At 41.2% G+C, this 71,661-nt stretch overlaps 4 protein-coding genes across 4 annotated transcripts; 3 read left to right on the top strand and 1 right to left on the bottom strand.

The window, feature by feature from the left end:
• Positions 1-1,114: 1,114 nt before the first annotated feature.
• LOC146550938 (uncharacterized) lies at positions 1,115-2,214 on the bottom strand. Its single transcript, XM_085260806.1, has 3 exons — positions 1,880-2,214; positions 1,695-1,812; positions 1,115-1,563 (listed from the first exon to the last, which is right to left on the bottom strand). Exons 1-3 carry the CDS (start codon positions 1,985-1,987, stop codon positions 1,403-1,405), a joined length of 387 nt encoding a protein of 128 aa, XP_085116932.1. The 5' UTR covers positions 1,988-2,214; the 3' UTR covers positions 1,115-1,402.
• Positions 2,215-10,550: 8,336 nt separating this feature from the next.
• prpf6 (PRP6 pre-mRNA processing factor 6 homolog (S. cerevisiae)) lies at positions 10,551-27,436 on the top strand. The gene is made up of 21 exons (XM_085259485.1): positions 10,551-10,786; positions 11,292-11,454; positions 11,591-11,709; positions 11,829-11,907; positions 12,779-12,955; positions 13,492-13,620; positions 13,749-13,843; positions 13,943-14,099; positions 14,355-14,517; positions 15,224-15,342; positions 15,451-15,669; positions 22,521-22,643; positions 22,747-22,868; positions 23,036-23,174; positions 23,309-23,428; positions 24,258-24,434; positions 24,593-24,726; positions 25,022-25,113; positions 25,720-25,834; positions 25,986-26,112; positions 26,585-27,436. Exons 1-21 carry the CDS (start codon positions 10,599-10,601, stop codon positions 26,735-26,737), a joined length of 2,910 nt encoding a protein of 969 aa, XP_085115611.1. The 5' UTR covers positions 10,551-10,598; the 3' UTR covers positions 26,738-27,436.
• Positions 27,437-31,075: 3,639 nt separating this feature from the next.
• LOC146550940 (uncharacterized) lies at positions 31,076-33,940 on the top strand. Its single transcript, XM_085259486.1, has 5 exons — positions 31,076-31,640; positions 31,892-32,026; positions 32,321-32,377; positions 32,566-32,706; positions 32,810-33,940. The coding sequence occupies exons 1-5, from the start codon at positions 31,638-31,640 to the stop codon at positions 32,936-32,938; spliced, it is 465 nt and encodes a 154-aa protein (XP_085115612.1). The 5' UTR covers positions 31,076-31,637; the 3' UTR covers positions 32,939-33,940.
• A 760-nt stretch (positions 33,941-34,700) lies between these two features.
• aar2 (AAR2 splicing factor) lies at positions 34,701-38,335 on the top strand. Its single transcript, XM_085260668.1, has 3 exons — positions 34,701-35,747; positions 35,829-36,058; positions 37,272-38,335. Exons 1-3 carry the CDS (start codon positions 34,985-34,987, stop codon positions 37,437-37,439), a joined length of 1,161 nt encoding a protein of 386 aa, XP_085116794.1. The 5' UTR covers positions 34,701-34,984; the 3' UTR covers positions 37,440-38,335.
• The last annotated feature ends 33,326 nt before the right edge of the window (positions 38,336-71,661 follow it).

Consider the following 71,661-nt stretch of genomic DNA (forward strand, 5'->3'; position numbering starts at 1 on the left):
AAGAATCTCTTCAAAAAAGCTAGCGATCCATACAAGGCATTGCTGGCATACAGAACAACAGCACTGGCGAATGGCTACAGCCCGGCTCAACTTCTCATGGGGCGCAGGCTTCGTACTACCTTGCCAATGCTTCCTGAAACCTTACAGCCCCGTCTGCCTGATTTTCAGCAGGTTTGTTGTTCAGAGAGAGAGAAATGGCTGAGACAAACCGAATGTTTTAACAAAAGACATAGAACAAGAGAACTGGATAAATTGTTGCCAGGGCAACCAGTCTGGATCACGGATGCAAAAGCACAGGGCACAGTGACATCAGTCCACCCAACTCCACGATCGTACATCATCAGTGGACCCCAAGGGACAATCAGAAGGAACCACAGTCATCTTGTGCCGATCCCGCAAACAGAGACTCAAACCGAAGCAAAACAGATCCAGTCCACTCCTACAGAGACTGTTTCTGAGCCAAGCGCACCCCATACACCAGGTGTGGTTAGAACCCGGTCTGGTAGGGAAGTGATTAAACCGAAAAGACTTGATCTGTGAAGCTAATTGTTTGAAAAGGGAAAAGTTGTATTTCAAATGCTAAGTTGTGGTTTTGAGAGTAGCATGTTTAAAAGGGAAAATGGTTGGACATCTGTTACAAGAGAAAAGAAAGTGTTTATGAAAATACCGAGTTTATGTTTCCTGAAATGTTGGGGTATGTCTGTATTGAAAAAAAAATTATGCAGTTATGTTTTGTTTGAAGAGCAAAAGAATGTACCAGCCTAACTTTAGTAAGGGGGATGTGGTGTAATCTATATTGATGTACATCATGCGCCACTAGGCGGCAGTACTTACCCTTTAGTCAGGAAATGATGGCATGTAATCAGACGAGAGTAAGCTAAAATAAAAGATGGTTGTTGCTCCACGTTATCGCTTGAGCGGGGAGTTTTATTCAAGAGCCCAACACAACACACGCGGATATGTGAAGAATGAAGGGACCCTGCTAGTGATGGACAGATGAAGCCCCATGAAGCACTGAAGCTTTTCATCCAATTGGTTCACCCCAACGCGAAGCTTCATGAAGCTTCATTTGCTCTAGCAGGACACCTACTGGACGTAAAAATAATAGCTGGCATGAATTTGAAGAGTGTGGCATTTTGCACACAGCCTGTAAATGTCAACAACAAAAGGAGTGTGTAAAACATGTATATTGTAGTGATGGCAGTATACTGTGTATATTTATAGTGGCAGTATGGGAAATGATTATTTGGAAATGCTTGAAATGGAAATGATCATTTACTGTGAGGTGAGGTGTGGTTGGGGTGTGGACAGTGGTTGTGCTTTTGTAACGTTGAGGTATGGACAGCTACACACTGAGGCTTTGAGCCTCAGTCCTGCCTGTTCACATTTTATTCTGTAAAAACTAAATTTTCACTGCTTTTATGACCTTTTTAGTGGGGAGAACATAGCTAGGATTTAATGATTTAACAAATCTTTTGAATCCTTTGTCCTCCACAATGCTAAATGGCTGGGAGTCCTCAATCACCATGCTGACCAGGTCTTCATCTATTTGAGATTGTTCTCCTGAGGAAAGACAATAAAGATAAAGCACAAATATAAATATCACACACGTAACTTATAACAGTTGTATAATATTGTTATATCATTTAGTAACATTACTGCATCCTATATTATCACTGCATTTGATGGCTCACCTGGTCTTGCTCCACGATCGGTGTCCCCCTTATTCTCATGCAAAGCTCTGTAGTGCCTAAGCATGGATGAGGTGTTGCTGTTATATCCCAGCTCCCTGGCACATAGCAAACACTTCACCTTGTACAAAAGTCAAGACAGCTCAACATAAATTGTATTGCACCATCAGTATCATGAAAATACATACCTTGTTGGGAGGAATAAGATCAAAATGTTCCCACACAGGGGAGGACATCCTCCTCTTCTTAGCTGGCTCCATTCTCTCCTGACTTTCCTCACTCTCATAAACCTCCATACGGTCTCCAAACTCTCACTAACCGCAACTCTCCATCAAACACCCACATTTTTGAATGAAGTCTGAGGGGTTTATATCGCTGTCATATCTCGCGGCAAAGTTCGAACCACTTCATGAACCAGTCACGTGGTACAGCCGGGCAGCGAGGCTTCGGACGTCATCATTTTCAGCTCCTCCCATAAATGAAGCAAGCCTCGATACGCGCTTCGCGGAAACGCCCCCTCCATTACTCGACACACGCTCCGAAGCCTCGATACAGAACGTCCCATCACTAGACCCTAGTGATGGGATTTCCGGCTCTTTTTAGAGACCCGGCTCTTTTTAGAGACCCGGCTCTTTCGGTTCGGCTCACTAAAAAGAGCCGGCTCTTTCGGCTCCGAACCGGCTCTTCAGGTTGTTTTGTTGCTTTAATTAATTTATTATTAACAATAATATAAAATTATGCACAAAAGGAATTACTAACGTAAAAACAAGTGGTTTTATTTATATATGTTTATATATAAATATATGCGGTGGCCCCTAGAGACAAAACACGTACAAACTCCAAAACACATTTCTAGCATGAACTGAACTTCCAAAGCAGAGCTACTAGATCACTTCACTTCAAGTTCATTTACCTGTTACTACCACACACCAAATCCGGTCGTTGGTACTTGCTGGCTTGTGTAGCCACAAGATAACAAAGGCTCAACACTGCGCCCAGCATCCTGGAGCACTTCTGTTGTCTTTTGTACGTGTTTTGAGTTTTTATGTGCTTCTGAGTTTTTACGTGCTTCGGAGTTTGTACGTGTTTTTACGTGTTTTGGAGTTTTTACGTGTTTTGGAGTTTGTACGTGTTTTTACGTGTTTTGGAGTTTGTACATGCTTCAGAGTTCGTACGTGATTTGAAGTTTGTATGTGCTTTGTCTCTAGGGGCCACCGTAAATATACTTTTATTTATTCACTTCACATAAAATGTAATAAATAAATCATATAATACAAAAATCAACTATTCACATTTCAAGTTTTAACTATTTAAATTTTCAGCTTTTTCCTTTCACAAATTTAAAGTGAAAAGAACACAAAACACTGCAAACCACAACACAATTAAATATAAATTATAATATGAAAACAAAAAGAACATGCATATTCTCTGTCATATGGACCTGCATGAATAAACTTTCTCAATCCTTTATCATCTGCAACCGAAAATAGTTGTGGATGATTACTATACCTTTCTAATGTTGTTGTCCCTGCCTCTCTTTCTCTCTCTCTGGCTCTGTTCCTGTGCTACTGAGTGTAACTACCGCCCCTCCCCCCTCTGCCCAGCGTAAAGCACAAGGCTCGCGTGCAGAGTGAAGCGGAAAAAAAGTGCGAGAGAGAGGCTGAGAGAAAGAAAGAAAAAAAAAAACCCACGTGACGGCTCGCGATAAGGAGCCGGCTCGCGTCGTTCACGTCAAAGAGTCGGCTCTAAGAGCCATTTCGTTCGCGAACGACCCATCACTACTAGACCCTGCAGCGAAACGGAGAGCGCAACCTCTGACTGAGTGCCTGTTTTCACAGTCTGACCACCTGTTGAAGGTAACGTGCTAACATGGCTAACGCTAGCATCACCGCACGTAGCCCCGTTATTTTAAGGTGATCTTAGTTTATGAAAATTTTATGTCGCAGCTGTATGAGCTAGCTACGTGTTTTGTAAGCTGCTGTGCTCTTCACACATAAAGCTGGAAGCAGCTCAGACTATTAGAACCAGCACTGAGGCCATACAGTGTTAGAGCAATGGCTGCAACCTATAGCCTTTAAACTAGCGATTAAAATGCTGACAGTAAACTCGTCAGTCCAGATGTTACCACATTACTCTGTGGTACTTGGAGTTAAAACAACTGAGGCAGGCTCATTAAAATAACAGCTATCAGTTCTCTCATTCCTTATATCAAGACTGGAGATCACACTACTGGTTTCAGTTCATTTAATATGTGAGTGCACAGATTCATTCTCAACTGGACATAAACGATGATCAAAGGTTGTATATGTGATGAAGTCAAATCCCAGCCTCTAACACAGTGCGCTGAATCTTAGCTTTGAATGTCCAGTATATTCTAATCAGTGCAATTTAAGCATTCACTGAACCTACAGTATCTACACCTGTGTGGTAAAGACACAGATAATGAAATTTAATTATTAATACAATATACATCACAAGAAACAAAAGCTGAAATTGATTCAGTTTAGTACTTTTCTCTGTATGCTCTGTGATTATAAAGGCCTTAAATTCTGTGATATATATATATATATATATATGTATGTATATATATATATATATATATATATATATATACAGTGGGGCAAAAAAGTATTTAGTCAGCCACCGATTGTGCAAGTTCCCCCACTTAAAATGATGACAGAGGTCAGTAATTTGCACCAGAGGTACACTTCAACTGTGAGAGACAGAATGTGAAAAAAAAATCCATGAATTCACATGGTAGGATTTGTAAAGAATTTATCCGTAAATTAGGGTGGAAAATAAGTATTTGGTCACCTCAAACAAGGAAAATCTCTGGCTCTCACAGACCTGTAACGTCTTCTGTAAGAAGCTTTTCTGTCCCCCACTCGTTACCTGTATGAATGGCACCTGTTTGAACTCATCATCTGTATAAAAGACACCTGTCCACAGCCTCAAACAGTCAGACTCCAAACTCTGCCATGGCCAAGACCAAAGAGCTTTCGAAGGACACCAGGAAAAGTATTGTAGACCTGCACCAGACTGGGAAGAGTGAATCTACAATAGGCAAGCAGCTTGGTGTGAAAAAAATCAACTGTGGGAGCAATCATCAGAAAATGGAAGACATACAAGACCACTGATAATCTCCCTCGATCTGGGGCTCCACGCAAGATCTCATCCCGTGGGGTCAAAACGATCATGAGAACGGTGAGCAAAGATCCCAGAACCACACAGGGGGACCTGGTGAATGACCTGCAGAGAGCTGGGACCAAAGTAACAAAGGTCACCATCAGTAACACACTACAACGGCAGGGAATCAAATCCCGCAGTGCCAGACGTGTTCCGCTGCTGAAGCCAGTGCATGTCCAGGCCCGTCTGAAGTTTGCCAGAGAGCACATGGATGATACAGCAGAGGATTGGGAGAATGTCATGTGGTCAGATGAAACCAAAGTAGAACTTTTTGGTATAAACTCAACTCGTCGTGTTTGGAGGAAGAAGAATACTGAGTTGCATCCCAAGAACACCATACCTACTGTGAAGCATGGGGGTGGAAACATCATGCTATGGGGCTGTTTTTCTGCCAAGGGGACAGGACGACTGATCCGTGTAAACCTCTTCCAGTGCATTACTGTGTTTCCTCATGCAAGGGTTTTTATTTGTTGATCACCAAGTTGAACTCAGTGACTGACTTTCCATGTTTTTACATATGTGCGAAAAGGTTTTTATTGTTTTAGTGTCTTTTGCACAAGTGAATCTGTGTTGGAAAAAATGCTTGTCTTGAGCAGTGCCTTAAGAGTGGTGAGAATGATGTTTGTGATATAAGAATTACACCAAATTTATCAAGAAAAACTGTAATACTTAAACACCAAATGGTTTTATAATTTTATCAAAATCTTACTGCTTTTGGTAAGAGTACTGCAATATGTCATATATTGACAGTGGCTCATCGATGCCAATGACATAATTAGCCAGCTACATTTCCGAAAGAATGCAAAAGCATTGACATATATTTTACTTCCTACAATAGCCCGACGGGCAGGGCAGAGATAGATTTTGGTAGCCCGACTGGAAAAATCGCTAGCCCAGGGACGTTGGGCTAGCGATTTTGCGAGCCCTGTATCTGATTGAGGAATCACTCATCTTTGGAAAAGAGAGTTTATTACAGAGAAATGGCTCTTTCCCAAATAAAAGCTATACTATACGCTTCTTCTGGGCTGGGCCTGTGTGTTGCTGTTGTTGTTGCTGTGCGGTTGCCGCGCTGAGCAGTTAGCTAGCGGCAGTGTTCTTCTGTAGATGTCAATAAACGGCTGTGCTCCCTGGCTAGCTCACGGGAACCAAACAACACCTCCGTCTCCACCTTGTCTGAGCTCGCCACAATATTAAACATATCAGGTGCCCATAAGGAGAATCATGTGCTAACGACTGTCTAAATGACTCGGGTAAAGTTTGTAGCATACATGCTTGTTGTTTTTGTCTGCTTCCACTTGTCTTTGCACTAGGATAATGTCGGCGTAAACGTGCAGTCATATTCGTTGTGTTCCCACTAGTGCTGTCAGCGTTAATCTCGTTGAAATGACGTTAACGCCACAACACTGCAAATCTCCGTTAACGAGCTACCCCTGGTCCCCCTGTGTGTGGGGCTAGATATGAAAACCAAAATAATTCCAAACGCCAGATCTGAATGAGGGTGGGGGAGGTTCAATTTGCCATGTTGCAAGGAGAGCTTAACTTCTGTCTCGCTAGCTTGCCCTGTGCTCTTCCTTCTGACGATGCTGTCTGTGTTGAGCTCTCAGTGGATCTGCGCTTGACAGTGCAGCCTAGGCGGAGTAGTCGAATGCAGATTCACTGAGCGTTCAATACAGACAGCATCGTCAGAAGGAAAGTTGATAAAATAAATTACAAATTCTGTATTGGTCGATACATATGCGTACGGAACCGAAAGCACTGTATCGAACGGTTCAATATCGATGCGAGTATCGTTGCTCCCCTAATATATATATATATATATATATATATATATATATATATATATATAGATATAGATATATATATATAGATATATATAAATGAAGACCCTTTTGTGTTTCGTCCCCTGAGACCTCCATGATCAGAGAGAATCTATATTTCTTCTCCTCTCAAGAAATTCAGCAGCAGAGAAAACACAAGGCATCATGAACCGATTCACCGTGTCTAAATAACCCCGCCGTCTTGAGCAGACAACAGGCAACGTGGCAGGAGAACAGCTTCACTCAATAATCTCGTTTATCTATTCACCCATCAGGGAAACAAATCAGTTGTACTTTGGATTGTCTTAGCTGTCAAATGTAATGCAAAAAATATGAGAAACCTCTTATCAAACCACAGTGAGGGTAATTCACATGCTTCCATTCTTCTCCCACACTGAGCAAAAACTAAATGCCTACAAGGAGACATGTAACATGGCATGTGTGCATGGGCCAAACAAGCCTCCTCCCACAGACTCGTGGTGATCCTATTACTGCTTAAAGAGAGGAGTGGAGGGGTCTTTTTCTTTACACAGCAATTAGCCTAATGCAGCATTAACTTTGACCTGCAATGTGCATTTGCCACGACTGCCTGAACTGTCAATGCATTAGTATTCACATCACAAAAACCACCACCATTTTTCCCTCCTTTTTACAGTGTCGCAGATCCTGCCTTAGACTCATTATTGGACTATCCTCATCCAAAGCCTTGTTTTACTCAGTGGATCAATGAAATTCTATTTGAACATCTGTTGGCCAAAACAGCTGTAGATAGCCACTCCAAAAGGAAAGCCCTAATAGGAATTTACTGTTGTCCTTCCACAAGGACACTTCTCTTTGTTTCAAAATAATAAACAGCCACTAATCAGCTCTAAATAAATCATTTATCCTCCCAGGACTTTCTTCTACGTATGAAATGAGGCATTGTTAAGGTAGACTGCTTTCAGCTAAGACACAGTCATTCAGTTTAGTATGTCTGCACACTGAAAAATGGTTTTGTCTGTGTCCTATTTTTTCCCTTTGTCCACAATGTATTGTAAAATATAATGAGCTAATATTAACTCACAATGAATCCCAGCAAAATGAATGATGTGTGTCTTTGTGAGTGTAGGTGTGTGCTTGTAGGTGATGCATTAAGCATATCAATAAACCTGTCATCTTGACATATGCCCTCCTGTGCTTTCTTCCTCCAAACAGCAGCCTTCGTTCAATTAGTGGACCGTAAACATGCTGCTTTTGGCTGAGATGCTGCATCTTTTTAATTCTCGGTATCTTCCTATTAACCGCTGTGGACCCATTCTTTTGCATTCACATGACACTGTAGACATCTGGTGTAGTACAGGTTGAGGCAGAAAGTCCACTGTTTTCTCCATCCTGAGTTCTGTGCACTGAAAAAATAGATTAAACTCAGTTATGCATCCATGCAAACTGGCCCACACGTAAATGAATAAGCATGCAAGAATGCACACATTACTGTATGCTTGCACCCATTAAAATATTCACAATTACTCTCTTTGTAATTTCACTTGTTTAGAGCACATTTTATTCTTCCAATTACACTTTTGTTTGTCAAGCATCAGTGTATCACCAGATCACAAATTAAAGTATTTATTATGAAATTAGAGATATTATTTTGTGAATCTCTATAACACAAAATGCATTTTCTTGCTAATTGAAGTGATTAGTCTTTGTTAAAACAACAAAAAAAAAAGCCATTAAATTATTGTCCTTCAGCACTGCTTGGTTCTAAAAAAAAAAAAGGGTTTCTATAACAATGACTAGGCAAAAAAAAAAGGCTTGTCAGTCAAAATCTTGGTCTCCATTATGATCTGTTTGCTTACAAACATATATAGGAAGTTGTCTTTTTCATGCAGATGAGTTGTAGAAGTCAAATGAGTCCCTTTTAGACTTCTGTGTCATGATGCCAAGTTGTCTATGATGCAGGTAAAGTAGGAAAAAAATTGTTTTTTTGTCATTTTTTTAAACTTTATTAATGCGAGACACAGCTTCCAACTCACAGTTGCATTTACAGGAAGCATTGCCAAATGTTTTATGGCTGCACATCAAAGGAAATGATGATAGCATGATCTCTGGCGAGACCGCCGTTACTCAGTCAGTCTTCCCAGCCCCGGAGCAGATATCCGCTATCTTCTGCTTCCACTGCCATCACAACTGCAGATTTGAATGTGTTCGTTTCTGCATGTGAGGTGGTTTGTGGATTCCTGCTAGGTGCTTTATGCTTATGGAAACACACTTTTGTTACCAATATGTAAATCAGATTATTGGAGACACCTTTTCTATTCATTTAGGTATAGTAACCATTACTCATGTAGCAGAGAATAATGAATCAATTATTGTGCAAATTAATCTTGGTACTACACGTGTGCTTGGATCAGGCTCTGAGAAATTCTCACTCTTAATATAGGCCAATACTTTAAAGACAATTTATCATTAATGAGACTGAAGTGGATTATGGCTCAGGACTATGAGAGACTGTAGATATATGATGTGGGGTTTTCTCTACCACCTTTCCCTGTCAATTCAGGCTTGACATAATTCTGATTTCTATGTGTGACTATAAAAATCCTCCGGTTGAAATCAAACAATCATTGAAATAATCAGGGAAAAATAAAATAGGCCATACAATAGCTGGATGAAATAAAGGCTTGAGTTACGCTCCGTGTTTAAATTAGTCCTGCGTGAGCTATATATCGGCTAATGTGCCTGACAGTCCATTTTCATCATAGCATCTTCTCCCGGGAGTAATATAATGTCTGCCCTTCAGGCGATGTAAATGAAGAAAAATGTAAAAGCCTGAGCCGAGGCTCAGACTGTACATCAGTGAAGTTAAATGTGATTGAAGCGCAGTGTTGTAGCCTATAGACTAATTTCATCTTATGGGAGGAAACCCAGAAATGCCATATTAATATGTAATTACCACTATTACAGTTTCCTGTCTCAAGTTTGAATATCCACATTATATAGAGGATAATGGATATTTTTCCCTCATAATGTTAAATAGGTTGGGACTTTAATATGCTAACACATGTCTAAGTTAGTGTATGCATGTAAGTATTCCATTTTGAAAATGCCATTACTGCTATTTTACCACTGTGTGTTTCAGTTAGGGTGTTTCTGTGCCATGTGTCCCATCAAGTGGTCAGGTTCAGGTGGTCCATTTATGACATATTGTTATGGGAAAACAAAACCATAAAATAAATGAATGAAATAATGTGAGAAGTTTATTTCGGTATTTGATTATCAGGGAACTGCCAGGATGTTTGTACCATTGGGGTTAAGTAGAATGAAGTACAAATATCTCAGAATAAAACAATATGTAGCTTTTTGGTGTTTTCACACAAAAGTCAGATGATAGTTTATGCAACACCATCCATCCATCCACTTATTCTAACAGGCTTGTCTTTGCACTGTTGGAGGAAGGCATGGAGGCACAGGGAGAGCATGCAAACTCCTCAGAGAAAAGCTCCAGAATGAATTTGAACCCACGACCTTCTTGCTGTGAAGCAACAGTCGGGCCCTTGAGTTCAATGAGTTTCCATAGCGGCATTATTTTTCAGGATGTGGTGCCCTCTTGTGACTTTTGTGCAAATTTCAATCTGCTGAAAACATAAGTAAAGAAATAAATTAATCCACATAGTCTCACAGCAAGTTGCATTCAAAACAATAAATATTAACCGAATAGTTAATGTATAACAGTTTTGCTATAACTAAACTAAAATAGTATTGAATACAATGTAAAATAAAGATAGTAATAATAATATTTAATAATCCGCCAGTCCTGTGGGGGCGCTGCCAGGCGTTTCTAGACCTTAGGCCTCTTTTTCCTCGGAGCGGAAGCTCGACTGTTGTTTATCCGGCTCTGCATCGTCTCGTCGTGTGAGCAACGATGGCTAGCACTGGTGCAAAACAAGCGCCTAAAATTGTCTCCAAAACTTCTGCGGGAGGCACCGGGGCGGCGGGGGCTAGTGGTGGGCCCCCGATAATGCCCCTCGCCTCTCCGCTCATGGGGAAAAAGAAAAAGCCGTTTCTAGGGATGCCTGCTCCGCTCGGTTACGTTCCCGGTCTCGGCAGAGGGTGAGCTAACTTAAAGCTACATGCTGCTAGCCAGATTGACCTTTTTTTTTTTTTTTTTTTCAATCGTACTAACCCAAGTTAATAATGAGTAAAATTTAAGTACAAGGTAGTTTTACAATACATTAATTAATTGGTTAATATATATATATATAATTTATACGTGAATAAAGTGCATATCGTTTCCTTTACCATGGCAAGTACGCCAGACTATGAAGTTTTTAAATAGTTTAGTGGTTTTATGATTTAATTACTTTACCAAACGTGAACTGTTAAATTGAAATTTAATTCAAATATAGTTAAATGTCAATATATGCTCTTCCTAAATCCATAGTCATCTAATATATAATCTGTTTTAGACAAGCGAGCAAAATTTAAGTTAAAAAGTCATAGTGATCAAAATAGTGTTATGTCACTGTGTTATAGAGAAGAGTAAAGACCTCGCGGTATAATTTTGGCCTGGCTGTGTTTATTTATGTCACATTTAAATGAATGCTTTTCCCTCCAGTGCCACCGGTTTCACCACCCGATCTGATATCGGTCCTGCTCGTGATGCCAATGATCCAGTGGATGACCGGCATGCACCCCCTGGAAAGAGGACGGTCGGGGACCAAATGAAAAAGAACCAGGATGATGATGATGAAGATCTGAATGACACCAACTATGATGAGGTATCTGTGATTTGTTGTAGATAAAGTTTTTTTTTTCTGAGAGTTTAAATGATCAAGTCACAATTTTAAAGCCAATTTCTTTTATTATGAGCAGTTAATTTGATAATCTTGTCATACTTTGTTGTTTCTCTTGTAGTTTAATGGTTATGCAGGTAGCTTGTTCTCAAGTGGGCCCTATGAGAAAGATGATGAGGAAGCCGATGCTATATATGCAGCGCTGGACAAGAGGATGGATGAAAGACGCAAAGAAAGAAGGTTACAAAAAAAGAGTCTATTGTTTAATTGTTTATCAATGCACAGTGTATTTGTTTTTAAATATATTATGGATTTTATATTGCAGGAGTCTTTTGTTCATGGTTGTCGTTGTATTTTAGGGAGCTGAGAGAAAAGGAGGAAATTGAGAAATACCGTATGGAGCGACCAAAGATTCAGCAGCAGTTCTCAGATTTAAAGGTAAGAGATTGACCCTAATATTCCAAACCTCTCTTCAGTATCATTTATGGAGTTAAAAAATCTAATGTTGTCTTCTTTTTGCACTAAAAGCATCTTAAATGCATTTTGGTTTTATTGGCTTTATTATCATATCTACAGAAGAAAAGGATTAATATTATCCAATGCAATTCTTTGGTTGAATCAGAATCAGAAGGCTTTTTTTAATGCCTGAGGAAATTATGTGATCAGAGTTTCTCCAAGACTGTAAGAACAGCAGATAACTAAAATAAATTAAATATTTCAATATATTGCAAAGTTATGCAATATAATAAAATAGCTCTAATATAAAAAAAATGGCTTTAATTATAAATGGCTTTAATGATAAATGTCCCAGTATATTACACAAATGAAATATATAGTTGACATTGTGGTGCCCCTCTTGTCATACTGTGCTTTTTTGTTTTCTCTGTAGAGGATGTGCAAATAGTAAGCATGTGCAGGCAGTACAGCATACACTGTGCTTTAAATGGAAGAATTGTACAATGAGATAGCCACAGGCAGGATCGGTTATAGTCTCTAGATTCATGATTTTTAAGCAATGAATTCCCAGGCTAAGATCTTTCTGTGAAAATAGCTTAGTCATAGCCTAGTAGTGAAAAGTGCCTTGCATGTTTGTCTCTGAAACAGTGTTCCCTTTTCTTCTTGTTTTACTGAGGAAATAAAATACTGATTAAAATAGAGGTGCTATTTTAATCAGTACAGATATTTGCAGATTCTGTGCAGTAAATCACATTTAGCTTAGGTACTCAGGTATTATCAAACAATCGTAAATGAAAGCAATGCTCACATCCCATTCTTTTCTCCAACATCTTTCTTTACTATTTCTCTACAGAGGAAGCTTGCAGAGGTGTCAGAGGAGGAATGGCTGAGCATTCCTGAAGTGGGAGATGCCAGAAACAAGCGCCAGAGGAATCCCCGCTATGAGAAGCTCACCCCTGTCCCCGACAGCTTCTTCTCCAAACACTTGCAGAGTGGAGAGAACCACACCTCTGTTGACCCATTGCAAGGGGTCAGTATACTGTGTATACAAATAGAAATAATTTTTGTAACTCATATTTAATTCCAAGTGCACTTCACTAAACTTCAGGGTGTAGCTTCACTATGGCCCAGCAGGAGTCAGGATATCTCCTTGGAAAAAAAGTTACTCTCCAGTTACAGCAGTTTGCTCAGTTTTTCTCTGTTTAACAGACTGGACACCTGTTGCTACAGTAATTGGTCACACGAACTTTGTTGGCATTTAAAATACATTTGAAAGGGACACTTCATTGACCTGTGCATGCAGGTAGACGTCCATGAATTGAAAATGGAGACATGCGTGCTGATTTAAAAAGTTGAGTTTTTTAAGAGGTATAGCCTCCTAACAGAGAAAAAGTCATTGCTTGACTTTAAATTAAAAGATTGAAGTAATTTGTGTCATTTTGCATTGGCTAGAAAAGTGTTACATGATTCAGGCTTTTGTTTCAAGAGCTGTTTAAACGTGCCATGACAGACTTCTCACAGACTGTGTTGCTCCTCTCTGTTGACATTGTTTCCTATCTCTACTAGCTGGGAGGTCTGAACACACCTTATCCAGGAAGCATGACACCTGGTCTGATGACACCAGGGACCGGAGAACTGGATATGAGGAAAATTGGTCAGGCCAGAAACACACTCATGGATATGAGGCTCAGTCAGGTAAATGATGCATCACCTAGCGCAACTTTCACTTTTACTTTCTTCTAGGATTCATGCTGCTGCCATTATACTGATAGAAACAACTTAACTATTCTCTATCCCTTTGTCTACATGTTTTCTGTATTCAGGTGTCTGACTCAGTGAGTGGACAAACAGTAGTGGATCCCAAGGGTTACTTGACAGATCTTAACTCTATGATCCCCACTTATGGAGGAGACATCAGGTAGAGAGACACTGACAGCATCAGATTGCTATATTTGTGTAAAAGAAGTTGCTGTGTGTATATGTGTTTAATCGCTTATTTGTGGCTCTGCTTGTTCAGTGACATCAAGAAGGCTCGTCTGCTGCTGAAATCAGTGAGGGAAACAAATCCCCATCACCCACCTGCCTGGATTGCTTCTGCCAGGCTGGAGGAGGTGACTGGGAAGTTGCAGGTGGCCAGAAACCTGATCATGAAAGGCACAGAGATGTGTCCGAAGGTAAAGGAAGTTAAACAGTACAATAAAACTATTAAATGACAACACAAGGATGCTGATGTTTTCTGGATATTTTGCTCAAATTAACCCTATAATCTCTAAGATTGCATTTCTTAGAATATGGTATTAGTATATCGCTAGTATTATAATGTAACAGCTGCTTAAATTTAAGACGTAACATTACTTCTTGAATAAGTTGCAAATGGGGGCAATGGTTTGTGCTTTCCTGTTTAAATAAGTGTTTTCCCTTTGGATTAGAGTGAGGATGTGTGGCTGGAGGCTGCCAGGCTCCAGCCTGGTGACACAGCCAAAGCGGTGGTAGCCCAGGCTGTCCGTCACCTTCCACAGTCTGTGCGCATCTATATCCGAGCTGCAGAGCTGGAGACAGACGTCAGGGCTAAGAAACGAGTCCTCAGAAAGGGTAAGGTTGTCGTTTATCCCCTCCAATATTTAACAAAAAGCTTTTTTGTGTGTTTGTGTTTATTTATTCACAGATTACCAGAAATTCGTCTTCCTGTTATGATATGAGCCGAAGTTCATGCGCCTTCCCAGCAATGCATATCAGAATGAACCATTTCTGCCAAAAGAAAGAAACTTAATTTCTGCAGGGCCAAAACTCAAGACCAGTCTCAATCTGTTTATCTTCTTATAAAATCACCCGCACAGATCTGCTCACTTTCTTTACTCATAAGGTTGCAACAAAAGATTTTATCACAGTTACATTTGGCAGCTGTGTTTCTGGCTTCTTGTCAAAGCGAGACCATGGTGTCAATGCTCTAACTTACGCACACACACAAACGCTTATTAACACTTCCCAGCAGCATACCCCACTGACAGAGATGGATCAGCGTTTCCTCTGAGGAAGAGCTTACTCCGCCTCTACATGTTCAGTTGCCTCTGCTCTACTTTTCTCAGTTACATACAAAGCACACTCCCATCCCAGCTGACACTGTTGAAAATATGTTATTTATTTTTGTTGTCTGTGCTTGTGTGTTCTCTGAGCTCTATAGGATCTTTGTTAAATAGTTTTTGTGTTCTTGTTTTTATGAATTCTTGCATTGAAGTTATTCAAAATAAAAAGCATCAGCAAAATAACTTAGTACTTATTTAACTGTTCCCTGTCATAGCGCTGGAAAATGTATCCAAGTCAGTTCGACTGTGGAAGACAGCTGTTGAACTGGAGGAACCAGAGGATGCCAGGATCATGCTCAGCAGAGCTGTGGAGTGTTGCCCTACAAGTGTGGAGGTACTTCACCAACATGAACATTTGGAAATTGGACTGAATGTCTCAGAGTGCAGCACAATATATGAACATATGCAATGAACTTTATAACTAACTCTCTGTCCTCTCTAGCTCTGGCTGGCACTGGCCCGGTTAGAGACGTATGAGAACGCTCGTCGTGTCCTGAACAAAGCTCGAGAGAATATCCCCACTGATCGCCACATCTGGATCACTGCTGCGAAGCTGGAGGAGGCCAATGGGAACACTCAGATGGTCGAAAAGATCATTGACCGAGCCATCACTTCTCTGCGTGCCAATGGTGTGGAGATCAACAGAGAACAGTGGATACAGGTTTGTTTCTGGGGCTTTCTGTTTTCTTTGAAATGACTGAGAAGATAAAGGGAGACCAAATTGCTTGTTATTTTTATTCATAAATGAGTGGCTCCCACTTTGAACTGTGATGTGCTTTAAACCTGCATTCGGTCTGAAGGCTAACAGACTTTTTGTGACTTTTTGAGTCCTCAGCTATCAAGCTGAGGACTCAAAAAGTCACAAAAAGTCAAAATGGAAAAAATGGCTTTCTTAGCATTTACATTTTCAATATGATTTAATGGGATCAGTCACTCATTTCAGGACATGCTGAAGGGAAAAAAATTGAGTATGTTTCCTTAAAAAAAAAAGAGGATATGCTCATTGGCTAACAACTTGTGATTGACCAGGCAACAGCCAATAAACAAGCCATTTCACAGGCATGCTCATTCGTCTTTGTCACATCCCATTTTTTAACCAAGATGGCAACAGTAAGATCACTACAGCACACAAAAAACACTAGCACAAAAGTGAGTCATGCCTGAATGAGGGAATCACTTTAACCCTTTAAAGCCGGTCAGAGCAGGCACGCTCCGTTTTGTGTAACTTTTTTTAAATCCCGGTAGCACTGCAACCGTTTAAGCTAGTGCAATAATTTTTTTTGCATATGAAACCGGAGGAGTTGAACTTACATTTGATGCCATCAGCTTGTCCTAGGTCGCAGTTTCCTTCCACGCATAGCTTTGCAAAAATTGCATAAAAAGCACTTGCAGCAACAAAAACATAATATTCCAGAAACACGCTTTGCCGATCCGATCAGCTATTTGTAGAGCTGGGCGATAGAACGATAACGATATGTATCGCGATATAACTTTTTCTCGATAGAAAAATTAAACTATCGCGATAGACCTCGCCGCTCTTGTCCTCTTAAAAAAAAAAAAAAAAAAAAGAACAGCCAATCCAAATTACGTAGCGCAGAGCCGAACCAATCACAGCCGCAGCGTCACGTCACGTGACTTGTTACGTACAGCACAAGTGCCAAGCCGCACATGTGTATTTGTTTGGGAAGCAGCCAGCCACCCTACCGCCCGGGTAATTAAGGAAAAGAGTGAGCCGACTAGAGAAATCAACCGAGTGTGACCGAAGGTTACCGAAGAGAAAACAGATGATAGTTCCAATGCCGGAGAGATTGTCGAACGGAAGAGCCATAGAAGTTCCGTAGTGTGAAGGTATTTCGGCTATTTCAAGTCTGACAAAAAACAGAGTAGCGTGCACTGTAAATTGTGCCGAAAGCAAGTCTGGAAATACAATAAACTGGTGCATGCGCTACGTCCACACGTACTCGGGTATTTTTGAAAACGCAGATTTTTCTATGCGTTTGCACTAGGGCAGGGCGATATAGCAAAAAATATTTATCACGAAATAGATTTGAAAATTTGCGATAACGATATAACTGACGATATAATTGACGCAAAACAAAATACAACTCTACAACTTTTTTAGTGGAAAAAAACCCCATCAATTTGTTTTTGTTTAAACAAGCAGCTGTTTATTTTAACGTGCATTACAGCCACACAAAATTCAACAGTGGTTATCCTGTTATATACATGGTTATCCATAATCATGTATATCCACAAAACTTAAGAGGTGCTTTGTAACAAAAGTGCAGTGTGCAAAATCAATAAGTCAAATAATAATATTGCACAAACTCTTGAGTAAAAACAAAACAAACAAAAAACAGATAAATTATGCTACTGCTCCTGGAAGTTTTTCTACATTTCAAGTTTTAAGATTCTTTGTCAGAAACACTAACATGTTCACAGATGCGGGCTTAAGGGAGGACCTTTGACAAGTTACAACATTTCCACCTGTGCTGAACAACCTTTCAGATGCAGAGCTAGTTGCTGGAATGCAGAGGTATTTCCTAGCTAATCTGCTGATGTGGGGAAAGTTTACTGTGTGAACTTTCCACCGCGAAAGAGGATCACACTCACTGTCTGCTGGTGGACTATTCACATAACATCTCAGTTCAGATGATAACCTCTCTGCAGTTACCTCCATCTTGCCACTAACTGGTCCCTTCAAAAAACTCCCGAGACTCTTCTTTTGCTTTTTAACAGCTCCCTGATTTGTTTGGTCACCAGTAGATGTATGAAGTGTTTCTGAAAAACCTGTGATACCCTGGTGTGGGACAAGATGCTCTAGTTCACTCATGACTTGAACTTTGATGGCTTTGCTTTCTCTCTCACTGAAATATTCTGTATGAAACCGTGGATCAAGGAAAGAAGCCATGTTAACAAGCCTCTCTGTGACACTGTCTGTGTAGCTTTTGTTCATGTAGTCAAGTATTGCTGTTTTGATGTCTTTGGTCAGCTCAGTGTCACCTTCTTTTACTTTTAACATGTCATTGTTAAACATCTGAAGAACAGGCTTAACACATGAAATGGTTACATACTCTTCAGCAGAGAAAGCATCTGTAAACTCTAGGAGTGGATTCAGTGCAGTGCTGGCCGAGTCAAGCACTTCAATGTCTTGCCATGTCAACATGAGGTGCCTTGTGGTTTTATCAGCAGCTAAAACCTGTGTTATAGCTTTTTCTTGTTCCAGCAGCCGTTGGATCATTCTCTGCTTTGAACCCCAACGAGTGCAACATTCAGTTATGAGTTTGTGTTCTGGTAGGCCCAGTTCCTTTTGGGCAGCCTGCAGAGCTCGCTGGCGCTTCCAGCTATGGCCAAAAGCAGCAACAATCTTCTTTCCCACTCCAACTGCTCGTTCGATCCTTGGGTCCTTCACACTTCTTTCTAAAAGACATACATTTAAAAGGAAACACAGTTTCAACAGCACTATTAATGCGGTGTGGAATGTGACATTTAAGTTGTATAACACACAATTATTTACACACACATCTCTCTCGCTCTCTCTCTCTAATATATATATGTGTATATATATATATGTGTATATATATATCTCTATCTCTCTCTCTCTCTCTCTCTCTCTATATATATATATATATATATATATATATATATATATATATATATATATATATATATATATATATATATATTATATATATATCTTGCAGTACAACTACCCACATTCAGAGATTAATAACACAAACAGTATTATTACCATCATTTAAACTAATACAATAAGTTCTTAATCTGACGTTATAATTAACTTACCTATAGCAAAAAAAAAAACAAAAAAACGTACCTATTGCAATGTGCAGGCGATGTCCGAAGCATGAAAGTCTGGTCCAGTTGTTGAGTGCGACGGCTTTCACAATGTTGGCCCCGTTGTCAGTCGTCACACACACTTGTTTTTCCTCCTGAAGATTCCACGAGCTGAGGAACTCTTTTAAGACTCTGGCTATATTTTCCCCAGTATGGTCCTCGGGGAAAAAACATGTTTCGAGGCACTTGTTTTGTAGCTTCCAGTCTTTGTCCACATAATGTATTGTGAGGCTCATGTAGGGGTCTGATGTTCGGCTTGACCACATGTCCGTGGTGGACGCAAAAAACTCCACCGAAGATAACGCATTTGACACCTCAGTACGGATCTCTTCATATAAAGCAGGCAAGGCGACTTTAGAGAAGTATTTCTTTGTGGGTAGCTTGTAGCGTGGATCGAACGTTTTAAGCATCTTTTTGAAACCTTCTCTTTCCACACTCTGAATAGGCATCATATCCCTGGCTAAACAATGTGTCACTGCATTAGTTAGCTCCCCCCAGCGTTTGTTACTTTTGTCATAAGGCATGGAGCTATTTAAAGCTACGTAGATTGTTTGTTGAGTCATCTTCTTTGGTCTTACCACCTCGCTAGTTGAAGCGGACAACTCTTCACGTGCTTTAATGGCTTTTTTGTACTCAGAGGAGTGCTTCTGCTTCAAATGATAAAATAGGTTTGTAGTGTTTCCTCCCTTCGCCGCGATGGCCCGCTTGCATGTTCTACAAAAAATTTTGCTTTGGTGGGTATCCGATGGACGAAAACCAAACCACTTCCACACCACCGAAGTTGCACCGTTTTTACTGACCAATTCTGGCTCACCCGCTTCATTCAAAGACGCGCCTTCGTCCGTGTCATCCTCCATTGCCGCCATACTTTTTCTGCCATGTGCGTATGAAAACAAAGGCACTGCGCATGCGCATTTTGCCCACATTCTATCGCGATATTTCATTTTCCTATCGTTGCCGAACTTTATACCGGTATTATCGTGAACGGTATAATATGGCCCAGCCCTAGTTTGCACCTTTCGTCCACATGTAAACGGCGTTTTTGGTCACTGAAAACGAAGATTTTTGAAAACTCCCGTTTTTGCATTTACGTGTGGACTAGAAAAACGGAGAAAACGCAGCGTCAAAGGTGTGCGCATTTTTTGACGTCACACTGTGCGCCACGTTATTGTTTCGGTGAAATGAATTTCTACAATACTGTTACTGTTACTTGTACTCTCTGCAGTGTTTAAATGCTTACATATACACACAGTTACTGTCCCTCCACACATACGACTCGGTTCTGCTTCTATGCCCCAGCTTTGTTTACTATTTCCCACCGAGGCTTCTAGACTTCTGATTGGCCAACATTTCTGCACGGTTAGGAATCTAGCGCCACCTGCTGCTTCGGCATGTTCATAGCAGCGTTTTCCTTCATTTCTGCCTTTATGTGTGGACGGTGTGTGGATTATGTGTGGATTATTTTTTAAAACGAAAACGGAAAATCTCCGTTTTCAAAAATACCCGTGTACGTGTGGACGTAGCCTCAGTCTCTGACTGGAAGCACTAATTCGTCATTCGGCTTTTGTCAGACTAAAGTAACTGTTAAAACTGTTTGAAAAGCTCAGCTATACAACAAGGAGAGATTGAGAATTTCCTTTTAGTTCTCAGTTTATTTGATATTGACAAAAGTTAGTCAGTTTTGTCTGTTCTTCTGTAAAACAAACTAAGATTTATTTTTAGAATTAATATTTTGTTTCTAAGTGGAATTGACAATTTAGTCTGTTTCATTTGTTCTATTTTGAAACTTAAACGCTTTAGCGGCTGCCTTTTGTGTAGTTTGCAATATTTGCCTTTATTTATCTGAAAAAGTCTGTTCCTTAAGTACATCTACCCTGTTGAACTTATTATGGGAAATAAATATTTAAATAAAAACAAGCTGCTGATTATTTCACATTTTACTTGTGAGCAACGGCACATTTAAATCTTACAAATATAGTTATTTGGCTTATATCGTGATAGATATCGTTATCGCCTGAAATGAAAAAAACATCGTGATATGAAAAAATCTTATATCGCCCAGCTCTAGCTATTTGTAACACTTCCTATATCCAACAGCGCGAACTATCGCATGTCCGCCATGACCTGCCCGAAACTGGAAGTGACGTCATTTTGCGGAAATGTAGTTTTTTTTACCATCAGGGCCTTATGAGCCTATACTGGTGTTTTTAAAAGTTATGTTTGACTTTATGACTTTCTGTGTCGTTTCTGGGATGCTTAGGACTCGTATTGCACTGCTGGAAATAGTTTATTTTGATGCATATGCTGTTTTTTTTTTTTTTTTGCAAATTTGCATTATAATATTTATTTTCATTTTTCCTGCAGTATATAAAAATTGGTGTATTTCAAAAATAAAACTATGAAGACACTTTTAAAATAAATTTCCTGTGGTGGGAAACTATTTTGTGCAACTTTTTTGTATTTGCAGTTTTGAGGGGTAAGCCTCTTAAATTTCTCTAACTAGAAATATATGTTAAAAAAACAAAAACGATTTTAAATTTTTTTGTAGTTTATTGCACTTTTTTGCAAATTATGTTATTACTATGCACTTAATGCAGACATATTATTTAAATTTGAGCTATAATGGTTGTATTGATGTATATCAACTTGAAATGCTCCCAAAAATGGCTCTACAGCATGTAAAAATATAATATAAGCTCTGGCGGACTTGGTTCTATGGTAGGTCTTAAAGGGTTAACTAAGTGAGGAAGCCAATAATGTGACGTATCCTGTTTCTGAAAAGGCCCAAAGATTCACGCTGAACAGCCTGCTGCACTTAAACTTGAAGCGAGGATCTGTTTTGGGAGATTTCATACGAACTTGTTATTGCGAATTGTTCATTGGTTGTTGTTGGACTTACTCTTTTAGAGACTTTGCTGTGGAGTTAAGTTTGTAAGTCTGCAAGAGCAAATTAAAACCTTGCAAAGACAAACTACTGATTTATTTTACATTTACATGACTAGAGTCCCCTAAAGGCTCCAGAGAATTGCCTGTTTACACATTACCTGTCTCACTGTTGTGAAGAGAAAACGGCTTTTAGCCAGAATATGCGGAACACTTATCCAAACAACTTTGAAGTCAACCCTACTCTTCCTTGGCTCCCCAGCAATCCACTTGCCAAGTGTGGGACATGTTAAATGAATGGTTTATGAGAACAGCAAACAACTCACACAAGATCCTCAAAGAGATGCCAGTAATGTTTCATCTGGATGCAAAACAACACACCACTGTGTCTAATGTTTTCTTTAGTGCAGTACACAGCTGTTTTGCAGTAATTGGCTTTAACTGAAATTCCTCTTTTGCATAGTTGTTTTATTTGTTTCTTTTTTCTTTTTTTTGCCAGTGGTATTTTTTTCTTGTCACCGCAAATATTTGCTTATTAATGTCTGTCAGCTTTAATATTATTATTATTATTTTATAAATCTGCAGGTGTTCTGATGTCAGTTTTAAAATTTCTTTCTAATTAATATTAGAATTATTTTTGTGTTAATCACTTTATCATTTCATTTGAATGGCTTACCTAGAATTGATACCAGCAGTTCATCCAGTAATTTTTGCACCCTTCTTCTTCTTCTACCAAAGTGTCTATCCTTCTAAATGCTTGTTCATACCCTGCAGGACGCAGAGGAGTGTGACAAAGCAAGTAGTGTGGCTACCTGCCAGGCTGTGATAAGGGCTGTCATAGGGATTGGAATTGAGGAGGAGGACCGCAAACACACCTGGATGGAAGATGCCGAGAGTGTAAGTATAGAGAGATTAGTTTGGGTTTTTTAAAATAAGTTTTTTACATACTTGCTGTTGTAGTTAAATTTAACAATGAGATGGTTGTGTGTTTGTGCCTCAGTGTGTGGCCCATGGGGCGCTGGAGTGTGCCAGGGCCATCTATGCCCATGCTCTCCAAGTATTCCCAAGTAAAAAAAGTGTCTGGCTTAGAGCTGCCTACTTTGAGAAGAACCATGGCACCAGGTGACAATCTTTAATTTCCAAATGCAAACATTAGCAGTCAGAAGGTGACAGTTGCTGTTTCGCATCACTATACTTATTTATTCTTTTTTGCTCCTGTGCTTTATGACCTGCTGCTTCGTCGTCGCCGCCGCATCCATTATTCTTTCATGGCACATTTAATTTCTCAGAGAGTCCTTGGAGGCTTTACTTCAGAGGGCTGTGGCTCACTGCCCCAAAGCAGAGGTATTGTGGCTAATGGGTGCCAAGTCCAAGTGGCTTGCTGAGGATGTGCCAGCAGCCAGAAGCATCCTTGCTCTGGCCTTCCAGGTAATTAAAAAGCATTCACTTCTCGATACAGCATGTCAAATATTAGAGTAATCTATGTATACCTATGTCTAACTCTGTTATCCTGTGTCTTCTGCTTCTCCTCTCCCTCTGTCCTCCTCTGTCTGTTTTCATAGGCTAACCCAAACAGTGAAGAGATCTGGCTTGCTGCTGTCAAACTGGAGTCGGAGAATAATGAGTATGAAAGAGCCCGTCGACTGCTAGCCAAGGCCCGCAGCAGTGCACCAACAGCCAGGGTAAGTGTATCTGTGTGAATTTCAGAGTAGGGAACTATTGTAAAGGTTACTTCGTAGAAAGGATAAAAGTTAATACTTGGTTTTCTGTTTGAGCTTTTAATACTTGGTTGAATTATAGAATTGCCTAAAAAGCTATTAAAGGAAACTGAATATTTTTATAAGAAGATTAATGAAATCAAGTTGTTCAGGTTATCTCATGTCACTTGCACTGAGTATGACTGCGTTTGCATTGAATCAATCCTGTCCTTTCACTTTGACTGGCCTTTTATGAACTGTACTACATTGTGTTTTTCATGTAGTGTTATTAATTTTTGAACTCTGACACATTTTGGATGAGTGATTCAAGTGTTAGTTTATTTTTCTGTTTTGAAACCACTGCTCTCTACATAATGGTGCAATTTCCTTGAGGTTGTTTCTGGGAACACTGTCAGGTTCAGGCTTGCAGGTTTTCCACAGATTATGCCGTTCAGTACCACATAGGCTGACAGATGTGTCAGCCAAGCTTTTAAACCACCACTCTGTCAAGTGACCTGGCAACACTCCCCTTTATCTTTGTTGTATGCTGACAGATGTGAGTAAGAGAATCTGCCTTAATGTTTGCTGTACTGCTTGTCCTATCAGATAACACAAAGTTTTAGTGTTAACCACTTAAGCATTTAGGCAAAAACTTAGCAAGTTGGCATTTGATAAAACTGATGTATAGACTTGCAAGTACTGGGGTTCAGTATAAGCATTTTCCTTGTTTTACATTATTCTGTTTCAGGTGTATTACAATGCATTTGCAAATATAAAACTTCATAGGTCTCATTTGTATTTGTAATCTCTACAGGTGTTTATGAAGTCAGTGAAATTGGAGTGGGTGTTGGGAAACATAGAAGCTGCCCAGGAGTTGTGCACCGAGGCCCTGAAGCACTACGAGGACTTCCCTAAGCTTTGGATGATGCGAGGCCAAATCGAGGAGCAATGTGAAAATATGGATAAAGCTAGAGAGGCCTATAACCAAGGGGTGAGGATGGGGTTATGTTTGGGGCGTGGGTTTGTTTTACCGGTAGTATTGGATTGACCACAAATGCAAAGGAAGGAAGTGTTTTATTTTTTGATGAAAATGAGTGTATCATTAAAAACCAGAGTAAGGGTTAAGGATTTTTATTTTCATTGGTACAGTTAAAGAAGTGTCCCCACTCTGTGCCACTGTGGTTGTTGCTGTCACATTTGGAAGAGAGAGTGGGACAGCTGACCAGAGCCAGAGCAATCCTCGAGAAGGCGCGGCTCAAGAATCCCCAGACCGCTGAGCTGTGGTAAGAAAATACACGACAACAAGGAACTAGGAAGAGTTTGGAAAAGGTCACCTGCGCAGCAGTGTATTTTAGCATATGCAGGTTTTTTTTCTCTCCTATCCATGAAAACCTGTAAAAAGTTACAGCTGGAAAACATTATATTTGTGCCTCCAAACTAGAAGCAGGCTTAATTTGCTTTTGCAAAACCACATCAACCGAAACTGGCACATCAAGAACATATATAACACCAACACCATTTATTGCCATAAATTCTGAAATAAAGGCATCTAAAAGTACATATGATCTTATTAATCAGGCTGGAGTCAGTCAGATTGGAGTACAGGGCTGGACTGAAGAACATTGCCAATACGCTGATGGCCAAAGCCCTGCAGGAGTGCCCAAATTCAGGTGTGTATAAAATGCTGCTATAGATGGAAAAGCTTTGTTTTTCTGAACCTGTATTAGTGCAAAAAACCCAACATCAATGTATTTTCAGTTAAACAAGCAACTGTTTTTTATGTGGATTAAAGTTATATAAAAATTTGACAGTTTAACCAAAAGGCATTTCCAGTGGAAATTGGCCGACATATCCTCAGCATAACCATGTATAATATCCACAAAACTTAAAAGAGGTTAAACACACACAATACGGCAATATTATGTTGAAGCACAGTACGTATCACTCCGCGAGGCTCCTGCCTACGATAGCCATAATACTCAGACAATCCATCAAGCGGTGCAGGTTCGTAGCTTAGCAAAGTCTTGCTAAAACATTTGACAGATTTTCGAGCGCCGTGTACCACATAAAATCGTTTTGAAGTAGGCTGTGCCAGATTGGAGTCTTTGGCGGGCCGAATCTGGCCCCTGGGTATTTAGTTTGTGATCCCTGCTTTAGATGGTTTGTTTTCCTCTGTGCCCTTCACGTTTATGCAGACTTAACTTTCGTTCATTGCACTGGCACTATTGGACTTTAATGCACAAATTTCAATCTCCTTTTATTTTCTTCCTTCAAAGGTATCCTGTGGGCTGAGGCAGTGTTTTTGGAGGCCAGGCCCCAGAGGAAGACAAAGAGTGTGGATGCTTTGAAGAAGTGTGAACATGATCCACACGTCTTGCTCGCTGTAGCCAAGTATGACTTGAACTTTTCACTCCCTTTAGTAATAGCTATTACTTTTTGTGATAACCTACAATATAAAAATGTGTATTTTGTTGGTGTTTTACATTCAGCAGACCTTTCTGTATGAAACTCTTAACATTTTGAGATGTTCTGCATATGTCAGGTTGTTCTGGAGTGAGCGTAAGATCACCAAGTCTAGAGAGTGGTTCCTCAGGACCGTAAAGATTGAGCCAGATCTGGGGGATGCTTGGGCTTTCTTCTACAAGTTTGAGCTGCAGCATGGCACAGAGGTAAGGATCTGGTGTGTAGACTTGTGCTATTTTGTTCATGCATTAATAAGTTGATTAAATCATTTGAAGTTTGATTCAAACCTGCTGCCTGGCTGGGGGCTTTCTGTGTGGAGTTTTCTAGTTCTTCATGTAGCTGTGTGAGTTTTCCTCAGTATTGATTGCATTGGTCCAGTTTTACTCCAGGCGTTGGTTGTGAATCAATTGTTTGTTATTACTTAGTGTTATTGTATGAAGTGGATATGTCAGCTGCTATAAACTTAAAATTTTCAGATTTATGTTCAGTCGTTAAAATGTGCAGTAAAACGTGAAATCATACATGATAAACATGTAATTAGTTTTTCCAGCTGCATGATTTATGGTATACATTCTTGCTTTTTTTTCCTTTCTTCACAAAGTTGGTAGTCACTTGTTTGTGTGGCCGGTCCATGTGTTGTGCTGTGATTGTATAACATTACTGCTCTGTATGCTTCAGGAGCAGCAGGAAGAGGTGCGAAAACGCTGTGAGAATGCGGAGCCCCGTCATGGAGAGCTGTGGTGTGCCGAGTCCAAACATGTACTAAACTGGCAGAAGAAGACAGGAGAGATCTTAGCACAGGTAGCCAGCAAGATCAAGAACACATTCTGAGAGTGGGGAAATTTGGACTGAAAACACCTGGAGGACTCTGGCAGTCACCAGTATAGAAGTGAGCAGCTATTGACATGCTTATTCTGTAACAGGACTTGCCCATCTCTGGCAGATTTAAAGTATTTACACACGCCCTTACATTTTTTTGTTGTTGTATGTGTCAGGAGAAAGTAATGATTTGACGTCAAAGTGACGGAATCTGTGGATGTTTTTTAAAAATAAAAATAAAAAATCAAAGTGACTGATGGTTACCCTCTTCATCCTGATATGCAGTAAGGAGATCTTTGGCTGCGATGTGAGATTTTTGTGGATACGTTTTTGATCTGTCTGTGTGTATGGGGTTTCAAGGTGTGGCCTCAGCTATCGTTGTGATTTGGCTTCTTTGTTAAAATCCTTGTCTTATACTCTCCTAAAAGTGCTAGAAGAGTACCCTTAGGTGTCCTCTCGGATTTCACAGCATTTTTCTGTTATTATTTAAACCTCCTGAGTCATGCTCTGCTTGATGTTGAAGATCAGAGGTGGTGTGTTTTGTTTTGTTTTGTTAAAACATTGAATTTTGTTTTGCTTCAGGTCCCACACGCCTTCTGGCAAATAATACATTGTTTTCCCTTTGCAACTCTGCTGTGAAGATGCAACCGATGAATCATCTAGTAAGCAGCTGTCGCATGTGCATTGAATAATTAAAGAGAAAAACACCCATTCTAGTGATTCATTCATTCATTTTTAAATCCACCTTTTTAGAATATTACTGAGTATAAAAGGTTACTTTCAGGTTTATTAAATAAATGATTATGTCATAGTAAATCTGCCGTTCTCTTCTCTTTGGTTTAGAGTCATGCAGAGTGTCTCCCATCTTTTTTATCCAATAATCCCTGCTGTTATTTTATAGTTCTGCCGTGTTGGATCATTCAGCATCATCTAAATTTTAATATATTACCACAGAATTCTTCCAAAGGTCTGCCTAGTTCAGCTAACAACCTGACTAACTTTACCGATATCGATCAAATATCACAGTCCCATTGGTCAGTGTTGGTATTCTGCTTGTTAGGCAGAAGAAGGGCAACAAAAGATAAACAGGGCAGGCTATAATAGCTTTGTGGAGTTGGAGTTGGGTAACATTCAGCTCTGTGTACAAGTAGGAAGATGGCAGTTTTTTATTACTGAAAATGTAACAAAAGCTACAGTTATATAATCAATATGGACTTAAAGGACAGACTTATAAGCTTTAATTCAAGGGGTGTCCAATACCACTGATGAGTTAGAGCTGGTCCAGTGTTTTTACAGTGTTCTGTTTTTATTTATTATTTTGTTTTGTGAGCTGCTTCTATTTTTTTTTCTTCACAAGTTAATGCGGTAAAAGGTTGTGAGATGTTTCCAAGTGACGTGTTTGGAAAGCAGCTGTGAACCACAACGTGCCATCAAAAGAGCTCTTAAGTACAAGTGTAACAGACCAAATATCAGCTGCAAAACAAGAAAAAACAGCTCCTTCAGCGTGATAGCGAGTGCATTAGAGAGGCCAAATCATTTAGACAGGAAAAAAAACAAACCAAGGCACTTTGCAACATAACAAAGTCCACATTTCCATGGATGACAACACCGGTGGATGATCCTGGGATCCTTTCCATTGTAAATGGAGCCTGACTGATATTTAGGACGATACTGATATTTGTTATTTTAAAAATATGATATTGCGATATATTTGTCGATATCTTTTTCTTTTTTTTAAAGAAGACATAAAATAAACATAAACATTTGTTACGTGTACGGTACTTTTTTTTTATCCCCTACCTGAAGCTGCACGGATCAGCTGCTTGTTGCGTTTGGTGGGTTGCGAATAGGGAAGTTGCAGAGTGCCCTCTGGTGGACAACTTATGCAATATCAACACCCACAACGTGGTTGAAGGGCGTTTCTCTCTTCTATGTCATTTATGAGCTGTTACAAATGCAGGTACCAATAGACTGGCATACAACTAAGTCAGTCGGGCTCTAATTATAAGGATACAGAGGGTTAACGACAAGGTTCAAACCATACCTGAAAGTAAAAGGAAAGACTTTGCCAGAGCAGTTTGGAAACACCATTCTTTAAACAAATAAAACTGACATCAACCTTTACCAGAATGACGGGACAAAAAAAATTTGGCACAGCCATCCATTGGCTCATAAATCAAGCATACAGCATCTAATAAAAAAATGGACTGGAAACAGTATGATGCACAGACACACATGCTTTCCAGTTTCACTAATCACTAGTGTTGTGATGACACAAGACAGAAAGAGTCATGAAAAACTTAAATGTTGGGCTAAACACCACAAAGTAGGAAACTCATTCCACATTAATTTATTAAATTACATTCTAGCTGCTGAAAATAAGTGACTGTGAAAGATGGTTGTGATTTTTCAACAGTTCATGCAATATTTTTGTTTAACTCAAAGCTGAGAGTCTGTACTTAACGTCCATATTCACTCTGTAATAGGGGTGGGTTTTAATAATCGATTTATCGATTAAAATCGATTCTGGCTTGGATAACGTGATATCGATTCATTAAAATCCTGAATCGATTTTTTTATATAAATGTATTTTGCCCAAAATTCAAGAATCTCAGGTGAAACGTCACAAAATTTTGACAACCACCAAACATTTAAAACAGTAAATGAGAGCAGGTACACGGCTTCTGCACAAAGACGTAAACACAAAGCGCGGATCAGAATCAGTGAGATGTCGCCTTTCTCACCCGACAGCACGGACACGGTCTGGGCTGAAAGCCGACAGCTCGCTGATTCTGATCCGCGGGTCCGCGCTTTGTGTTTACGCCCTTTTTGCGCTGATTCTAAAGCTGTTAGTTTTATCTCTCTCCAAACAATATTGACCAAACCAGCAGCAAAAGAAGATCCCAACTACACTTCACAAAAACATCGTCATGGACTCCCTCTGACTTTTTCTGTTTTGCTTCCACCACAATAAAATCACACTTCATGCACAGCTCTCTCTCTCTCTTTCTCAGTGTACTTCAAGAACAGTTTCCCGTCTATTCACGAAATCTGTTTTCTGCATTATTCGCTTGCTTGTTACGCACAAGTCTACCGTTATTTACAGCGCTGTCGGCCACTGTTTTTTTTTTCCTTTTACTTACTTCCGAAAAGAAAACCTAATTTCTGCCATTCAATAGGCTTCTGAACAAATTTAAACTTTTTAAAATTATACAAAATGCAAAACGCTGTGTCTCTAATAAAACCACTGTAACTTCAGAGATAATGTTCATATGTTGATTAATGGTTTTCTTTCGTTTTTGATGTACTGCAGAATATTTGTACAAAATCCCAGGCCAGGAAAACCTCCTTCATGTTTTTCTGTGTTTTATCTTCAGCTACTTTGACACAAAGGCATCTGCTGTGATGCTCACACCTTTGATAAAGTCTGGAAAGTGTCAGCTTCCTTTTTATAGATACAAAAATATGTAAATGTACTGATCTGAATTATAACATTTCTGACTGTCTGAGGCAAAATTTCCCAGATTCGAATCGAATTGAATCGAATCGTGGATCGAATCGATTCAGGACCCTGTGAATCCGAATCGAATCGAATCTATTCTAGAAATCAGTGACGATACCCAGCCCTACTCTGTAACACTTGAATTTGTTTTTGTGAAATCTTTAAATGAGAAAATGTGTTCTCTGGTGTGTTGACAAGCACTTATTTTGCTTTCACGATGCTTGATCTGTTCATCATTCTTTAGCTGCCTGTGACCAGCCATTTCAAGTCATCTCACAGCAAACCAGCACACTGTCAGCTGGATTTGGCACACATGAGAATTCTGTTAACGAATTATATTTATAGCTCACATTGAAGGTGGTAAAAATGTACTATTAAATCAAAAATTATGCTTTATTGTTTTGATTTATTGTTCTGAGTTCAGTCTATGTGGTTGTTACAATTGTGAAATAAATGCATATTTCAGGCATTTTATACAAGAACTATCTAAAAAGGGCAGTTTCACATTTACAGAATGTTTGAACTGAACACATTAAGGTGTTTTTATCTGTAGCTGTGTTTGTTAAACACTTTACATTTTTGTGGAATTATATGTTTTGTGTCTTCTCCAGGTTTGGCTATATCTGTTTAGAAACACATGACAGTGTATATAAACTCTTTCTCAAGGATTATATCATGTAGCCATGATTTTTGTCCTTTCTACATATCTTTTCTGAAATGTGTTTAAAAATACTTTGCAGGCATCCAATAAACAGACAAAGTTTATTGCAGAATTCACTGTTTCTCCCAAACAAGTTGGTTTCTAAGACTTTTTTTTTCTTGTGCTGTAAGTTAAATGTCAACTCAAACTCTGACTGCACACTTTGTTTGTGAGATGTGATTTCCCACACTTTCACTCTAAGAGTGACATTCATCCTCCCGAGCAGTTCCCATGCAGGGTCATAGTTTTGACTGCTCTCTCTGGTATTTCATTCCATTTTTTATGTTGTAGGCTGCCTTTTTTTTCTTTTGCTATCACAACAAGCTTTTAAAAAGTTTAAATCGGCGCTTTGGATAAATGCCGCGTCGTGTCTTTCCAACGAAACCGAAAGGATGGAGGCAAATGATTGATTGCAGAAGTTGTCCTTGACTTGATCGGACTGGAGTTTGGTGAAATCCTAAGCCCGGCGTCAGCAATCCACGACGGGGAAGGAAATAGGAGCAGTCAGTTTGGTAATGTTGGAAGCCACGGAGCGCCACATCGGAAGTCTACCCGTCGCCGTATTAACGTCTCCGCCACAGGTAGTGCAAAAGTACTGAAGGGGAGCCAAAGAAAAAAAAAAGTGAAAGTTTGGAGCTCACCATGAGCGAAGACGGTCACGACTAGAGATGGGTTTGCTCGTCTGAAGATCCTGCAGAAAAACATGATAAATGGTAAGCGCAGTTTGAACATCTGGTGCGTACTTACGCAGTAAATGAGCTGCTGCTGATGAAGCGTGCACACCGACGTATATTAATGTGGTTATTTCGACTTTGGTCGAGATGTCAGGTGGCGCAGACAGCTGGAAACTGACAGATGCTTTTAACGCACTGTGCGCCTCAGCGGGAGCCAAATTGAGCGATGATTCGTGGCCTGTTTTCCTTGGTTGCCTGTGAAGAGTTGTAACACTGCTCTCTTTTCATAGTGTCTGACTGGAACTCTGCTCCGTAGTGTCCTGGTGGCTGTCTTGTTGGCCTACTCCTGTGGGAAAAGTAGATGTAACTATAAAGAAATACTGGGCTCCTACAGAGAAGTCATCTCCGTTGAACTACAGAATCTGGTATGATTGCAAAGTTTATCATAAGACTGTGGGATTAATTAACTGTGGTAGATATTTAAAAATGATTGTGTTTTAAGTATTGTATTGGCAGACATCCCCACTAACTAAACTACCATTAAATGCAAGTTCACTGCAATCAGTTACAGCTGTGATAAAGCTTGTGAGTTAATAACATGTGCTAGGCTGCCCTCCAGTGTTTGCTCTTCAAGTAAAGCTCTTTCTCCCCTCTCTCTTTTGCATCACAAGCCAAATAAATGTCTTAAATAACTCAACACTGGGCTTTTTCTTTTGCAGAATCTGACTGTTTCAGCGAATAAATTTAAAGAGAGAGACCCTTGTCCCTCAGGAAAGGTAAGTGGCACTACATTATATGCACTTTCAGCACCATGGACAGGGTAAAAATGACAACCTGCGTGGCACATGTTGTACATTTACGTTTGGGTAAATACAGAAGAAGTTTTCAACCTTTGACTGACATGCTAGATGGACTATTCCACCTTTTTAATTTTCTACACGTTTGGGCTGTTATCTCATGGCAGGCACGTCGCATCCTGGTTTCCATCTATGGTATGACACAGCAGATGCGGTGTCAGGGGAGTGGCAAAAATCAATCTGACCTGGAGAAGCCAGTTGAGAGCATGGAGCAGCTAATTGTGCAAAACTGCCGTCCCCAGTATTTGGTAAGATGACTTTAATGTGTTCTTCTGAGCCCCCAGCACCACCGCACAGTGAGAAAACAAGCCAAACCGCTCTTGTGCTATTTTCTTTTTCCATTTTTTTCAGGGAAATAAAACCTCTTGTTCAGCTGTCCAGAAAATACGAGGAAAGAAGAGAAAAAGGATGAGGTTAATCCGAGTTATCAAGGCACTGATCACTTGCTGGCAAAAACTTCAAAGTGTCTCTGTGCTTTAAAAGTAGGAAATGTATCTCCCTGGTTCCTATAGGCCTGTGCTACTTTCTCATGAAGACATAAGGTGAATTTACACAGTGTTCCTTGCTACAGATAGCGAATATTACATGTGACCAATCAGTGACTGTGTTTAGACAGCTATTTTTCAAAAGCAAAGTCATGAATGTTTACTGTTGTCAAGTTCTCAGTGTCTTGTGTATTAAAAGCTACACCAGCATCTGCATGTCAGCATTGCTACATTTTATGGAATAGCTTTATATAGTAAGCAAAGATAAGCTAAAGATCGACGCGTTCAGATACTTTTAGACCATTTTAAAAGTTTCTCCTGTTGTACAAACTCTTATGTTTTGTGTTTGCAAACCACATGTCATCATACCCAAAAATGTTCTTATGTCGGTTATATAGTTGAGTATATGCCACATAATAAAATTTGTACATGTTTGATTTATACTATTCTGAAGTGAGCCTATGCAGTTATTGTAATAATGATATTAATTAATTAATTATTATTATTAGGGGTGCTATAGGTGTATCAGCTACAATAGACTTTTGTTGCAAGATATTATATAACCATCCTTTTTTTCATTATTTTGATTAAGGAATGAATGTTAGTGTTACAAAATGTCATTCAATAAATATTGCACAATGTCTTTATTGTAAAGAATGGAAACATATAGAAGCTTGTTTCTGTCAATCAAGATTTTTTTTATTTTAATTTAATTTTTTTTTGTTAGTCAAAATTTTCAGGTGATGTCTTGAAATTTTCTACTCATGACAAATCACTCAATTTTAAAACATTTAGTCAGTAACTTGACGTTTTGTGAAAAAAGTTCTAACTTAGCTTCTAACTACTTTTTTTTTTCTGAGTGACGGAAAAAAGCTTCCATAAAGAGGTCACAAGAAAAAGCTAAATGTGAATAAAGCAGATATTAATACATGCTGGCTAAATCATTATATTTTAAATAAAGTGTAGCAAAAAAAACCCAACCAATCTGCTATTTATTTATTAGTGATCTGCTCTTAGCCACTTTGTAGTTTGCAGTTGTGATGGACAAGCTGATAGATGAGGTCAGGCAGGAGTCTCTGTGATGTTTGTAAACGACATTGTGATCTGTAGTGAGAGTAGTGAGAAGGGGGATGAGAGCCTGGAGAGGTGGAGGTGTGCACTGAAGAGGAATGAAAGTCAGAAGAAGCAAGACATGTGTGTGACTGAGAGGGGGTAAAGGTGAGGATGCAAGGAGCAGAGGTAATGAAGGCAGACAAAAATATAGGAGGTGGAGGTGGCAGAGTTGAAAATGTTACGATTTTCATTTGTGGTGACAAGGATGGACAAGATTAGAAATGAGTCTACTGGAGGGCCAGCTTACGTTGAGTGGATTGGAGGCAAAGTTAGAAAGACAAGGCTGAGATGGACATGCGCGGATACAAGAATGAAGAGGAAGAAAAGAGCAAGACCACAGAGATTCGTGGATGTAGCGAAGGGGAGCATGCCAAGGTTTGGTGAGACAGAGGACGATGCATAGGGTGAGATCTCTGGCGACACCTACAGGCAGCAAGCAAAAGACGAAGTGCAAATATAGATAATATACAATAACTATACACATACACAAATCATATAATACATCTATATAATTATTCTATTATACATAAACGATTTATAACATTTTAAATTTATTAATTAATGTATTTAAATTAAAAGTAGACGGACACAAATGTGTTTCATGGTACTGTTTCCGTCCGGAGCAAGAAATTTGTGGCACAACTTCCACCATACGAACGACTCGAAACGTCAACAGCTGGATGTATGAAGTGTGGCTGTGAGAAAGGCTATTACACCGAAGTTACTAACACAGTGTAGCTTTAAAAAAAATTTTTGCCATGTTTTCAGTCATCGAGAATCGCATCAATTGAAAGTATTAGCGTCAAAGCAGCAGCGGCTCTCTGACCTTTTGAGGAAATCCGTTTGAGTGATCTGCATTTAACAGGTGAGAGCAGAGTTTAGTTAGTTAATTCGTTAGTAGATTCACGTTAAGTACCCCTTAAAAGACATGGCCAGCAGCAGCAGTGGTAGTGTGGACATGGATCCAGATGTTGCCCTGAGGCTTTTCGAGGAGGGAGCTACCCTCGTGCTGCTGGGTGTTCCTCAGGGTACAGAGCTCGGAATCGACTGCAAGAGTTGGCAAGTGGGTCCTCGTTTCCGGGGTGTTAAAATGATCCCCCCTGGTCTGCACTTCCTCCACTACTGCTCGTCAGGCTATGGAGGACAAATTGGCCCGAAGACAGGCCTCTTCCTCTCTCTCAAACCCAGAGAGATCATACTGGCCAACTGGGACGCCAAGGAAGAAGATCTGGACTTCTCAGCCTCCAAGAATGAAGAGGAGTTGAGTCGGATTCGTGCCAGCTTGCGCGAGCTGGATCCTTACCTGGGCCCCTATCCCTATGAGGTGATGAGGAAGTGGGTGTCCCTCACTGACCGTATCAGTGAGGAAATGGCCAAAAACTTGCAGCCTCTCTCAGGTCGAGTATGTGCATTCAGTGACGTGATTCCCGAGCTTCAGTTCACACACACCAAAGACAGGGCGGAGCAGCCGAGGAATGACACGGCCTGTCAGAGCATGAAAGAGGGGCTTGACAGGCTCCCCAAGATGAAACAAAGGGAGGGTACGGAGTTGCGCTTCTCTGTCATCCCTAAGAAGACCTACCCTCCCGGGGCTACGCCGGCTGAGATCACCAAGTGCAGCATGGACCTGAGCTACGCTCTGGAGACGGTGCTGGAGAAGAACCACATGCAGGAGGCTCTTAACGTGCTGGGTATGTATCACATTTGTTAAAAATGGGTTACTCTTGATTCATTATGCAAGAAAAAGTACTGACATTTAGCCCCTCTCTCAGGTGAGCTGCAGTTTGCCTTTGTGTGTTTTCTCTTTGGAAATGTGTACGAGGGCTTCGAGCACTGGAAGTGCCTCCTCGCTCTGCTGTGCCGCTCAGAGGAGTCCATTCTGAAGCGCAAGGACCTCTACCTGGGGCTCATCGCCGTGCTCTACCACCAGCTTGGAGAAATACCTCCTGATTTTTTTGTTGACATTGTATCTCAAAACAACTTCCTTACCTCCACGCTGCAGGTACATGCACAAATCAGACTATAGTGTTTGTCACTTGATGCTCCTTTATATCTAACTAAATAATATATATTCATCTCACTGGTGCAAAATTGATTTTAGATGTGAACTAAGATGTTGTGATATTAAAAAGTTAAAAAAATGTGTTCTTGCAAACTAATCTTAAGTAATTTAGGGTCCATTAACCAGTATCACACTTTTCAACCAACAAGCCAGAAGATCAGCCTTTTACTTGCTCCTTGTGTGACTTTATTGGCCCACAAAAATGACAGTTTAATTTCAAGATTATACTATAGGAACATATAATTTTTTATTAGTAGATTCAAGCTGTATTCAGACTACATTGTGATCTGTGGACAGAATTAGAATTGAGTACATCAGAGGGACAGCTCAGGTTTGAGAGTTTGGAGAGGGAAGGCTGAGATGGTTTGGACATATGCAGAGGAGGGATAGTGGCCAGATTGTACAAAAGAAGCTGAATATGGAGATTCATGGATGTAGTGACGGAAGATATGCAGAGAGTTTGTGTGACAGAGAAGGATGCTAGGGATAGGCGGAGATGGAGGCAGATTATCCACTGTGGTGACCCCTAAATGACGCAGCTAAAAGAAGAAGATTATTAGGAAAAAAGCTGTAAATAAAGGTTTAAAATAAATGTAGTGGAATAAATAAAATGGAAGTCAAAGCAGCTAAAAACAGTCGATCATTTCGGTCAGCTCTGTTCAGGGGTAAATCGGTCAGTGGAAACACCGTCACTGGTCCAAATGGGTCAGCAGCTGGGCTATCAACTTTCCCAGTAGAGTTTTCTGCTGGCCTTGGGCCATTGGCCTGTTGGTTATGTTGAACCCTGCATTTGTACTACTTAAACCCCAGCGGGGATTAAACCTGGGCTTGCTCCACACTTTGCATGCTCTTCTGGTTAAATGTAAAAAAATAAATTATAAAGATAATAATTCGTATGCAACGAGAAAGGGATGTTTAAATTGCCAGTGTGTTGAATACCTTTCACAACACTATTTTTTTATGGCTGGTATCTGAGGACAGTTTATAATTCGATCCGTACAACATACGTTCATAATCCTGAATGATCTCCACGACACACAGAAATGCTTGCAAACAGAAAATGGACCACAGTATCAAAGCATCACCTGAATTTTTACAGATCACATTTACAGTTACCAGTTTATAAAATTGTTTGATTAATTGTTCTTCACAGGATTTTTTCCAGTTTGCCATTGGGCCTGGTGTAGATGCCAACCTGCGTAAGAGAGCAGAGAAATTCAAAGCCCACCTGACCAAGAAGTTCAGATGGGATTTCGATTCAGACTTGGACGACTGTGAACCTGTTGTGGTGGAGCTGCCTGAAGGTGTGACAGTCGACTGAAACTACTCAATGGACTCTCCTCACCGAGAAAAAGGAACACAGAAGGAGATCCACAAAGTATCTTATGCTACAGTCACACTAGGGAAAACAGTGGGTGGAGACGACGGCACGACCAAACATTTTTGCAACTGACTGATCTCATTGGCTTTCAAATAGTTGCTTTGAAGATGGCGACCAAGTCTGTGATCACTTGCAGACAACTGCTATCTTTAAAGTGGATTTGGTGATGGTGATAAAATGGCAATACACTGAAATTCACATTATGTACTTACATTCAGAGTCCAGCTAGGACCTGATAGTTTTGAAGCATAATTTCAGACATTTCTACACGAATGGTGACACAGCTGCTGCAGGACGATGATTCAGCTGCAGAGTCACATAAGCATTCGGCAGCCTCACATTTAAATTAGCAGCTGGCAAACAGTTGCAGAGAGATGCAGTGAAGTCTGGTTCAGCAGAGACTGACTCAGAAAGATTGTGTTGTGTTGAATCTGTTTGTGTTCATAAATTAGACAGCATACTTTCTCCAGTCTGTCTGAGAGTGATTGCAGACAGAACCTATTCAGTCATTCAGAGGCTGAGCGTGTTGTTGGTCACTGCGACTGCTTCCAGCTGTTTGCTACCATCATTGTCTTTCTCCTAGTTACAAGGAATCCTCATAATGTTAGTTTGTGTAGCTCTATTAGTTCTTTTGCAGAGTGCATTGAAATGATCGTGTGTGAGCTGCACTACACCTGTGGGAAAAAGCATACTCACAAGATTTACCAGGTTTTCTGAAAGGGTTGGAACTCATAAAGTAATGATTTTCTTGTTAAAGTACTGCTTTGTTAAATTTTGTTTTTATTATATTTCTTTACTGTAATCAATTTAATAAAAACAGCACTTCTGAAACAAAATATCCACCTGTGTCTGGTGGTTTCTGTCACTGTTGTTTATCATTAATGAAGCTTTCAATACTTGCTGCCATGTCTTTTCTCTTTCTCCTCCACTAGATGGCGCACATAGGCTTATTTACAGCTTTAAAGCTGCTCTATAACACCATATTTGCAGATTGTCAGTTCCACAATCGATAAAAGCTGCTGTTTTTGGTGGGAAGGACTTGTAAGAAGAATTTCATACAATTTAGTAGCTTTTTTTTTTTTTTTTTTTTTTTTTTTTTGCCTGTCCCGTTTGGCTCTTTTGCCATCAGAATTGTTGTCTAAAGGCAAAGAAAGATGCCCAACGGATTTACTTTACCAAATTGACCATCCCAGCCTTGCCGTAATGGTCCATTTGATTCACCTTTTATTGTTTATTTTATTTTCACTTACTGAATACGGGACAGACTTGACTGGGGGAAATAAGGAGAGAAAGAAAGAGGGAAAGAGAAACAGCTGAGAAGAGGGACGGGGGAGAAGGGCAAAAGACAAAAACCAACAGAATGAGCAGAAAAAAAAAAAGAAATAAAAAATGCATATATCAATCACCTGGGTCACCTGCTGAGAAAGAAAAAAGAAAACAAGCACTGTCCCAGAAAGAGCTGAGGAGAGTCCCAGATGAGGGCTCACCCAGCAGCCGCGGAGCAGAAGCCAGGGGGAGTTGCAGTGACGCGCCCGTGAGCTCCGCCGGCAGCCAGCCGCGCCTGAGTGACCGAGCCCTAGGCTGAGAGGCCGGGGGCACCCCACCTCCGAAGTGGCCCGAGCGAGCCCCAGGCTCCAGGCCCCGACAAGCGGCCGCCAAGGAGTGAGCCGGTGTGTACCTGGACGCCCACCCCCGGACACAAAGAACCACCAACGCACCGATGTCCGAGGGGGACCGCCACTGGCAGGGGAAGTGGTGGTAGGGGGAGATAGGCCTCCAAACCTTGGAGGGCCTGAGATGTCCCCAGAGAGGTGGCGCCTGACACCCAACCTGACATATAGACACAGACATACAGGCACACACAGATACAAACATCCATTCCCACCCTCATGCTCTCATATGCACTTACTCAACACTCAACCAACAATTTAGTAGCTTTGATAAGTTTTTTTCACTTAAAGAAGAGTAAAGAGAAGATAAAAGGTGCTGCTATCATGATGACATGGATGACTGGGATAAGAGCTTTTTTTGTTAATCGACCTTTTCTTCTTCCACCATCACTCTTAACACTTATCTTCAAATATCTATATAAGATTATCTAGAGCGGTGTGGAAAAACACCAAAGGAGGAATGTAATTGTATACATATGCAGTTACAACTCCTATACAGTTTACCCATACCTTTCAGCTCCATCCTTTCAATTACAACGGTGGATATCACAGACTGTGCTCTCCTGTTGGTTCATTGATCTGTTCACCCGTTAATCTTGCTCTTGCACTTCTTGAACCCTTTTCTCTTCAGCTGGACCTCTTTTATTTGACATGCCCTGGCTCCATGAACCAATCTATAGCTATAAAGCTGTTTTGAAAAGGACAAAAGTCATCTAATGCAATTATGGGAATCAATAGAGTCCGAGCCCGTTGCTGGAAATCTAAATGGCAATACAAGAAATCCATTCTCTTCCAGGAAGACAGCTGGTATTGTGAAAGTGATGGTAATAGTGGGCTTTACACTGAAAACTCCCCTTTGAAGATTTACGCAACCCTTTAAAGAAGATCAGTTCGTGTTTGTGGTCCGCTGTGAGACCACTGGGGCCCTGTGCTGGTTGTTAGTTTCCTTTTTAAATGCAATTAAATGGCGAGTATGGCTTGGAGAGCATGGCGGAAACTTATCAGCACAACATGGAAGGAAAATGTATGCCAGTGATTGGTAAATGCATTTTCCTCTCCGGAGATGAAATACTGTACATTGTTGATGAAGACAGTTGCAGAAATGACTCCACTGGGATGTCCTTGGCATTCCAGCCCCTCTATTAGTGCTGGAATTACAGTGTATAGGAATTCAGCGGACAACTCACTGAGGGTCCAGTTTTTTCGTGCCACATGCACCCCTTCACCCTCAGTGAAGGCTCTCCTTCTGTGTTCCCTGGTATGGCAACCATTTTCCTTCTAATCTCTCTTATTTGTTTTGTTTGGTGTGGCCACCCCGGGGGAGCGAGGCACATAGAGAAACAGACTGCACTGACTGTGCAGAGCTTCAAAAGCCAGGCCCTGTCAGTCATGGTGGAGCTTTCTCGCCATCAGATGTGAGCTGGCCATTTCCATGGGGCTCACAGGCCGCTCACTCTGCCAGTGTAAACACAGGCCCCTCTGTTTCTTTTTCAGTCACTCGCCCACTCGCCTTTCTCTTTTCAAGACAGAAAGATGGATAGCGCTTAGTGTGTGCGACGTCTTGACAGTCGGTGGGCTGGATGTGATGAATTCATTGTGGATTAAACAAATCAGGTGTTTGATCATGCGCGTACTGAACTGCTAAATTACTAACTCTTAATTCATTTGGGATAAACAGTTACGTTTTGCCATCCCTGTGGTGTAAAGTCAGAGATTAACTAGGAAATATAAAAAATATCAGGATCCACAGATTTGCTGCTAAATGGCAAATGATTTTCTTATTTATTTTTAATTTCATGTGGTGATTTCCTTTGTTCTCCGTCCCTGTGTGTACACACAGTTATGTCTGCATGTTTCCAGGACTATTCTGAGCTATAGCAGAAGGCATAATCTGGATAAAAACTAGTTAAAAAGTAAGATTTCAGTCATTGTTTGCGTCCCAAAGTTATATGTAAGGATACATATAGATCCAGAAGTGGAACGGGTGTTTGCTCTGCATCAAACCTGGTTTTGCTGATATAAAAATGCAAGCAAATATTCCAGATGAAGGCAAAATGACCTGCTCTCATAAACCAAAACTGGTGTCAGAAAAAGTTTGATGGTGTGTGCATCTGTGGAATGGATTTTATTCCCTGTTCATACACACATCAGTTTTCAGAAGCTACTTTTTCTCATTTTTTTGTTGTTGTCTTGATGTTTGGCATTTACTAAATTGGGAAGTATATGCTGATGACCAGGCACTGCAATAATCCCTCTCTGCTGCAGTGCTAGCGGGAATTCACATGTCTGACTCGCATGACCCAAATGTGATTCAGGCACGTGTACATTTTCCCAGGGTGCATATATGAGTGTGCGGTCTGGGTGCGTGCACATTTTGAACCCAGACTTATTGACGGCGGAGTGGTAGGGGTGTTAAAAGAAAGGATGAACGAGGTTAAAAAAATCTCTCCTGGAAATTTCATACACATCAGGGGAGAGAGAGTGAGTCTATGAACAATATGTTCTGCTATAGTGATCTGGTGAAGCGATTAAAGGCAGGAGTTAAAAAGAAGACAGACCTTTGAGACCTAGTCGGCAGTCATCTGTGTGTCTTTCTGATCAAGTACAGCATAAGCACACAGCAGCTGGCCAATAAATTTCACAGACTAAGCAACTAAATGTGTTGAGGTGAAAAAAGCACCGGCCGTGATGAACACATAGAGATGCTCCAGGACAACAGAGGCCTAGATCACCTTCACTTACATGTTTCAGTTTTGTCACAGAGCTTATAAAAGTGTCTACACCTGTGCTGTATGTCATCCCTGAGAGCTTAAATAAACATCAGATGATCATTGAGAATCAAACGCGGGTTAAACAAACCAAGACCTTTCTGGTTCCTATCCCCCGTTCACAGTCCATCAGCTATCTTTCACTCTACCCCACCTGCTCTTCAGATGACTGAATCTGACTTCCATTTTTAGTGAGCTCGTGTTGTCTTTGGCCATGGCACGAACTCTGGCCGACATCGTCACAGCAAAAAGGATTTGAATACCCCTGCACCCCAAATACACATAGATGCACACACTCTTCCAGCTGCTCACTTTCTGTTAGGGGGCTCTGAGGTGATAGCAGACCCCTCCTGGTAGCCAAACACTCAAGAGAGAACTCCCCCAAAAGGCTGCAGCATGGAGGCAAACACATAAGCAGACTGGACCTTTGAGATTGGTCTCTGAAGTGAATGAAAACTTTCTTTACTCATAGCTTTCCTGTCAGTCCTGCTTTATTCATTGCTATTTTGTTAAACTTTTAAAATTCCCTTTTTTATTCTTTACGCACAATGTAACTTGCCATCACCAGTGTGTATGTGTGTGTGAATGGGTGGATGACTGGACGTGTAAAGCGCTTTGGGGTTCTTAGGGACTAGTAAAGCGCTATACAAATACAGGCCATTTACCATTTACACACAAGCAAACACTGTGTTGCTTCCAACATTTCATTTCCTGTTTGATTTGTACTTATTTACATTGCTTTGGATTAACCTGTGCTAGTTATTTTTGATTGTTTGTTTGTTTTCTTATGAAACAAAAGTCTTGTAGATACTGTTGTGGTCAGAAGTTTACAACCACTCATCATGGGCATGAATGTCACTTTGAACTTTTCTCTTGATGAGAATTGGATCCACAAATTTGAATTTATTTGGGATTTTCTTTAATCCACACAGGGTCAAAAGTATACATAGAGGCATAGAGGCTCTCTATATTCCATGTATAAAGGCTCAAATAGAGGATATGTATAACAACACAAGGGGCAGTACCCTCCATGGAGAAGGAGGCTAGAGGCTAAGATCAAGGTAGCATGGAGGGAGGTTAGCCAACTATCGGAGTTGCAGAAAGGCGCGATGAGGAAGGTGCCTAAGAAGTACAGGAAGCTGTCCATACCTGAGGCCTTGGAAACGACTCACAGCCTTGGCCAGCCGCTTGAGGAGGTACACCAGAGAGATAGAAGGCAGGAGAATAAACCAGCTGTTCTCCACGGAACCAGCCAAGGTGTACTCTCAGTGGCAGGTGAACAATATGAGAACAGCACCACCAAGGCTGGAGACGGAACAATACTGGAAGAGCATATGGGAGAAGGACGCAACCCATAACGGCAATGCTCAGTGGCTAGTGGATCTGAGGGCAGACCACAGCAACCTCCCCGAACAGGGTCCCCACCATCACAGTGGCAGATATCCAAGAAAGGGTCTCCAGTATGAAGAGTTGGACAGCACCAGGCCCTGACATGGTTCACGCCTACTGGCTGAAGAAGCAGACTACACTCCACGACCGTCTGGCAGCACAAATGAACCAGCTGCTAGTTGACGAGAGACACCCGGAATGGCTAACCGAAGGCCGGACAGTCCTGATCCTCAAGGACCCCCAGAAGGGACCGGTCCCCTCCAACTACCGACCAATAACCTGCCTCAGCACCACGTGGAAGCTCCTGTCAGGCACATGGGTGGGCACAGAAAGGGATGGGCAAGAATACCAAAGGTGCAAAACACCAGCTACTGGCAGACCAAGCAGTCAGCCGAGACTGCAAGACCAGACTGATCAACCTGTGCACTGCCTGGATTGATTACAAGAAGGCCTATGACTCAATGCCCCACAGCTGGATCCTGGAATGCCTAGAACTATATAAGATCAACAGGACCCTAAGAGCCTTCATCAGGAACTCAATGGGGATGTGGCGGACAACACTAGAGGCCAACTCCAAGCCCATAGCACAAGTCACCATCAAGTGCGGAATCTACCAAGGAGATGCTCTGTCCCCACTGCTGTTCTGCATAGGCCTGAACCCCCTATATATAGATATATAGATATATAGATATATATTTGAGCCTATGACTGTACTTTTGACCTTGTCTGGATTAGAAAAAAATCCAGAATTAATTCAAACCTTTGTACCCAATTCTTTTTTTAAAAATTTATTAAAGATCTATTTTTTTTTATTTAACCTTTGTTTAACCAGGAATGTCCCGTTGAGATCAAAAACCTCTTTTTCAAGGGAGTCCTGGCCAAGAGGCAGCACATTTCAAAACAAATACATACGAACAAACAAAGTTAAAATTACACAAAACAATTACACATTATTGAGGCAGTCTGTAGGCCTTTGAGTTTAGTTTTAAAAACATTTAAAGACAACAGTTCAGTCAGTTTCCAGTCTTTCTGTAACAGATTCCACGAAAAAGGCGCAGAGTGGACAAAGGCTTTCTTACCCAGCTCTGTGCGGACAAGAGGAACAGACAGCAGCAGCTGATCATTTGAACGCAAGGAGTAAGAACCACTATTTGTCCTTGTGAGCAAAGTACAAATATAAGGAGGCAGCAATCCAAGCATAGCTTTGTAAATAAAAGTGTACCAATGCCCCTGTCTTCTAATGGCCAAAGAAGGCCATTTTACTCTTAAGTACAAGTCACAGTGATGGGTCAGATATCTACAGTTGGTAATAAACCTCAAGGAAGCATGATACATCGTGTCCAACATTAGAAGACATGAAGAAGAAGCGTTCATATACAGAATGTCACCATAATCTAACACAGATAAAAAGGTTGCAGTGACAAGACGTTTTTTTACTGCAAAAGAAAAGCACTGTTTATTACGGAAGAAAAAACGAAGTTTAAGTCTCAGTTTCTTTACAAGTCTCTCTATATGTGGTTTAAAGGTGAAGGAGTCATCAATCCAGACACCAAGGTATTTATATTCATGAACTATCTCTATGACATTTCCTTCAAGGGTGGACACCACTGGAATAGGCTCCGGGACCTTCTTTGACTTAGAAAACAACATTAGCTTAGTCTTGTCAGCATTGAGAACTAATTTTAGCTGAATAAGTGAATGCTGGAAAGCAACAAAGGCTTTCTGTAGGGTTTCAATGGCCTGAGCAAGAGATGATCCATAACAGTAAATAACTGTGTCGTCAGCATAAAAATGCAAATTTGTGTCTGAGACATTTTGACCCAAGTCATTGATATATAAAAGGAACAGAAGGGGACCCAAAACTGAGCCCTGTGGCACCCCCTTTGTGGACAGCAACAAATTTAGAACAAAGACCTTCAAGTTTAATGCACTGGGTTCTATTATTCAGATAATTTGAGAACCACGCTATTGGATGTTCTGACAATCCAAGGCTGAGCAGTCTATGCTGTACAGTTATTCCACCCTGGAAAAAGAACAGTTCAAAGCCCCAAACTGCCATGATGATGAGTATGTGAACTTCTGACTACAACTGCACATATGCTCCTTTATTAATTGTGCTTTAGCTCATTTTAAATGTGCACGATTTATTTTGTGACACAGGCAGCATTTAAAAAGCCACAGAAAAATCCCAGCCTCCCCTGTTTTATTCCCACATCTCTTTAATACAACAGTAAATCGTGATCTTCCTGTCTCCTTTATGTACTTTTTACCCTTCCCACTATTTCCTACCGTATTCCACTTCCCCCATACCTCTGCGTCTCTGCGTCTAGGCCTGAGTTGAGTTATTGGACCATCATCCACCGTAGCTGAGCAGAGAGAGGTCAGTTCTCTTCGGCTATCAGTATTTTGGGGAATTTGGGGAAACTGACATTGCTGTACCAATGTCAGTTTCCCCAAATTCCCTCATAATCATTAGCAGACCTTAAGGAAACATCACTTCTCATCAGGGTGTTTATTAAGTAAATAACTCTTAATTACCATATTCTTTAAACTCTTTCCATCTAGCCTTCCAGCTCTAACTCCCCTGTGTCCCTGGCCAGAATCCTAGACTCATCCAAGCCCATCATCACTAATCTGAGTGCTAGCTGTCTCCTTTCCTATCCTACTGCTGTCACCACTGCTATTAAGTCTGTCTAATTGAAGAGGCTTCTGTCAGTGTGTGTATGTGCATGCGAGTATGGGTCCGTATTGTGGCCAGGCTCACTGGAGCCAGGTGGCCACGTGTTTGGCTCATAGGAGGCCATTTTTCTATTGATGTTAAACCATAGACTATAAACTCAGCCATGTGGTGAACATAGAGCAAGATTGTATTTGATGCCAAGGACTTGGCAACTGATGCGTAGGAAGATATAATCAGGAATGCAAATTTGGCCAATTATTTTTGAAATTTGGTGGATATGGCCAAAGTGGTTTGAGATTTTTCCAATACTTTAATGAAACTGCAAGCAAGAGAAGATGACCCTGGACGAGATGCTAATAGATAAACAATACTGATCTGCACATGAGAATTCACTGGGTCTTGATTAAGCTGAAATGAGAGTGTCGATACTTTATAACAAGCAAAACAGACACAACCTCCAGTGTTAAATCATCTAGATTTGAAAAAAAGAAAAGAATTCTCCGGCTATCCAAAAACATGTTAGATGTGGTATATTTGTGGTATGTCAGCTTAGGATAATTAAGGGACTTGAGTTACTCAACCCAAATCACAAACAACTTGCAGAAGCTGTTATTTTGTTGTGATGTCACTTAAAGCTGCAGCACAGCTTTCTGTCATAAACATATTTAGCAAACTTCTCCCTCTTCGCTGTATCAAATCAGCCACATTTTTTCACCAACTCTTTTCACTCTTGTTATGTTTACCTCGCTAAACCCAAGATGTCTGGCAAGTAAACAGATACTGGCTCTTGTCATGGTCTGAACGAGGTCCACGTTTCTCCTTTAGGCCCTTCTTCTTGTCCAGATTAGCGAGGAACCATAGCTGCTTAATGAAAGTCAGGAGTGACTGCCCACAGAATGCCTACACAAAGACTACTGTAGTGTAGTAACAGGAGAGAGACCACTGCCGCAATATAAATATTACTGAATAAAAGCCAAGAACATGAGAGCATAATTGTGATTTGTTATTGTATATTAGTCAATCCATTGGTTAACATGCTATATCCATGCAAATAAATAAGTAAAATCAAATCTTTGATCTCAGCTATGTTCTTTAGCTGACCGGGACCTCCATTTCTTTTTAAGTAGGAGAACCCACAGTTGAGATTGCATTCTCCTGCAGTCCTCCTCCTCCTTGGGAGACACTAATGCATCCACATACTGAAAAACATTTTCAAAACTGAAAAGGAGTATCCATCTCTCAGTTCAGACTCACAGGGTCCTGTTCATGTATGTTACTGAAGGAAGAAGAAGCTCCCTCGGCCTTATGCAGTCCTTGCCCCATCCTGAGGTCTGCAGAGTGAAGATTTATGCTTTATGGTTAATGATATTCTACTCCCACAGCTTCCAGCCTGCATCCCTCCCTGCAAACCCCCCAACACCAGGGCTGCTGGGATTCATGTGTAGACAAACAAAGACCCTCACTCGGACGGAAACACGTGCAGTGATCTGGTCGCATTTAATGGTCAAAGAGAGGAATGGAAGCAATATTTTTACACGGAAGATTGGTTCCCAGTGTATGCTGTGCACAAAGGCATCCAGCCTTTACTGATTCTAGTATTGTGCTCAAAAGTTCAAAAGAGTGTGTTGTCAAGCACACTTGCTTAACAACACACTCAAGAGTTTTACTTAAAGTTGGCAAAGCTGAAGACATGCATATGTTACTCTAGACTTGTTTGCCATATTGAATATAATACAACCACCAGTAGATAGGAAAAAATGTGTATTCCCTGACTTGTTAGCAATGTTTCTGGAGGTTGCTAGCTCTCATTTGCTAGCCAATTGCCACGGGTGCTTATAATTATTCATGTTTGCCTTCAAATACTTGCTAAATACTAGATGATTGGTAGTAAGCCAACATGTCTCAAAGGACACAGCTTTTACTTTGAAGGCAAACAGTCATTTTCACAGTTTGGTAAATGGTAAATGGACCAATTCTTATATAGCGCTTTTCTATTCTCCCAGAGTACTTAAAGCACACCCATTCTCACAAGCACTTTCTCTGTACTTAGTGCTTTCTAACTACATTCACACATATTCATACTCCGATGGATGCATCGGAGAGCAACTTGGGGTTAGTATCTTGCCCAAGGATACTTGACATGCAGACCAGTGGAGTCAAGGATCAAACCACCAACCTTCCGATCAGTAGGTGACATGCTCTACCTCCTGAGCTACAGCTAGTTTCAGGACAACTCGGAGAGTAGCTGGACAGTGTTTCTGAGACAAGTATGCCACTTTGTGCAAACTACAGGCAACAACAGAAAATATTAGAAACCAAAACAATTACAGTTTTTGCCAACATTTTCCCATAGCAACAGGTGGTTTCAAGTCAGTCGCAGACCAATTTCTAGGCCTGTGTGCCTCATTTGACCTATGACACCATGATGTCATAGGTCCAAAGTGGTGGACACATTAACATCACATGGTTAGCAGTCACATCTCTGCAAAACCTTGATACTACACAGTGGTTCAAAGCAGTCTATGGTGTTCAGACAACTGTTTTGAGAAGAAGGATAACAGGTTGTCTTCTTCTGTGTTCACCCACACACACACACACACACACACACACACACACACACACGATTTAGCATTGGTTCTTTATGTCTAAATAAAGGCTTTTTTTTAAAAGAATGTTTTTTTACGGGTCTGTGTGTTGGCATTTATTTGTTTCTTTCTCTTTCTGGTTTAATCTGAAAGGCAGTGTTTCACACTTCTTTTGGCAGCCCTGTCAGTCTCCTGAAAGAAATGGAATGATTGGCAAATCAGTGGCCGTCACACCCAACCAATTTGGAGTCCAGCATTTCACAGAGTGATTTCACACGCCCAGGAGTGACCTTTGTCTCCGGCAAGGACACGTGAGCACATTATGAATGGTTTTGTTTGAGTTCTAGTATTATGAAGGAAAGATGTTAACTTTTTATGAGTAACTGCAGCTGGGCAACATATACGCACCATAAAAAACAATGAAAATGCTTCTCTTTTCTGGGATGCACTGGTGATGGCTGTATACTTTAGGGGCTTTCTTAGCTAATCTAACAGAAATCCTGACCAGTCCATTTGGGAATTGTTTAAGTCAAAGCCATACCCGGTTTCAGCTGAAGTGCTGCCATGCTAAGTGGGAACAATCAGCCATAAGTTAGATGTCTGGGGTCACCAGTGCACAATTTCTTGCCTTAATAACCAATAGCCTGAGAAAAGTCAAATGTTGGAGGTTTGCACGTTGGGGGTTCTTAATCCAAACCACAAAAATGTACTTACATGTGCATGCATGCACTTTGTGTCTCTTTCTCCCACATGCACTAAATGCACATACACGTACCCAGACGTGTTTGACCGGCACATGCTCTATGATTGCTGCAGCATATAACCTTCATACTCTGTCTGCTAAAGAATGGAGATTTGTTAGTTTTTCAGATTCCTGGATGTGTTAATAAATTCATGCCATCACAACCACTGGAACCCTTTGTTTATTTTCATTAAGCAAAATCATCTTCAGGGCAGGAAAAGTGTAAAATGCTTTAAAATACTGAGCTCATTACATCATGAAGAGTAAGAGATGATAAGAGCTACAAGCAGGGGAAGATGTATTTTATTCTCAGAGTATGAGTTATTAAATTACAGATTCAAGGCTTTTGTAACTCTAAATTATTAAGAAGGTGGAACAATTCATTCAAATAAACTAGAAGAAAGTTCATTAGTACTACATTCCTTGAATGAAACCTGTTAGGTATGAAGATATTTAATATAATTTATGGGTCTGGGGCGATGGGATCAGGGTTAGGGTGAAGGACAAAGTCATGAAGATTGTGCATTTACCACATTCACACACTGAGAGTTTTTTGATGGCTTTCTCTATTTTGATAAACTGTTAGTGATGCAAAGGACAACTACAATTGCACTATATTACAACTGCAAGCAGTACATGGCCATACTACCACCTGCTCTACACTGCATGAAGTTGAATAATAGTAAAGGCTTTAAAAATACCTCCAAGGACAAAGACATCTCTGAATTGTTATCCATGCTAACCAGCTAGGCTCATCTTAGTGCCATTTTGTACCTCAAAAGTCCATAGTCACTGTAGCGACCAGTCTGGTTCAGAGAAGAAGAGCATCCTTTCATTATTTTGTTATTCTAACCAACAAATGAAATAATGAATGCAACAATGACTGATGCTCTTAGCTTGCAGAGCTGAATTAATGAAGAAGCCTGCTGGTTAGAGTCAGTTAAACTAGCACGGGCCGTTGCATTCCTGCTATTCTTAATGGTATAGTGTGGAAAATCTCACTGTAGATAGCAGATTGCAGTCAATTGAATTCAGTTTTCTTACCCCACCCAGTTCAAGTGTATTATTCTAGCTGCAGCGCCTGCTGTTGGAAAGACATTTTTTTGTGTCAAGATTATTTAAATCATTTTCTCTCTGCAAATCCTTGCCTCTGGAAAGATACTATGCCAAAATCATCACTTTGTCTCTTTCTGTCATGTTTTTACCTCTTTGGTGAAGGGAAGCCCTTCTCAGGTGACAAAACATAGGCATGATTCATTATATCTTCAGTCTGAAGGTGCACGTGTGACTTAAAATTTGTCTCCACTGTACATGAACACCTACGAGTTCTTGTGTCTGCCCTGGTGTACTACGTACAGTATGTAGATTAGTTGGAATGGTGATTCACATCTTGGCGACTATAATCAAGACATGGCAGCTTCCACAAACTGACACCTGCTCCTGTGTATTTTTTATGGGATTAATTCTAAATTTATGAGACTCCATGAATTTATTGGAAGATGTAATTACACACTAACTGATATACTATTATGCGTATAATAGTCTTATAAAATTTTTTAAATAACCTCAAAAAATGACTCACTGTACTTTTTAGCGTTTTTTTGCCTTAGAACTGGTACTTACAAACATGTTTGCTCCAAAGTTCACAAGGTGTAAAAATTTAAGACACCTCCGATAAGAGACAAAAAAAGAAAGAAAGATCAGTTTAGAGTCTGTAATGACCATCGTATGATACTGCAAATACTGATGATTATGAAGTTGGATTTATGAACCTAGTTGTGGCTCCTCACAGCTTCTATAGTGATTGGAGTGCCTTTTTAAAAATATGTGTAAATTATGGCACAGCACATCAAAATGAAAATGTCTTCAATGCCCAGAGCTATTTAAAAGAAATGACCGCATAGCCTTCTAGAGAAAGGTACTTTTCAGCTATTTTACAACCATTTTACAATCAAAATGTTTGTGACTTTGCCAAAAAAAAAAAAAAAAAAAAAAAAAAGAGTTAAAGCGGTACCTGATTTAAATCTGGCTATTACAAAGCCCTTTATTTGCAACAACTCCTGTAACAAAATATTAAGTTTTCATTGAGATTCCAAACTTCTTGTTTCCACATTACCGTTTCCACAATAAAAACCTTTGATTCTTAATAATTATTTTCATGTTGTAATACCTGGCTTATCAAACCTTTATGGGCTAGACCTTTCCTTTTAATCTACAGTGAATGTCTTCGTTTTAAAAGTGATTGGTTGTGTCACATCCTGATTTTTGCTGAAATTAATTTAATAATTGGCTGGGTGCTTATCAACCATGGCTTGCTGACTGCATAAATAGGGAACAGACTCCCCTTATCACATATCACCAGAATCAATTTCATACGCACACATTAGGCCTTATATTAAAAATCAAAACATTTAAAGTACGTAATATATTTTCCCTCCAGCAATGCACCAAGTCGGGACTTGGTCCCTCTTGCAGTCAGATGAAGAATTACATTCTTTATTAAAATATGAGATTTGTTTGGCTGGTACTGTGTCATACAAAACTTCACCGTGAAATATAGCTCTTCTTTAAACTAACACGATCCAGCGTGCAAGCTAAATCCATGTATTTCATTAGGGATTTATTGACACTGATCCACCAATCGAGCATAATTGCATTCCAGACTGTAATGTAGCAACAGCCCCTCTGCACTTCGTCAAATCCAAGGGTGGGACTTGCAGGCACCCCTGAAAGTAATGTATGCATGCATGCTCAGGATTTTTTAAGGACACAGTGAAGCGCCATACAGGATGGTATGTAGAGTAGAGGCACTGATAGCAGCTGCTGTGTGTTTGGTATGTGCTCTATCCATTACAATTGCATGTATAGCCTCTGACATGTCATTAAAGCATTCTTCAGGAGTGACAACATGGGGTCAGGAGATGTGACAGCAGATATCACTGTCTGAGCAATTTGTATAATGTCATACTGAACAAATATGCAAAGACAGCATCAGATAGAATCACAATTTTATGATGCTATCAAAGTTGTTTACTAGCTAATATGAATGGTGCTTAGCCTTCTTGATGTGTCCTACAGGCCTGTCTTGTAAGGGTGGTTAAAGGGCACTTCTAGGCTTTGAGCTTGTAAAAATAGCTCAACAAAATAGGAATCAAAGATGGAATGAACCCAGTGAAAATACTTGTGATATTGATAGTTCAACAGCTACCATTTAACTTGATTCTAATTAAGACCAAACATTTTAATCTGAATGAAAGCCAAAAAACGTCAGTGCCTATGAGGGATCGTTTCTGCAGGCCACAAACTGAGGAAACTGGAGAAGGGTGTGAATATAAGTGGGAAGGAAGGGTGAATTTAAGTTATTCCCCCAAGAACTTTGTGTTTCAGATATATAACTTGGGGATACATGCACCCTAATACGTTTTGAATGCCATCCTAAATTTTATTATAAGGAAACTTAAATATCCCATTGCCTCAAAAGACAAAGGACCCCTAACACACACACACACACACACACACACACACACACACACACACACACACACACACACACACACACACACACAGCAGCAGCAGCAGCAGCATGTGATTGGACCTCCAGCTTTCAGAACTCTGTGTGCTTCCCCTTTTTTCTGACCCTGTGCCAGAGGCTGTGAAATGAGATTATTATGTGTGAAATGATAAGCCGTCTCACTTCTTCCTATAATCCAGACAGGACAAATCAGGGTTAAAGACAGAGGCTAGACAGTGTTGAGCGATAGCTGCAGGCTGGTGCTGCGCCACAGGGGAGTACAGTGCTGGACTAACTTCTTCCACATCATTGCAACTTTCTTTTGTGTCCTGCGGCTTGGGGGAGAACAGTTTATACAGATAGAAGGCGAGATAGAGACGACGGCGGCGTAACCACCTCCTTCAGCGTGTGCTTTTTTCATAAAAGATCCCAGGTTGAACAAACATCCAGCTGGGTGCGAAGCACGGTCCTCACCCCTTAACCTACAATTCCTCCCACTCGCACCCCTGAGCAGCATCTGTCTGGCTCTGCTGTGATAGCATTCCCTGCATACCTGTGCTCTCAACTGACGGGAGCACATGCACAGGTCACAGGGCCACAATGGGGAGCGGATGTATGCGTATTAACTCAAATCTCCAGCGACAACCCAATTTTGCCATTATTGCAGATTAATCTTTCCCAGACTGCGACGGTATGGGGACTATAAATGTACGTTAGACTGCTGAGTGGAGAAAGGGGGATTAGGTGATGGTGAAGGTGGGCATTTGAGTGAGAGGTTTCAACCCTGGGCGACTGTGACCTCTGGCCTCCTGATGTGAACTAGAGAACAGCCTCCTCTAATGGAGTAATTACCGTGAACAATAACGCACAATTGGTTACAGTTGGATTAGCTTGAGCTCATCTAATAAGTCATGCAATGCACCAAGTGGGTCAGTGAAGCGCTCAGTTTAGGGGATGATACACATTCTTTAATGAAAGGCATTGCTCTCTTCCCAGTTCACTGGCCGTTTGATGGTGATATACAGTATAGATAATGATAGAGGTATGAAGTTTCTGGAAGGGCAGAGCAGTGATGAATGACTAAATGAATACAAAAAGACTTTTTACTACTGGATTTGCTCCATGTTAAGGTTTAAAATGTATTAATTTATCAATTTTAGTCATTCTTCAGTTGTTAGTTGGATATATTTAACATTTCTCTTTTCACACATTGAACTTACACGAGGGTATGCGTCTGCAAACCCTTAAAGTATTTTTTTTCTTTGAGTGCAATCCCTCATGTAGTTGATTAAAGGAATTCAGTAATGCCCATTTCAGGCCTACAGTGTATTTCATGGTTACAGTCTCAATAGAAAACACATTATTACGCATATTTGCTTGTGATGAAATGCAATCCCTGGCACAGAGGCCCCAAAACTGTTTAGTATTTCATTTTATTCAGTTTACACATTAAATTTCCATCAGTGTGGTTTATGAATGCAGTCCATTCGCTCTGTTTCCATGAAATCTTGGGCAATGTTTGGTTCTGCACAGTGATTTATTACCCGAATAGAGTACATGTTTAATTATGAATATGTTTGATTTATAGTTTAACACACACCGTTTTGAATAAATTCAAAATCAGCATAAAAATCAGCAAATAAAAGCCATATTGCAACATTATGACCAGAAGACTTCATGTATATACCTGCTAATAAACTCTGCAGTCTGAGTGTGTTTACCACATGCTTATTGGCTTAACATGCAGATGTACCAGTTACACACATTATAAAATGCTACTTGTGTACAGTTATGATCAGAAGTTTACACACACTCATCCTGAGCATGAACTTCATGGTAATTTTGGGCTTTTGAGCTTGGCAACAATGCCAAATAAATTCAGACTTTTGGGCCCAATTCTTGTTTTTTTAATATCATTAAGGATGTATGCAGTACAATCATTTCACCCCGGACAAAGAATAGTTCAAAGACATCATTCATGCCCCTTATTGCCACGACATTCATTCGACTTTAAACTTTTAAACTAAATCATGACTGTACATATTACACACAATTTCAAAAAGTGGTTCTTTAACACATGTATTGCAAAACCTATATGAAGTCACAGCTACAGTAAACCCACTCATGCGTGGTAATTATTAATGTAAACGCTATAATGAAGGTTTGTAAATGTATGTCAGTGCGCATTTACATTTTCAGCCAGTTGATTAAAAAAAAGTCAGGCCTTACATTTGAGCTTCTGGAACTGAAAAAAAAAAGAAAAATATGACAAATTAGAGAAATCCTGTTCCTTACAATCGGAAACTGTTGCTGTATTTTGGGACAGAAGGACAGCTGATGCACTAAAAGCTCATCCACGCTCCATGACTCAATGAACAGTGCTACTATTTTATTTATTTGAAAAATGATTTTTCTGATTTATTCTCTTATGCTCCTGTGTTTGTTATTTATTTTTTATCTGTAGTCTAAACTTCTAGTTTCATGTTTTCCAGAGCTACCACACACATTCATGAAACTGTTCCTTCTGGTGGCCTGAACTCATAAACACAAAGGATTTTTGTGTGACTCAAAGATTATCTGCTGTCAGAAAAATGAAAAGCAAAACGTCAGACTCTTTTTTTTTTTAGAAATTTATATTCATTCTTAATTTCAGATGAGTTCTAACCAGGTCCTCTTGGAATGTAAAAAAAAACATATATCAGGAGACAAAAAGCATCGTCCCTGCAAGTGTCACAGGTTAAGACTGGAGGGATAACGGGGAAAACAGAGGTAGGATCCAAACTGCAGTGATTCTCTATTTGTTATTACAGGTGTTGAGACAGAATGAGCTGCAGAAGTCTTTCTTTGCCAAGTTTAAGCCACGATATATTATTGTTGAGATTTGCTCTTTTGGTCTTGTCTAAACGTCTAAAAGCATCAGATTAATTACTTTACTCTGTCATGTCACCAGATGTCTGCCTGATTAAATACACATTCACATGTGTGTCAAATGCTGATATGAATTAGGGGATATAAAACAAAGGTTCATATTACAAAAGGGGTTTTAGAGTAGCAGCAAAAGGGTGAACTGGAACATGAATTCTGTCATCTGATAAATCATTACCAATTTGCATGTTTTCGTTCAGTTTATTATTCACTAAGTTTTTCTACTTAATGCTAACTCGCACTGTTGGACTGTGCGAACGTGTTGGTCTCAATGTATGTGATAGTGCCATCTGCTTCTTTACACCTGTGAGCAGTCAGCTTCAACAGGAGGGCGCCGCACGCAAGGATGTTGATGCCATGTGCCTCAGACTTGGTTCCTTTCCCCACAGGCGCTCTGCTGGTGCAATAAGCAGTTGCATTTGGTTAGCTTCAAAACAAAACCAGTAGTACCCTCAACTGAACTCAAGTCACTGCAGTGGTTAGCAAGGGCCTTTTCCCAAGGCAACCTCAGCATCTCTGCTGTTAAACAAAAAAAGACTCTGTGCCAGAGTGTGAGTGAATACAATACTATGACTCTGCCAGCTTCTCCAAGAGACCACCTTAAAGACTTCTGGATCCTCTTAGGCAAATCTATATTTTTTTTCCACAATAAACTGCAGCATATTTTATCTTGCCACCATTGTCTTACAGTGTTGTATGCAGTTTTTGTTCTTTGCACATGGACCTAAATGATTAGGTGATCACTCTGACTACACACCAATAATCAGCTCCACAAAGCCTCCATTGGCAGTTTCTTTTTACTGCCTGAGGTGCTGATTGATTGCAGCTCTCTCAGCGTTTACGGTTGTAGAGCTCCAACATTATTACCCGAACCGAGTGGACTCCAGAGTTCTGAGAACCAGCCTCTGGTGTGCATTCAGTTTGTTGCTGTCTTCAGCTCCTGACCAGCATCCAGCAAACTGAACCTTCCTTCCCTCCAGTTTCCAGTCTCTTCTCCAGTCACCCACCGCAGGCAAAAACAATGCTTGAACGGAATGCAGTTTATTCATTTCAACTGTTTTGTATTTCCAACATTTTCCTCCTTGCATCTTATTACCATTAAAAGCAGTACATAACATATGCCTCTTCACAAGACATCAAAGCCCTGAATTGCTTTCATTTAATTAACTGCCGCAGCATAAAAACAGAATACTCAGCAAAAGAGATAAGACACTCCAAAGGAAACAAGTCATTCCTGTTAAATTAGAAAATATTTGTAGTAATCCAGTGCAGTGGGAGTATTATGGGGCAAAGTATGGGGGAAATAACTGACCAACATAAGTGAATCATACAGACGTTATATGTTTTCTGGTTTAAACACCCACTCATATTAGACCAATAAGTGTCCAACTTTCATTACTAATTAGAATAAGTGTAAGTGACTGAATGTCACTTTTGAAACCTGCCCTGGATACAGTCTTGTTTTGCTTTCCGTTAGTCTGTTTGTCCCACTGTCTTACTTTTGGAAAGCTTCAAATAGCAGCCATGAAAACTAAAGGGCTCTCATCTTCCTTTTTCTTGGTTGCAGCTTCGTTTTCCTGATAAATTTTTTAGTCGCTGGGGGAAAGATCTGTATAGTTGTATTATAATAGAGAGCCACTGTAACTCTGACTCTACAGCCACTACACTGTGCAATCATTTCACCATGTTAATGTCAAAAAATTGCCCAATGCTCATTAAAAAATGAATGAAAGTGAGAACCATTCATCTGTAAGTCATCCAAATTGTAAAATGATCCTGCAAAAAAGTAGATGCTTATCTTAATTACTTTGCCTTAGAGGGAAAGGCACACAATAATTTCATGTACGATTACAGCGTGTTCTGCACAATTAGAGGGTCCGGTCATGTGATGCTTTGCAGAGGGGAGTCAAAGTCAAAAATCTCAGCTCATAGCAGAAGTAACCACTGAAAGATTTATAGTACACACTGGCAGTACTATTTAATTAGAACAGGGGTGTCAGGGGAGGACTAGCATCTATTACCTCTGATTGGTGAGGCTGAAATTATTTCCATTCCTCAATCAATTAAGTTCAGTGGTTGAAGACCCATCTGTTTGTGGTTACTGTGCCTGGCTCTAAAATCTCCTGTGCTATTCTTTTATTTTAATGCTGAATGGGCTTTGTTATGATCAGATAACTTTTTTAATCCTTGCTTTGGGTTATAAAGTGCCCATTCAGTACAGTAAGCACATCTATGTGTGTGTGTGCACATGTGTGTATGCTCACAACTGAAAGCTGATTCCCATTCATTTGCAGCTTGAGGGGAATCAAGCACAACATGAGATTTCATCAGAGGTTATGTTGTTTACTGAGCTTGACTTTCACAGAGAAGATTCAGTTGTGGGTTTGGACAGTGTCACGTGTACATTTGAAATGTCTTGTAAATCAACTTTATGGAAGTAGGATTATTTTAACGAGGCCATCTCTGGCTGTAAAGAGAGGTCATGGTAAAAACTATGGGAAAGAAAATAAATGGTTATCCCTGTTTTAATTTGACTTTGCACTGGCGATGAAATGGACACAAAGAAAACTGTTGAGCAAATCGTAAAGTTGGACTGAAACTGTCCAACGACTGAAAGCGGAAGCAAAGACTTATGCAACGTTACCGTCGCCAGGTCTCTCTCATCTTTGCAGCTGTGTCAACACTCAAAACTCGGAAGCTTGTTAGCCAGCCTTCTGTAAATGTGCAACAGAAGACTTTATCCAACTATTTTTTTTAATGAATAAATAAAGGTATAAATTAAAAATGCAACACAAAATCTTGAACCTATCCAGATATGCTGTTTTATTCAGGAAACCTAAAAAAAACTGTCTGATAAGTCAGCACAGAAGGCTATGCACATTGCTGGTTAACCGCCTGTTATTTAAGTGATAAAACTACTTTTAGTGGCTTACCCTAAAGATTCCACACCATGGAGTTACACATCACTGTTTGATTGGGGTTTTCACATAAGCCATATCAAATAAACCATATCAAATCAGTTTTAAAGCTCCTGTAGATCCCAGCCCAGAGACAGGGAGGGTTGAATGAGTGCATGATGCTGAGAGCACTGACTCACTGGATTAAACATGTTTGGAATTCTTGGCTGCCCTCCAGAAGAGATGGCTTTCAGTTTTATGATCACAATCACACAGCCTATCGTCATGTGTCATCGACTTGGGGCACAAGGGAGCTGACTTTAAAATTCTTAGATCTTTGTTGTTTTCATTGCAGTGCACTTAAGGAGAATTTCAGCAATGCAGCTTCCACAGTCTCCGTCGTGTTTTCAGCTTTTTGTTTTTTGCAAAGCAGAGTGTGGAAAAAACAAAATGCAACCACTTTAAGAACGTATTCGAGAGCTCTAAACATACACAACTCCCTGTCGTAGCCGGGTGCTCCTACACATCAGCACATGTCCCACATTAATATGTTAACAATTTCAACATACTGACATCCTCTCACTTGTTGATTTGTGGTTTGTCCATATGGCAGTGATACTGAGAGAGGGGATAGTGTTGGACTGTAGTGATGTGATTGGCCGGTTGCCTGTGTAAGTGTAGCCGCTAGACTGGTGGACCTAAATCTTCACCACCACGTCTGTATACATACAAGCAGAAAGGGGAGTGAGTGGGTCAGCGCTCAGAGCACAGAAATTTAGCTGGCTTCAAACACACCATTTATTTTCAGGATAAAACACGGTCAGAACCCCAAATACAAGCTAAAATCCCCGTATACAATAAAAATAGTGTTTACAATAGGTTTTACGCTAAAAACCCTGCCGGCAGGAATGATTAAGCACTAAAAACACAAAGCTAAATGAATGTTTTTCCCTATGCTAAAAACTCCCCCCCCCCCCCCCCCCCCCCCCCCCCCCCCAGGGTCCTAATTCTCACAGTCCAGCAACACACGGGCAAATTCTCCTGAGCTGAAAGAGACAGGAGGGGAACTCCTCTTCCGGGATGGGGAATCTCGCCAGCAGAAGACCAGGGAGGAGGCTCCTATCTCCACCTGACTGTGCGCGATTGTGCAGTCCAGCCACTCTCCACACCCGCGCACGGCCTCCCTCGTAGCCCCGCCCTGAAACAACAGACACGGGCCAGCAACGTTGTCGGCGCAGCCGCTGTTACCCTTCCCCGGCAAAGCTACGCCTAGCGCCCAACAGTGGGAAAGCGATACTCACAGATGCAGGCAGAGGCGTACCCCTGCCCTACTGTGGATTTCACGCGTCACCTCCCACGGTCGCTATTCTGTCCGTCGGGACTGGATCGCCGGGTTATGCTGGCCGATCGCCGAATGTCTCGTGGCGCCCCACAGTCAGGCCGGAGGTCCTTCTGTTCATATGCTGGCTTGCACACGTTTTGTTTCCAGCTCTTCACTTTTCGTGTGTCTCTCTTTCAGTCTTTGCGCTCACTATCTCCCTTAAGTCAGTTTGGCGGCTGATAGGCCACCTCGGGGAACGCCCCCACCTCACAGGTGCCTACAATTGTCCGCTTAATCCACAGTGGAATAAAAAAAGCATATTGTTCAATCAACACTAAACACACACTATAAATATGGGGATAAAATCATGCAATAGGAATATCAATAAACAAACATGCAATATCACTATTACAATAAAATCATACAAATAAAATCGACACTATGTACCAACACAGTCTGATCCAAAACAAAATATAAAAACACAATTTTCCACTGTGTGACATCCCCCCACATTTTTACCTGTGACAGTCCCTGTCACCCTAGTCAAGCGACCTGTAACGGGCGGGTGGCTGACCAAAATTAGGCCTCGTCGAGCGCCGCACCTCCGACAACTCTCCCGGCTGCTGGGCTGGAGCGCTGGGCACAAAACCATAAAATGGAGGCTCAACTAGCACCTCTCCCTCAAGGCTGACTTCCTGCCCCTCTGAGTGGTAGTCTGCTGCAGGGGTAACGCACAACTTTAGTGCATTCCGATGGAGGACCTTCCCCCCCCCCCCCCCTTCTCCGGACGCACCCTATATACTACACCTGTATTGCCAACTTCTTCCACTACCACATACGGCTCTGAGCTCCAACCTGGGTGCAACTTGCCTTGTCCCTGCCTATTCCTGTCCCTTATCCAAACTCTCTCGCCTGGCACCAACGGCAGGGCCCGCGCACTTCGGTCATAAGCCCTCTTGTTTTGGGTGGCTGCTGCCCTCATCTTCTTCCTAGCCATCTCATAGGCAAAAGATAGTTTCTGGTGATGGTCCTTAACCCACCCTCCCAGGTTGTGGCATGGGGAATCCCGCTCAACACCTAGGTTCAAATCCACTGGCTGCCTCAAATGCCGCCCAAACATCAGGTACGACGGCGCATACCCTGTGGCACTATGGACAGTATTATTGTATGCTTGTAAGAGCTCTGGGAGATATTCTGGCCACCTCTGTTGTCTCTCTGACTCTAGGGACCGAAGCATGTGCAGCAATGTCTGGTTCATCCTCTCAACCCCACCATTTCCAGCCGGATGGTATGGGGTGGTCTTGCTTTTTGTAATGCCATAGCACTTACACAGCTGGTACATCAGGGCAGACTCAAAACTACCACCTCTATCTGAGTGTAGCCTGGTCGGGCAACCGAAGGTCTGAATCACGTGAGCCCAAAGAGCATGCACCACAGTCTGAGCAGTCTGGTCTTTGGTAGGAACTGCCCAGGCGTACCGTGTGAAAAGATCAGTCATAACCAGAATATTCTGGTACCCGTCTGTGGGCCTCCCCAATGTAAGAACGTCCAGGGCCACAACCTCAAGGGGATAGGACACAATAACGGGATGCAAGGGGGCTCTAGGCCTATTTCTATCTCGTAGGCCACACGCAGCGCACCCTAGCTGGAATTCGCGCAACTCCTCTTCCATGCTGGGCCAATAAAAGAAGCGACGTATCCTGGACAGTGTCTTTTCCACTCCCGCATGCGCCACTGCCTCGTGATACTTCTCCCACACCTCCTTGTGTCTCTCTGCAGGACATAGGATCTGAAGGTACATTTCGTTAGTGTTAGGGTCCCTTACCTCTCTGCACAGCGTACCCTCGCAAACCTGCAGCCTTCTCCATTACTGTAATAACTTCTGTACAGAGCTAGGTAGGGATCTCCTCGTTGGTGCATCAGGGGGGATTCCCTGTTCCACATACTCCCTCAGGATGCGCAGATCCATGTCCTTTTCTTGAGCCTCCTTCCAGTCATTCATCTGCGGCACCAGCCGCTGTGGATCCCGACGTGGAGCACTCGTGATGTTTATGTAAGCTGTTTGACAGTCTGTGCGAAATCTAGAGAGAGCATCAGCATTAGCATTCTCTTTTCCAGCCCTGTACTTAACCTCGAAGTCAAAGGATGCCAGCTGTGCCACCCAGCGTTGCTCTGTTGCCCCAAGTCTAGCATTCTGTAAGTGGGCCACAGGATTGTTGTCGGTATACACGACAAACTTGGCACCTGTCAGGTAATCCTTGAACTTCTCAGTAATGGCCCATTTTAGAGCTAAAAGTTCCAGTTTGAAGGAACTATAGTTTTTGTCATTTCGTTCGGTGGGGTGTAGGCTCCTGCTGGCATATGCAATCACCCGTTCCTTGCCATCTTGCACCTGAGCTAACACAGCACCTAAGCCTTGATTGCTGGCATCAGTATAAAGTGCAAAGGGCTCCAGGAAATCTGCATAAGCCAGAATAGGGGGCTCGGTCAGAGCACATTTCAAGCTGTCAAAGGCTTCCTGACATTCAGCAGACCACTGGACCTGCATGCATGACCTGCTAGAAATTCCCACGAGCAGAGCATTTAAAGGTCGAGCCAACCTAGCAAACCCTGGGACAAATCGCCTGTAATAACCTGCCAGGCCAAGGAAAGCTCTGACCTGACGGGTGGTAGAGGGAACAGGCCAGTTCTGGACAGCTTGGATTTTCTCAGGGTCCGGTCTTACCCCTTGTTGGTCGACAAGATGCCCCAGGAACTTCACCTGACGGTGGAACAGCTTACATTTGTCCAGCCTCAGCTTCAGACCATGTTGCCACAGCTTCTGCAGGACATTCTCCAATTGCTGTAGATGAGTAGAGAAGTCAGTTGAGTAGACTATTATATCATCCAGATATACCAAAACAGATTCAGAAAGGTGACTACTTAGACACCGCTGCATCAGGCGCTGGAAGGTGGCAGGGGCATTACAGAGTCCAAAAGGCATGCGATCAAACTCAAAAAAACCCAGAGGAGTGGTAAATGCAGTTTTCTCCCGATCCTTAGGATCCATTTCCACTTGCCAGTATCCACTGGCAAGATCCAGTGTGGAAAACCACTCAGCTCTGGTCAGACATGTTAAAGTCTCTTCAATTCGGGGGAGCGGGAACGCATCTTTATGAGTTACTGCATTTAATTTTCTGTAGTCTACACAAAATCGCCAACTGCCATCCTTTTTCCTCACCAACACAATGGGGGCTGCCCAGGGACTGCTACTCTTCCGAATGACACTGTTTTTCAGCATATCTGCTAGAAGTATCTTAATCTCTTTGTACATCAGTGGTGGTAAAGGGCGATATTTTTGTTTAATGGGTGGTGTATCACCTGTGTGGATCTGGTGTTGGACCAAATCAGTTCTTCCGTAATCCTCCTCGTTCACAGCAAACACCTTTCGCCACCTCTGCAGCAGGGTCTGGAGCTCGGCCTTCTGCTGGGGGGTCAAGTCTATGCCGTTAAGCAGTTGACTCACCTCCTCTTCAGGGATCGCATGCTCTTCGGGCCCAGCTACTTCAACTACGCCCACCTCGATCACACCATCGGATCCCATTGTCAGGCTAAGATCACTGTCCATCTCCACGTCCGACTCCTCCACCTGATACAACTGGCCCACTTTCTGGTAGCGTCCTATAGTCACGTCGTATGGATTAGGGTTACAGACCCGGATAGGGAGCCTCCCTCCTTTGACTACTGACATCAGGCATCAGGTAAGGCTTCCACTAGTGTCAAGCGTTCTGTCCCACCCTTACCTTTACACCCTTACCTTTACACGTCCGGCCCCAGACCATCACTTCACAGTTCGGGGGCACCTTGACTCCTCTGTGGCTAGCAGGTCGAACATAGCCTAGAAAGCCTTCAGTCTTGGTGGTAGCAGTCTGTTGACAGATGGCAAACGCCTCTTTCCATGCTCTGCGGGACTTCAGCTTTTGAGGATGAAAAGCAGACTTGCCTTTGGCAAAAACATCATTCCAGCATGCACTAATAACATTCATACCAATAATTAAAGGGTGCGTGGAACAGTCATTTCTCACAACCACAACCCCTTTTCCTGGTATCTCCACCCCTTCTACCTCAAAATCCATAACCACATAGCCTGAGTATGGTACCTCAAGTCCATTGGCTGCCTTTAAGGCGAACAACAGGGGTGTGTCAGTTTTATTCACTTCAGGGAAATGGAGATCCATTACCTGCTGTTGCACTAGTGTAACCTGAGAGCCTGTGTCTAATAATCCCGTCATCTTAACCCCTCCCATACACACCTCAATGAGTGGACATTCTCCCACAAAAGCTGTACTGGCCCCCTGATTGTTTGAATAGTCCCTTGTCCCCACCGCCTGGGCCTCGGCAGCGGGGTTTATTAGTTTAAAGGTGGTTGCTGGTCTAGTGTGCTCGGACAGAATCTGGCAATATGCCCAGCTTGTTTACAACGATGGCAAATGGGTTTTCCCTCTCGGGTCCAGTTATTAGCATACCCAGAATGCTTTGGCTTAAACCTTGATTTATTAAAAGCTGAGCCGGCTGGGGTTTGCTGTGGCAAGAGCGGTTTAATTTCATTAACAACATCTTTGACGAGATCGCGCATTTGACCCTTGACATCCTCCATAATTTCTTTTTTAAATGTCTCTTTCCAGTCTGGTTCATAAGGTGGCTTAACACACCTGGACTCACCCACTGCCAAGCACGTAGTTTGCAATCCCTGGTGTCCCAACTGTTCCTCCTCTAGGAGCAACGCCTCCCGATGGACTGTTGCAAAATCCTCTTCTGGATGGTGACACACGTAGGCTCGCAGGGTTTGTGACAACGGGCCCGCCCAACAGCATCTGTTCCTGTAAACGCTTACTTGACGCTTTGCCTCACCGCTTAAAGCCCCAATTAAAATTTCTACTTTCCGGGTCTCAGCTATTTCTTGAGCATTCAATAAACCTTGTATTTGTTCTTTCCAGTCTCCATATGAAACATCTGCTTCAGGACCCTTATATTTTGGTACCCAAGGGGCACCCGGATACACTGGCATCATCATCTCTATATCTGCACTCCAGGGGCGGAACACTGCTCCCCAAACTTGTATCCTGTCGACAAACACCAAAATTATGTAGCCGCTAAACTGGTGGACCTAAATCTTCACCACCACGTCTGTATACATACAAGCAGAAAGGGGAGTGAGTGGGTCAGCGCTCAGAGCACAGAAATTAGCTGGCTTCAAACACACCATTTATTTTCAGGATAAAACACGGTCAGAACCCCAAATACAAGCTAAAATCCCCGTATACAATAAAAATAGTGTTTACAACCCGCTAAAAACCCTGCCGGCAGGAATGATTAAGCACTAAAAACACAAAGCTAAATGAATGTTTTTCCCTATGCTAAAAACTCCCCCCCAGGGTCCTAATTCTCACCGTCCAGCAACACACGGGCAAATTCTCCTGAGCTGAAAGAGACAGGAGGGGAACTCCTCTTCCGGGATGGGGAATCTCACCAGCAGAAGACCAGGGAGGAGGCTGCAATATCACTATTACAATAAAATCATCCAAATAAAATCGACACTATGTACCAACACAGTCTGATCCAAAACAAAATATAAAAACACAATTTTCCACTGTGTGACATAAGCAAGCGTTGTGTGGTTCTATGGTAGTGACCAGAGAGACTTTCAGTAATTTTCATTTCCAATCGAGCTTTTTCATGTGCTTATGTAACACACTGGCCAACAGCTGCTGTTACATCAGCAGAGACAGGACAGCGATGTCCTTGGAGTAAGCGCAGCTGAAGTCACTCTTAACTGCACATGTTCAGTCATTATAGAGTCTAAATGGTGCTTGACTGTGTTTTAGAAATGTTTGGACCCGTCATTGATTGGTGGGATTTGTTTCAGTGGTCTTCAGTCTCCATGAGATGGACCCAGAGGTTAAAAATGCTAAATGATCACTTGGGTAGGATTCTGCCTGATAATGTGTTGGATGCAACGGACTGCTGGAAAGTCAGATTCTGGAAATCCTTGGCATGGGCCCTGAGTGAAGCTAATAAATAATATAGAGAATAATGCAGGAAGCCAGGAAAGCATCTGGCTTTTGTTTGACCAGCAGGCCACAGAGTCAGTCTGTATCTCAGACCCAGAGTATCTATTCAGTTTAACTCTCTGTTGTCCTCATAAACAACCAGCTGTGCCAACAGAGCTTCTGTGTTTCACTGTAACCAGGAATGTGTCACTCAGTCTGGTGCCAAGCTGTTCAATTTCATGGCCAAAGTGAAATGAACTCCACCTTTAAACTTTATGTCACTACATTGACAGTTCAGCTTCTATATATTTAACTATTCAGATGTGTCATTCATAAACTGTATATAAAAGATGAATGTCATCCAACAGTCTGTTCCATAGAGAACATACCATAAATTAATAAGTCTCGATAAGTCTCCAAAACGCACAGACACTACAAACACTGGTGCTAAAAGACTATTCTTAAGACCTTTACATTTATCATAACTGTGAAAATATATTACTGCAGATATATATATATTTATTTAGATTTTTCCATTTGGCATGAAATGAGCCATGAAAAGAAAAAGAAACTTGCCACAAAAGCCCTCTCCAAACTAAGCTTTTTCTTTGGTGCCCACACAGACACAAAAACACAGATTCTTTCACTGGCGAGCCGATGAAATGGGGCTAAGCCCTGACTGTTATTTATTTATTTATTTTCTCAGCATGGATAAATACACTATGTGGCTTCTTGCCAGAGAAGCCACATAGTGGAACAAATACTTGTGGACTTTTTTATTAGTTCAGTGACAAAATAACCAGCTCGATGCATCGCATTAAGCTCAGACCTCAAAGAAGACGGCACAGAGTTGAAGAAGAGAAACACAGGCAGTAACTCTTACACCACTGCAGGAGCTGAGAACACAAACAGAGGAGTGGAACTTAATCATACTCTGAGATTTTTTTTTACTGTTACAGTAGATGGCCTGTGTATGAAAAGATGGAGAAAAGAGATAAAAGGCAATGAGAGTGCTGAACAGTGAGGAGGACAAAGATGCAGACAGATGTAAAGAGAGGTAGAGAGCAGTGGATGTAGCTAACAGTCAACTATATGGTCAGAGGTCAAGAGGACCAGGGTGGTCCATGATACAGTCTGGGAGTAGGGGAATCCAACTTGTTAGTTTGCTTCAGTGAATAACTGGAAACTATGACTTTGCATGTGTATGGTTCCATCGATGAAAGGAGTCTCTGAGAGGTCAAAAAAAGAAAAGCTGAAAAAGTCACGAGTTGTTTGTGAGTCAGTGAACTGTGTGACAGTGAGTCTAACAGCAGCTCTGCAGGACAGCTCTCCACCTGTGACTTTGGTATTACTGCATTGCTGAACTAGACTGTTTAAAAAAAAACATCCTCTGACCTATAAGACACAAAAAAGAAAGGATAAGTAGAAAAACACGAAAGTGGAGATATTTCCTGAAAGGAAAGGGAACCCTTTTGGAATTCTTGAATTCCGGGATTCTCAGGCTCCCCACGGTGGCTCGGAAGTTGCAGGAATCAGATTGGCTTCGAGTGACAGGATGGAGAAAAGTCGGCTTCCTGACAGGATGTGAATCTGTATAAATATGTAAATGAGAGGAATGTGATTTCTGCATTTATTGTCTTGGAAGAAGGGCCCATGCTTCAAGTGGTTTAAAGGATATAGTGTTTCCCACTGGCGAGACTGACTGATATTTGAGACAGCTGAGATTCATTTGAAATGACATGCAGGAGGCACTAGTTTTGGATTGAATATGACCGGGCATTTGCTTTTTGAGCATTTCATCTTTGAGTCACTCAGACTTTCTCAGTGACACTGACACTGTGTTAAGTGCTCTTTTTACAACACTTTCCTAAAAAAGCACTCTTCAGAAAAACCCATAAACAAACAGGGGGCTGCTTTAGCTTTGTCATTGTGAGAAGTGATTAATATACAGGCCTCTAGTGTGCTGTTGAAAACAATGAGTCACAGTGCTGGACAGTGTCTTGCCGAGTGAATTCTGATTATTTGGAAAGCACACTAAAACAAAAGCTGCAATTTGAGGATTATATAATATGTTAATGTGCTGTGACTGGAGGGAAAACTGGAAGACGGATCGTAGCAAAGAGGAGTCCGGAATTAGAGAGCAACACGCAAAAACCCCCAAACACAGCTGGGCAAAAAAGGTGCCTGATTATGATTCACTACACATTGATGATCAGGAAACAGCCACGTTAGCAGCCATGAACACATTTTTTTGCTGGATATTTCATACTGTGTTCTGTAGCCTTAGTTTTAGCCCATACTGCCAGCTGCTCAGGGCACTTATCAAACACATGGGCTCAGTATGTGAATAAAGGCATTCGGTGTGTTGGCCAGAGATAAGAGAAAAGACAATGGGAGGAATGAAATGTGAAACACTAATCTAGCTGTAAACTCAGGGTATGGATCTGCAGTTGTAAAAGTTCGCAGAGTTGAGCGTAGACACTTCTGAGTGGAAACACTGTATCGTATTAAACAAATGACTCTAGTGTTGGGAATCAGCAAGAATTTTATGGGAATATATTAAATTTTGTATAAACTGTGAATAAAGGTATATCAAATATCATAAATCTTGCTTCAGGCCTGCATGCATGTATGCATGTGTGGCTGCAGAAGAGAAGGGTCTGTATGTTTAATTGTATAAATGTGTTACACACACAAGGATCATTGTATTTTGCTCAATTATCCTTGGGTGGAACAAAGTCAATTATTGTTCTGAAAGCCAACAGCACATTCTCTGACTACCCACACCTAAAGCCCTTACAGATGAGCAGTATCCACATGATTGTAGCTCTTATTGTTGTGCACTGCTGTTTGCAGAATTTCTTTCAGGTGCCAAAGCTAAATGATCTTTTCAGCTATATTAGGGGGAAAAAAACCACTAATCCAATTATAGCTACAGTCAACATAATTTAAAATTACTTTCATGTTTGCTGACACATCTCAACGGTGACCCCTTACACTTTGACATTTTGTCTGTTGTCCGTCTGTCGTCTCAGCTGTAGCAGGTGCCAGGTGCCATGAGGCAGGCAGGCTTAAATTTACAAAGCAAAAAGAAAGAAAAAAAAAAAGAGACAAATTTCCTCAGGGAAGAGATCCAGAAATATGCTGATCAGGTGGTTTTCTGACACATTTTTTTCACTCACTGGACTTCCCTTCTGAAAAGGCCACTCATAAAAGGCTTACTGGGTATAGACATGTCCAAATACTGCCATCATCACCGTAGGCTCCAAGTGTCAGGCCAAATTAGTGTCAGCATGCCTACTAAACACATCTGTCCTCCTCCATTAAGCGCCGAGTCTAACTCTAGCTTTCTTGGGCCCAGGACCAGACACACCTGCTTTAACCTGCCCACAAAGCTGCTGAAGACAATAGTCTAGAATCCTTAATGCCCCGCCAGCGCTCCATCACAGCTTGGACACCTGCTACACGCAAGAAAGAAAAACAAGCATGAAGAGAGGGACGCTGGGTCTCCAGGATAGTCACCCTTGAGCTCAAACTGTCCTTTAAAGTGAGCTATCTCTCTCTCTCTCTATATATATATATATATATATTACAGAAAGATGTTGCAAGTCTTGGTGCAGCCTTTACGCCAATGAATGGAAAGCAGTGATTGATTAAACACTTGTTATTCGTTACACTCCCAAGCTAAACCAAACAAAAGCTCTTATCTCAAGCTTCCATATCATATTTGTTTTAGTACTCCCTGCACAGTTCTTTGTACCTTGCACTGCCACAATAACATCTACAGAGTAAGTTAGACCTGTTGCTTCACTTTCATGTGCAATAAATGGATAATAATGTGTTTGTGACCATCATCGGTGTTTCCTCTCTAACACCATAGACTGAGAAAGTGTCACTAAAAGAATCCTGAATCAAAATCTATGCTGCAACAAAGAATGTGGTAGAAGTTTAAATTTAAGGGGAAAGAGTTTTGAATATTGTTTCGTTTTTTATTCAAGTTTCTAAGCTTTGTTTTGTTTTTATGTAAACAAAAAATAAATAACTACATCCAACAAGACTTGCATTGTAAAGTTGAACACATAAATGCTGTTTTAACATAACACCGTAGTTTTAAGCTGGAATAAACCTGGTCATTTATAAACCAATTGTGAACAGTGAAAAAAAAAATAGAATCCTTAATGAGGCACTGACTGAAGGAAATGTTTTCAGCAGCTGTTCCATTTCATTTGGACTGTAGAGTGACATTAGTCATTCTCTCTCTGCCCCCAAGTAAATTACCTTATATGTCTATAGCACAGGGGATGTGCCAAAAATGAGATAAGATAGTCAAAATAAGTCAACAGGCCAGGGGAGGATGTCTGTACAAAGCAATAATTTACTTTTTAAAAATGTAATTATTTAAGTTTCCATTTTCAGCTCTTTCCATGCTATTTTATAAAATCAACTGACTTAGCTCAAGCTTTAGGGCTTATGTCCAGTCATCACATATATGAAATGATTTTAGAAAATTGCCATACATGCTATCTTTTCATGATTGGCCTTAAAGTGTCACCAGAGTTTAAGGTGGGCCAGAGGGAGCCTGCACCTTCAAATAAAGAAAAAAAAATCTGAAGCTGTTTTTCTGAATGTCAATCTCAAGTTCATCTGTTTAACTCGATAAATGAGAAAGTAATGTGTCTCTATGGTGTTTCCACTCTCCTCACAACTCCCTTGAATGGGTTCAAATTCAGTGTTTAAAAAGAAAAGAAAAGACTGGTTGTGGTATTTATTACCAGTGTAGCTAGCAACATGTTCTATCCTTTCATCAGCCATGTCTTCATGTCTGTTTATTGTCTCTGTGTGAAGTTCACGTGCCTTAGTCTGGTCTCAGTGTGTTATTTCCTGTTTTATTCTGATAGTCTCATGTCTTGTGTGTGTGTGATGTTCGCGTTTTCTTCGCTTCGTCATCAGTCAGATTCGTTCAGCTGTGGTCCACAGGTGTGTCAGCTTTGCCCTAATTTCCTTCTGTGTATAAATGGCCTGTATTTATATACCGCTTTACTAGTCCCTAAGGACCCCAAAGCGCTTTACACATCCAGTCATGCACCCAGTCACACACTGGTGATGGCAAGCTACATTGTAGCCACAGCCACCCTGGGGTGCACTGACAGAGGGGAGGCTGCCGAACACTGGCGCCACCTCTGACCACCACCACCGGCAACCTTCTGATTACAAGGCGAACGCCCAACTCTTGAGCATCTGTATATTGTGCATAGTCTGTCTTAGTCTGTCCCAACCCAGCATAGCTATTAATTTTGCAGTGCCTTTTTGCCAGCGATATTGCTGTGATTTTGAGTTTTCCACCTGTCTTCTGAGTCCTGCATTCTGGGTGTACTCCAGCTGCTTGCTCTGCATCACATGAAATAGTTTTGGGGTTTTTTTGTTTGTTTTTTTGAGGGGGGGGGGGGGGGTTGTCAGTGAATGTGCATAAAAAATGAAGTTGCTTTAATACATTAAAGAGTAGCAAACCTCACAGCCAGCAGCACTGGTCACCTGATCACATGTCCTGCAAAGAGAACAGGTCCAACAGTGCACAGTACAATTTCAATAAATTCATGAGTTGTTTTGAGGTGAGTCATTTTCCCCTGCTGCTTCCATTCACTGGA

This window comes from Mchenga conophoros, linkage group LG20, assembly GCF_057382185.1.
Source record: "Mchenga conophoros isolate Kocher_MC1m ecotype Shallow Benthic linkage group LG20, M_conophoros_male_GT1.1, whole genome shotgun sequence".
Classification (NCBI taxonomy): Eukaryota; Metazoa; Chordata; class Actinopteri; order Cichliformes; family Cichlidae; genus Mchenga; species Mchenga conophoros.

Bases quoted from the DNA above. Each gene is read 5' to 3' on its own strand.
- aar2 (XM_085260668.1), top strand. From the start codon at position 34,985: ATGGCCAGCAGCAGCAGTGGTAGTGTGGACATGGATCCAGATGTTGCC. The intron at 35,748-35,828 runs GTATGTATCACA...CCCCTCTCTCAG, and splicing joins GGAGGCTCTTAACGTGCTGG to GTGAGCTGCAGTTTGCCTTT. The intron at 36,059-37,271 runs GTACATGCACAA...TGTTCTTCACAG, and splicing joins TCCTTACCTCCACGCTGCAG to GATTTTTTCCAGTTTGCCAT.
- LOC146550938 (XM_085260806.1), bottom strand. From the start codon at position 1,987: ATGGAGGTTTATGAGAGTGAGGAAAGTCAGGAGAGAATGGAGCCAGCT. The intron at 1,813-1,879 runs GTATGTATTTTC...CTTTTGTACAAG, and splicing joins ATCTTATTCCTCCCAACAAG to GTGAAGTGTTTGCTATGTGC. The intron at 1,564-1,694 runs GTGAGCCATCAA...GTCTTTCCTCAG, and splicing joins CGATCGTGGAGCAAGACCAG to GAGAACAATCTCAAATAGAT.
- LOC146550940 (XM_085259486.1), top strand. The intron at 32,378-32,565 runs GTAAGTGGCACT...ATCTCATGGCAG, and splicing joins ACCCTTGTCCCTCAGGAAAG to GCACGTCGCATCCTGGTTTC. The intron at 32,707-32,809 runs GTAAGATGACTT...CATTTTTTTCAG, and splicing joins ACTGCCGTCCCCAGTATTTG to GGAAATAAAACCTCTTGTTC.
- prpf6 (XM_085259485.1), top strand. From the start codon at position 10,599: ATGGCTAGCACTGGTGCAAAACAAGCGCCTAAAATTGTCTCCAAAACT. The intron at 10,787-11,291 runs GTGAGCTAACTT...TTTTCCCTCCAG, and splicing joins GTTCCCGGTCTCGGCAGAGG to TGCCACCGGTTTCACCACCC. The intron at 13,621-13,748 runs GTAAATGATGCA...TTCTGTATTCAG, and splicing joins TGGATATGAGGCTCAGTCAG to GTGTCTGACTCAGTGAGTGG.